The sequence below is a fragment of the Mesoplodon bidens genome, assembly GCF_964165515.1.
Source record: "Mesoplodon bidens genome assembly, contig: HAP1_SCAFFOLD_229, whole genome shotgun sequence".
Lineage (NCBI taxonomy): Eukaryota > Metazoa > Chordata > Mammalia > Artiodactyla > Ziphiidae > Mesoplodon > Mesoplodon bidens.
The window spans coordinates 349,806-420,460 of NW_027672470.1; the positions used below are offsets into that span (position 1 = coordinate 349,806).

General features: G+C 43.8%; 1 protein-coding gene across 1 annotated transcript; it reads left to right on the forward strand.

Annotated features, from left to right (window-relative positions):
- Positions 1-30,330: 30,330 nt before the first annotated feature.
- On the forward strand, positions 30,331-58,055 carry LOC308610134 (RAD52 motif-containing protein 1-like). Its single transcript, XM_081259391.1, has 6 exons — positions 30,331-31,116; positions 50,920-51,042; positions 51,419-51,627; positions 52,529-52,644; positions 54,522-54,607; positions 57,844-58,055. Exons 1-6 carry the CDS (start codon positions 31,078-31,080, stop codon positions 58,042-58,044), a joined length of 774 nt encoding a protein of 257 aa, XP_081115517.1. The 5' UTR covers positions 30,331-31,077; the 3' UTR covers positions 58,045-58,055.
- Positions 58,056-70,655: the final 12,600 nt, after the last annotated feature.

Sequence of the window (70,655 nt, forward strand, 5' to 3'; positions counted from 1 at the left end):
GGTGCATGCTTGGGGCTTTCCTTTCCTCTCCTCTGGGCTGCGAGAGGCACTTCCTCACGTTTCTGCGGCCTGTGCCTGTCTCCCGACCGAGTGTCGTCTTGGTGCCCGCAAGCAGGTCTGATTCTCCGATGCCACCTGCCGCTCAGGTCCGCAGAAACCGCAGCCCCGGTCGCAGACACCCCAAGGCGGCTAGGGTAATCCAGTGTTTCCCGTTAAGCGCTCCCTCCCCGCCCCGTCCTCAGCAAGATTCCCAGAAGCTGACATTCCAGAGGCTTCTTCGCAAGTGCTCTCCCTCCTTTCCAGATAGACGAGGAAACAGAGCCGGTGGGTGAAACCCAGGAAAGCCGTGGACTTGCCAAATTCTTTGACTGGGGTCATTTGCCCCATTAATTTCACCAGCCTTTAAGTGACGCACTAACGGTGGACTGTGGTCTTTCCTCCTCCCCTCCCCCAGCCTACCTCTAGTCACCAGCTTTCCTGCTCTTCAATTATTGAGGAGCAGCAGTTGGAAGTTCTCTGGTTGAAGGGGGTGGGTGGAGGTGAGGGCTCCTTATCAGGCCTCTGCGCAGAAGCTGTGCCCAGGGGATGGTACACCAGCTCCCACCCAGAAACATGTCTTTCCCTCTACGCCTTGCCCTCTCTCACTCCTCCATGTCCAGCTTGTCTTGAGTCAAAGTTTTTTTTTCTTCCCAAGTATTTATTGTTTAAATTTTTATTTTATTTTTATTTTTTTATTAGTTTCTGCTTTATAACAAAGTGAATCAGTCATACATATACATCTGTTCCCACATCCCTTCCCTCATGCATCTCCCTCCCTCCCACCCTCCCCATCCCACCCCTCCAGGCGGTCACAAAGCACCGAGCTGATCTCCCTGTGCTCTGCGGCTGCTTCCCACTATCTATCTAACTTACGTTCCGTAGTGTATATATGTCCATGCCTCTCTTTCGCTTTGTCACAGCTTACCCTTCCCCCTCCCCATATCCTCAAGTCCATTCTCAAGTAGGTCTGTGACTTTATTCCTGTTTTACCCCTAGGTTCTTCATGACATTTTTTTTTAATTCCATATATATGTGTTAGCATACGGTATTTGTCGTTCTCTTTCTGACTTACTTCACTCTGTATGACAGACTCTAGGTCTATCCACCTCATTACAAATAGCTCAGTTTCCTTTCTTTTTATGGTTGAGTAATATTCCATTGTATATATGTGCCACATCTTCTTTATCCATTCATCCGATGATGGACACTTAGGTTGTTTCCATCTCCGGGCTATTGTGAATAGAGCTGCAATGAACATTTTGGTACATGCCTCTTTTTGAAGTATGGTTTTCTCAGGGTATATGCCTAGTAGTGGGATTGCTGGGTCATATGGTAGTTCTATGTTTAGTCTTTTAAGGAACCTCCATACTGTTCTCCATAGTGGCTGTACCAATTCACATTCCCACCAGCAGTGCAAGAGTGTTCCCTTTTCTCCACACCCTCTCCAGCATTTATTGTTTCTAGATTTCTTGATGATGGCCATTCTGACTGGTGTGAGATGATATCTCATTGTAGTTTTGATTTGCATTTCTCTAATGATTAATGATGTTGAGCATTCTTTCATGTGTTTGTTGGCAGTCTGTATATCTTCTTTGGAGAAATGCCTATTTAAGTCTTCTGCCCATTTTTGGATTGGGTTGTTTGTTTTTTGGCTCTTGAGCTGCATGAGCTGTTTTTAAATTTTGGAGATTAATCCTTTGTCAGTTGCTTCATTTGCAAATATTTTTTCCCATTCTGAGGGTTGTCTTTTGGTCTTGTTTATGGTGTCCTTTGCTGTGCAAAAGCTTTGAAGTTTCATTAGGTCTCATTTGTTTATCTTTGTTTTTATTTCCATTTCTCTAGGAGGTGGGTCCAAAAGGATCTTGCTGGGATTTATGTCCTAGAGTGTTCTGCCTATGTTTTCCTCTAAGACTTTGATAGTTTCTGGCCTTACATTTAGGTCTTTAATCCATTTTGAGCTTATTTTTGTGTATGGTGTTAGGGAATGATCTAATCTCATACTTTTACAGGTCCCTGTCCAGTTTTCCCAGCACCACTTATTGAAGAGGCTGTCCTTTCTCCACTGTACATTCCTGCCTCCTTGATCAAAGATAAGTTGACCATATGTGCGTGGGTTTATCTCTGGGCTTTCTATCCTGTTCCATTGATCTATCTTTCTGTTTTTGTGCCCATAAAACACTGTCTTGATTACTGTAGCTTTGTAGTGTAGTCTGAAGTCAGGGAGCCTGATTCCTCCAGCTCCGTTTTTCATTCTCAAGATTGCTTTGGCTATTCGGAGTCTTTTGTTTTTCCAAACAAAGTTTGAAATGTTTTGTTCCAGTTCTGTGAAAAATGCCTGTGGTAGTTTGATAGGGATTGCATTGAACCTGTAGATTGCTTTGGGTAGTAGAGTCATTTTCACAATATCGATTCTTCCAATCCAGGAGCATGCTATATCTCTCCATCTATTTGTATCATCTTTCATTTCTTTCATCAGTGTCTTATAATTTTCTGCATACAGGTCTTTTGTCTCCTTAGGTAGGTTTATTCCTAGGTATTTTATTCTTTTTGTTGCAATGGTAAATGGGAGTGTTTTCTTGATTTCACTTTCAGATTCTTCATCATTAGTGTACAGGAATGCCAGAGATTTCTGTGCATTAATTTTGTATCCTGCTACTTTACCAAATTCAATGATTAGCTCTAGTAGTTTTCTGGTAGCATCTTTAGGATTCTCTATGTATAGTATCATGTCATCTGCAAACAGTGACAGCTCTACTTCTTCTTTTCCAATTTGGATTCCTTTTTTTTTTTTTTTTTTTTTTTTCTTTTTGCGGTATGCGGGCCTCTCACTGTCGTGGCCTCTCCCGTTGCGGAGCACAGGCTCCGGACGCGCAGGCCCAGCGGCCATGGCTCACGGGCCCAGCCGCTCCGCGGCATATGGGATCCTCCCAGACCGGGGCACGAACCCGTATCCCCTGCATCCGCAGGCGGACTCTCAACCACTGCACCACCAGGGAGGCCCTGGATTCCTTTTATTTCCTTTTCTTCTCTGATTGCTGTTGCTAAAACTTCCAAAACTAAGTTGAATAAGTGTGGTGAGAGTGGGCCACCTTGTCTTATTCCTGATCTTAGTGGAAATGGTCTCAGCTTTTCACCATTGAGGACAATGTTGGCTGTGGGTTTGTCATATATGGCCTTTATTATCTTGTGGAAAGTTCCCTGTATGCCTACTTTCTGCAGGGTTTTTATCATAAATGGCTGTTGAATTTTGTCGAAAGCTTTCTCTGCATCTATTGAGATGATCATATGGTTTTTCTCCTTCAATTTGTTAATATGGTGTATCACATTGATTGATTTGCGTATATTGCAGAATCCTTGCATTCCTGGAATAAACCCCACTTGATCATGGTGTTTGATCCTTTTAATGTGCTGTTGGATTCTGTTTGCTAGTATTTTGTTGAGGATTTTTACATCTATGTTCATCAGTGACATTGGCCTGTAGTTTTCTTTCTTTGTGACATCCTTGCCTGGTTTTCGTATCAAGGTGATGGTGGCCTCGTAGAATGAGTTTGGGAGTGCTCCTCCCTCTGCTATATTTTGGAAGAGTTTGAGAAGGATAGGTGTTAGCTCTTCTCTAAATGTCTGATAGAATTCGCCTGTGAAGCCATCTGGTCCTGGGCTTCTTCTGTTTGTTGGAAGATTTTTAATCACAGTTTGCATTTCAGTGCTTGTGATTGGTCTATTCATATTTTCTATTCCTTCCTGATTCAGTCTTGGCAGGTTGTGCATTTCTATGAATATGTCCATTTCTTCCAGGTTGTCCATTTTATTGGCATAGAGTTTCTTGTAGTAATCTCTCATGATCTTCTATATTTCTGCAGTGTGAGTTGTTATTGAGTCAAAGTATTAAAAGCGTGCTGGAGAAAGTCGGACAGAAACTTTCACAAATAAGCCAACTGCGCAATTAATAGCTCTCCTTCCCTTGTGAACAGTTTTATTCATTTTTAAGAATCATGCAGCAGTCCATAAATATTGCATCCTTGACGTCCCCACTGTCATGTGCCCATGAGTGTACTCCAGGGAGTGAGGGGTACACAGCTGGCACAACAGTACACACATACTTACACACAGTAGGTGTGCAGATCCTAAAGCAAAGTGAGCAAGCAGCATGCCAAGGTCAGGTGAACAGGACACAAACTCTCCCCAGGTGAGATGGCTTAACGTGTGTGGATCCGTGCCCAGGAAATGCCCCAGCGTGGGCATGACCTCTGGTGGGATGGGACTGGGGAGGAGAAGGAAAAAGGGCTCTGTGAGAAGGCTGGGATCACCACACCACCCGGAAGTGAGCTCATAGGTGAGCTCCGACCTGAGTGTGGCAGGAAGGAGCCCTAGGCCTCTGGTTAGTCTGTGTCCTTGTGTGAGAAACCAGGCCCCGTCATATTCTCTGTGGGTCAACTGCTAACAACATGACCATCTCCAGATGATGACTGGGGCGGCTGTCCTGTCCCCCGACCAGGCTCTGTGCCCTGTTCCCTGATCCCAGCCCTTTTGGATGGGATATTTCTGCTCGCCAAAGAGCTAAATGAGGGCAAAGAAGTGAGGGGATGGGGGAGAGAGCAGGAACTGTCTGAGAAAGAGGGGTGAAGGGCCACTTCTCACCTGTTTATGTCTTGGTTATGGAACCAAGGCCTTGAGGAATCTCTCTGAGCCTCTTCCTGGGAGAAGACAGACCCTCCAGAAAGGGTGAATACAATGGCTTCCTCTTAGGGTTCCTGGCCACTGTGGCAACTGTTTACCTGCATCTCCTTCATCTCAGGTAACACCACACTCTGAATACTACCTGCCGGGAGAGGAGGTGGATCTGTATACCACCACCCCAGGCTAAGGGAGCGCCCCCTTCCCTAGTGCTTCTGGGACTCAGACTTCAAGGAGATCAGGAAGTGTGGTTATTGCTGGAATCATCAATATGAAAGGGGCTGTAAGAATGTTTCGGGGAAAGGAAGGACATTAAATGGGGCCTGAAACAGCAGAGCCCACTGCAGGATTTCAGAGCGGGTGGACACGGGAACTCAAGGCAGAAGCTGAGATTCAGGCTTGGCTCATGTAGTGTCTGTCAGGACCACAGGCCTCCCCCTGCCCACCCCCAGGGCAGGATGTGAACCACAACCACAAGGCAGTGAGGGTCACCACGCACCTGGTGGCGCAAAGCAGCCACTCAGGAGGTGCAAAACATTCCCCGGCCCTGGGCTCTCTTTGAGGCCTTGGGAAGGACCCTGAAAAGCTCTTCTAGGGCAACAATTCCAACTACTAATTCAGGCCATCATGGTGGGCATAGCCTAGGGCTCTGTCATATCTCAGCCTCACAAAATGTTGGATCCCACTTTGCTTCTCAATCTCATGCTCCACTAAATAACCACCTCTTCCAAAAGCCAGCAGACAATGCATCTATCAGAGAGCTATGAGGAATCCATTGATAACACTAGTGTTGAGGGAGGAACAGCCAACAGCTTACGGTCTTGCTGTTTCCGGCTGTCATTTCTATGCCCTACACCAGAGTGAGGTGGGGTGCACATGTGATTTGAACAATATCTCTAAATCTCTGATGAGCCTATGGAAGGCAGTACCTCCGGCTCCCCCCATCAGGCTCAGCTGATCTGGAGGACAGGGGAGGAAAACCGGTGGGGTGGGGAGCCTCCCAGACCACCACTGACCCCAGCTCAGCCCTTCCCCCAACCTCCTTTGGGGTTCCTGGGCACCAAATGAGAACCACCACCGGTCCACCCCTCTCTCAGCTTCTTTCTTCAACTCTTTCAGAAAAGCGGGGTGGAGACGGGGGCAGCAGGGATAAGAATGCCACCTGACAGGGCGGTAGTGATGAAACGTGATAATATACGACAGTCCCTAGCAAGTGCCTGGTACATAGAGGGGGTCAAAAATGCCTTTGCCGTGTCACCTTAGGATGGAGCCCCAGGCCTTCCTGAGTGCACCTGATCATAAAGAACTCCCCGGTAGGTCATCATTTAACTGAGGGGTTCTCAGATTCAAGGCCTCCTTCCTAAGCAGACACACGAGGCATAGCCTCTGCTACCAGAAGCAAGAACTGTTTTCCCAACCAACCTTCTGGTGGTTGCCACTGCTTCTTGTCCTTGAGAGAGGAGCTCCTAATGCATTTTGAGGGAAACCCCACTTACAGTGCAATATGGCTTTCCCTTCTCACAGGAGTCATCCCCCAACGCCACCCCAAACTGCAGGTCTCAGATTGGTCATGATGTCCCAGAGACTAGAAAATGCCATATGGGTGTTTGTAATGAAGTCACCCAAACTCTTGAGTCTTCTTGGTCTACCTCCTAAGGAGAAAAAAAAGAAAAGATGCACAAGAAATAACCAGTCTGTAGACCACAGCTCCACCTGAAGATCAAGATACAGTGGAAACATTCCAGAGACTCTCTGCAAAGGGTCTCATGAGCTGCAGTTCGAGTGGCTTTAGCCCACAAGGAGAAAAGAGGTTTCCAGTCCCTTCTGAGAGGGGAAGGATCACGGTTGCGGAAGAAGATGAGTCTGGGAGAAGGGTCAGGTGCCCTCAGCATCCAGCTTTCACGTGGGTCTCAAAAGTCTCCGTGTGTCTTGCTGAGGATGCCCAGGAGGTCAGTGGTGCCATGAGGCCAGGATGGGATGTGAGAACGGGAGGAGAGCCCTGGTACAGGGGCTAAGGCTCTCAGATGGCCAAAGGATCCCACACGCAGAGCCTGTTCTCGGGGTCCTCCAGGCTGCCAGAAGATGAGCGTCTGCACTGCGTGTTCCGACGACTGACCACGTTGTCGTCAGCCTGCCAGGCACCTGAGAAGAGGAAAGGAAGGTTACCGGACCTTTGGTTTGGTGCAGATGGTGTCTCTGGCAGGACAGTCCGGGAGTTTGGCACGAAAACTGGCAAGATGCGCATTACCTGGAACTCCCACAGGGTGCAAACCACAGCACGTGAAACTTGGGAGCAGTGGCGTCTAGTGGGCGAGGGACAGTCATGGCCACTGTGGCCCTCTGATGGAGGGACATGCAGGATGATCCTTGTTTTGTGAGCTTGCCGTAGGCTCCACCTTTGTATCTTTATTTGGTCTTCAAGTTTGCCTAAGTGTTACAGCGGACCAGGAAAAGAAATTGAGTCTGGCTGAGACTTTCACGAGAGCAGGAGGAGGTGAAGGGGAGGGAGAAGAGTGTGTTAATTTGGGCTCAGAGTTAGTGTTTGCTGTGGGGCCAGGGTGGGGCAGGAAGGGACTGGCTGCCCAGCAGGGTGGCAGGGACCAAATGGCATGGCAGAGAACAGAGTGACAGCTGTTCCTCTCCTTCTGCACCTGAACAGCCCACCGAGAGTGGCTATCAGCTGGTGCAACCAACCCCAGGAGACATTAGCTCCAGAGCTTTGGGGTCCCCCGGGTACCATCCACGAAACTCATCATCTTCCCCCCTTGTCCTGCAGTTCCTGCATGAGAAGCACCTGCTGCCCATGCTGGAAACCCACTCTTGATGCTTCTCTCTCCTTCATGCTCTGTATCCAATCCACCATGACCTCCTGCTTGTTCAAGCTCTAGTAAGGTCTAAATCTGTAGTCAGAAAACCGGGATACAGCCCCAGCTTGTAACGTACTGACTGTGTGACCTTGGGCAGATCTCTGTACTTGGAGCCCAGGTTTTCCCATCCATCAGATGGGAGACAAGTACTTACTCCCCAGGGATGCTGTGAGACTAAGCGACGTGACATGGAAGAGTGGTGAGCAGGGCGCCTGACTCACAGAATGTGCGCGAAAACCATCCAACCCCCAGGCCTTGTTCAGGCTACACTCATCTCCCCCAAGTCGCCCTCCCATCCCACAGACTGACTCCATCTGATTCAGCCCCCCCAGTGCAGCGTGATGCCCCTTCTGAAGGGAGAGCATGAAGCCCTAACCCCCTGAGTTTGGGGAAAGCCTTCCATTCTCTGGCCGAGGACTGCTGAGCTGCCTCTTCCAGCACCTGCCCCCAGAAGGCCCCCCCTGAAGCCAGATGGGGACCAGCGTGCTCCGAAGTGTTCCCGCACTGGCCCATACGACCACCCAATTTCTCATGCTGTGTGGAAATTGCTGGATCCTCCAGCACACGGTGATCTCCTCCAGGGCGGAGCCGAGAGCCATGCCCTTCAGAGGGCTCAGATCGTGGACGGAGCCAGCTGACCCTGGAGGGTGGGCGTGAGGCTCACTGTGTCACATTTGAGGGAGGCCACTCACAAATGTCTGGGGTCAGCTTCAGGTTAAGCCAGCCCAAGACACGAAACCCTTTAATGGCAGAAGCACTAGGATTCAGCGGGTATAAATTGTGTATACCCATAAATGTCCTGGTGTGCTAATCCGCCCTAAGGCTCTAATAATAGTCTTGTGGAGGTGGACCCCAGGGGAAGGGGAGTGAGTGGGACAGGAAATGTTTAGGTATCTCTCACAGCCAGACGGAATGCGGGGATCTGTACTCCCTGGGGGTACCGGAGTCCGGCACATGGGTCCACAGTGCTTTACCGCTCTAAGGGTGACAGGATGAAGAGCAGGCAAGATTGCCCTTTTATGTTAGGAACCCCCAGATGAAATAAGTTGTTCCTTCATTTTATATAATTTGGTAGATCTCATACTTATTCCTCTGTGTTTAATGGGCAGGACTCCGGAACTGCGGCTGTTTGGTATGAAAGACCAAAAGCAAATGGTAAAAAGGAGAGAAGACACACACACACACACACACGCACACGCACACACACACACACACACAGAAAGTCAAATCAAAACACTGCCGCAGCCTCGCCGCCACCACCACTGGCTGCCAGGCTGCCTGGCTCTGAATTCTTGAGTCCTTGCTACAAACACCACCGGTCCAGATTCTGAGCCAGGGCTGAAAACTGGCTCCTTCTGAAACAGCCTCAAGACTCAGACCTGAAGTCTCTGATCTCCCCAGCTTCTTAGTACAGTCGGTGGTGCTCTTTCCTCTAAAAAGGCTTCTGCCAGACCCTCGGCGAAACCCTGCTGCTCCGTGCATCCTGGATGCAGAAGGTAAGCCTGGAAGGCGCAGGAGGACTTCCTGAGCGAGTGCTGCCATTCTGTCCAGCCCTCAGCCAGAAAAGGGAGCCTGGAGATTGAAAATCCTTCATGGGAGGTAGAGAAAGGTGGTTCCCACTTAATTCCATCCTCAGGCTCAGAAACGGGGGAGTGAGGAGACCTCTAGAGGCAGATTTGGGGAGCACATCTAGGGGGATTCCACACACCTGTTTCCTGCCTCTACCCAGCCACTAATTAAATTTAAGGTCTGTAACAGTTCCACCATCTTGTAGAGTTTCTCTCCAAGAAAAGAGAAAGTTAATTCCGATTTTTCCTTAGTATCTGCGAAGCATAACCCTTCCTAGTGGCGTCTTAGTCTTGGGTTATTTCAGGTCTCCATAAGTACTTTTCTTTGTTTTGTTTTTGGCTGTGCAGTGGCTTGGAGGATCTTAGTTCTCCGACCAGGGATTGAACCAGGCCACTGAAGTGAAAGTGCTGAGTCCTAACCTCTGGACGGCCAGGGAATTCCCTCCATAAGTACTTTTAGATTTCATCGGTGTGCCCACTCCTGTCCAATGCCATCATTTAAAAACATCTGTATCGGGCTTCCCTGGTGGCGCAGTGGTTGAGAGTTTGCCTGCCGATGCAGAGGACACGGGTTCATGCCCCGGTCCGGGAAAATCCCAGATGCCACGGAGCGTCTGGGCCCGTGAGCCATGGCCGCTGAGCCTGCGCGTCCGGAGCCTGTGCTCCGCAATGGGAGAGGCCACAACAATGAGAGGCACGCGTACCACAAAAAACAAAACAAAACAAAACAAAAACATTTGTATTTCCACTAATAAACTCAAATTATCTTTGCTTTTTCCCATCACACTCCTCAGAGCCTTTTCACAGAATTGTCACTGGTCCCCTGGCCACTATCCTGACGCCTGTGTGATACTCCGTCAGGTACCTTGGGGCCCCGTCTACCTAGCATGGCCTCACGCTTCTAATCGGCTCACCACCTACAATGGTCAACTCAGATTTCCTCCCTTTGAGAAACTTGCAGAACAATCTCAGAACATACCATCGTCCCCCCCCCCACCTTGGTCTCAGGGCCAAAGAAGACCCAGAGGCTTCTTAGCGGAAGAGGTGCTGGAATGACACAGGTGCTTTCTCAACATCACTCCCACAAGGCTGATGAGAGCAGCGAGGATGGGGACCTGAGCCATCCTTGCCGCGAGCTGGGGCTCCTGGCAGAGCACCTGTGGGCCTGGGGAGGGTGGACCATGGGATGCTCCCCTGGCTCCCTCCTTGTGGGCACTCCGTGAGGGGAGTGGCATCCATGTGGGGAGGGAAACAGCGTGGAGAGGGAGACCAAGTGCCTGAGAAGCTGTCCTGACGGCCAAGCCAGCCTGAGGCACCTCAGTCATAGGATGGAACTTTGAACTTACAGCTGAGCGTGGTGAGGTCTGTTGATTCCACGGGACCTACCACAGTGGATGCTCCTGTCATTAACCTGACATTAACCCGACAGATGCTGCCAGAGAGTTCCCCAGCTCTTTACTACCTGTGTGACGCTAACAGCAGAACCCGAGAAACATTTTACCAAGAGAGCAGATGCACTTTCCTTCTCCCGTAAGAGCCCTTGAGACCTCGGGGTGAGGCTACGATGCGACTTTCAACTCCCTCTCCCGGCAGCCGCCACTGTCATTCGGTTTCATGTCTGGCCTGAACGGTGAAGCCAGTTTAATCTGAGAATGGCTGGCTCTCGAGATCACCATAAAAAGCCCAGGCATTGTTTTCCTTCCAGGTCTCGCTCCCCTGCCGCAATCCCAGAGTGGAATAAACATCCACCAGCAGGTTGGCCGGAAGGAGTTAGGGAGAGGAGGAAGCACAAGGCCTGGGGTCAGTTTCCACCAGCATGGGTGGCTGAAACAATTCCCAGGAGCTCTCTCTGCCAAACACGGGGGTTGGTGGGGAGCCACTGCAGGGAGGCAGGAGCCTAGATTCCTCTCTTGAAACCCAGTGAGCGGCTGGCCGGCACAGCTGCCACAGACTCAGGGCGGAGTCAGTGCAGAGAGGGCATCTTCCCCAACTAGTGACCAAAACAAATCCTGCCTGTAACCTTTGCCACAGAAGCATCCCCGCTTTTGTGGAACAGGGATTAATCTAGTCTCACAAATATTTCTTTCCAGGAAAATTTCAGCATATTAAATACAGGCTCTTGCCAGTTAGGAACGGAAGCCTCAGCGAGGGCCCCTCGGATGTGCGTGCGCCCAGCAAGCTTGGGGTTGGGTGTGGGTGAACATGAACTTTCACACGAAGTCTGGATAACCTAAATGAGTTTCAAAATAAACAAACTGGACAGACAGACGTACATTTGGCAAAAAGACATGAGAAACAAATGGACAGGCAGAAGCCAGGTAAAGAGTAGGAAGGCAGGAAGTGAAGTGTACCCTGGACCTCAACCACTGTGGCCGAGGCCTGGCTGGGTCAACGCTAAGTGGGAAGGGACCGGAGAGCCCCTGGGAAGGCCGTGGGAGGTGTCTCTGGGGATTATGGCTTCCTCCACTACAAGCCTTCATGGGGCCAGAGGGGTGAGGACCTGGGTCTTTTGCAATCTGATGGAGAGTGGCAACCACAGGAGTTTGTGTCCCTCCAGCACCTCTAACCACGTCGCCAAGAGAGTAAAGCACTGGACCCATGACGGGACGTGGCTGTCCTGAAGCTTATGTATGTCCAGGGCATGTTTAAGGGATTACAAACCACGCAACATGAAGGCAGTCTCTGCTGTGAACCCAGGAGGGGCAATTTCGACCTAGTCCACCGGGCAAGATGTGGCTTTAGAGCCATGGTTGGTGAAGCCCTTGGTGAGCACGGAGCAGAGAGACATCAGTGCGCAGAGTGTGACTGACAGGTGGGCTCCTCCTGAGAACTCATCCCGGATTCAGTTTAGTGTCATGAGAAGGAATAAGGGGCACGTTGATGGCCCTGATTGAATTTATAGAGTTAGGGCTCCAGGGAGAAGAGTCACCCTCGACCCCTGATCGTTCCTTTGGGATCCAAATCTAGGGAGCACAAGGCAACTGGTGGTCGCCCAGGGCTCACTGGGTCACAGAGCTAGTCTATAAAATGCAGGCTTTGAAATTCCTCTCTGATCCTAACTAACCACTCTCCTCTGAGGGGCTACAGGTTCCCTTTTCAAGGGCTCAGGCTCTCTTTCCAAGACCTTATCACAGAGGCCGTGTCTGCCTTAAACTGCCTGTTGATGGAAACAAGACCAGGCCCCCTGCCATGGGATCTGCAAGATCATGATGGAGGGGGCACGGTCAGGCCAAATCGGAAGGCTTTGGGGGTATTTTTGCGCCTTTCTTCATGCCCAAATAGATTCGTTTAGAGCAGAGTCGCTCTTTGCCCAAGGACTCTCCCGAGGCCGCCTCACTTCCTTTCAGCAACTGGCTCCCAGCACCTTAGCAAAGCCCATGCCTTCTTGCAGGAACTGCAGGGCAGGAGATGGGTGTCCTAGGGTGAGAGCAGGGGTGCGAGCAGGGGAGCATCTCCCACCAAGTCCATGTTCAGCAGACTGCCACTCACCGGGTAAGCAGACCGCAGAGCACAGCTTATTGTCCAGTGCTTTCATGCTTGGAATGTCAAAGTCATTGTTATTGTCACACACCATACCTAGAAATGCGAATGTCCTCTGGCCTGTAACGGAGTTAAGGCAGTTAGAGAGGACCAGGCTGTGTTTTTCTCTGCTTTGCTGTCCTTAAAATAAAAATCTTAAGGATGGAGACAAAAAACATCAAATCATATGTTAAAAAAAAGACAATAATTAAGTGGGGAGAGTGGACAATAAAGGAAACTGTGTGGGTACGTTTGTGTTCTCGCTGTGTTCTGCTCTGTTTCCTTAACTGGCACCTTTCCAGCCTTCGTTCCTGGGAAATCAGGCGCTGGCAGGTCTGTGGGATTCGGACACACAGACCCGGGACCACAGCAGAGCTAAGCCAGGCTGGAAGAGCTAGGAGAGCCACGGGGGAAGTGACCCCAGGCTCCGGCCTGTGTCTGTCGGTGCACATGGGGTGTGTTTATGACCACAAGGCTCTGCGAAATGACTTATACATAAAATGGCAATTAAAGCTCTTTGGTCCCGTAATTTTGCACCTCAAATCAAAGAATCGCATCACTTGCAAAATTATGATTTATTTTCTTTGAGACTTAATTTGCTATTCTGAGGATGTTTTAAGGGGCTGACCAGAAACCTACAGTCGTGTAAGATGGGAAGGGGACAGTTTTAGGTGTTATTTTTTCAAGCCCCCCACCCGTTTTTTTTTTTTTTCCCTTGGTGAAAGGCAGAGGAAGAAACATACATCTAATGTGTACCGCATGTTAGGTGGAAACAACATATGGAATGTCAGGCGGAAACCACGTACTGCCCTCTGCCTTTTAGAAGCAAATATTCTACTGGGGACGACAATCACAATGGAGAACTCGGAGCCTTGCGCCCTGAAAACATCAACCGAGGGGAGGTAGCGCCCAACCCCGGCTTGGTTGCCGTGCGCGGGTGACAGAGGCACAGCCTGGGCGACCACCCCTCCTCCGGCACTACTTGGCCAGGAGAGAGTGGTCATGTGCACATGTGCACCCCCTGCACACCACACCACCCACCAAGCAAATGCCATGGCCAAAGCAGAAGCAACTAGCATGACATCTGCATCCAGGCTGGGATCCAGGTTTGCTGTAGAGGTTGCCCTTCTGTGGAGGCACCTCAGAGGAGCAGACGGAAGAGACACCGGGTCCTGGGGCGCCTGGTCCTACAATCCCAGGTGGGATTCCCAGCTCGCCTAACGCCCACCCACCCGCCACTTCCTTGCTCTATATGTAGGTCCTTCCTTCGCTTCTCGGCTTACTAGAAACAAAATTCTTCCGACTGAAGATATGATTGACCTTATTTACAAAACAGAAATAGAGTCACAGGTGTAGAAATCAAACTTATGGTTATGGCGGGGGGCAAGGGAGGGGAGGGATAAATTGGGAGATTGGGATTGACATATACACACTACTATATATAAAATAGATAACTAATAAGGACCTGCTGTAGAGCACAGGGGACTCTACTCAGTACCCTGTAATGGCCTATATGGGAAAAGAATCTAAAAAAAGAGTGGATGTATGTATATGTATAATTGATTCACGTGGCTGTACAGCAGAAACTAACACAACATTGTAAACCAACTCTGGCAATTAAAAAAAATATCTACTTGAGGCCTGAACGATGGTAAAGAGACTCGTTCCAATAGCCTACAAACACTAGTGCACGCTGAGCTGCTAACGTCTCTTCACCTCACCTTTGCTGTGCCGCCAGGGCTGTGATCCTTCTGCTACTGTAACATCAGCCGTTTTCTTCACTAAAGCAGGAAAACCTACTGCCTAACAGTCGGTTCCCCCAAGGGGAGGAAGCTGTTCTCCTGCTGCAGATGAACTTTGGGGCTGCTAGAGCAGTTCTGTGAGACTCAGCTGAGAAGCTGAAGCAGGAAGGAAGGTGATGGCAGTTGCCCAAGAAGCTTCAGGATCTACTCAACGTAGATGGAGAACTCCATGTATCTTCTGCAGCCTAGGCTCAGAGGCCCAGAAAGAGCCAGGAAGGCTGCTGAGGTCCTCAGATACCCTGCTTGCTTTGATATTCCATCAAGGAGACAACCTTTCCCCAAAGCCACACCCTTGAGCAGTGCCACCAAGTCACACCAGTGCCCCTTTCTCTACCCTTTAGAGAATACCCGGGAAAGAAATATAATAAAAGGGAGCAAAAGACCAGGTCTTTTACCATCTTCTTGTGTGGGTGGTCCGTCCTCTTCTTCTAGAACATCATTTCCCTAGGACAGAAGGAAGACACTGTGAGTCCATAAAGCAGTGAAATGAGTCTACTGATTGTCAGAAGACAGAACTAATCACCCTCATGGCAGCCATACATTTCCTGTCCGTGTGAGACGGCTGGGAGGCCAAGCAGAGGCAGATTTTGCTTGGCGAGGCAGGATCAGCCCATAGGGACCAGGTCTGAGGCACGTTACAGAGGGACCATGTCTGAGGCACCTTACAGAGGGACCGTGGGACTGTCAGGAATAGCCTTGGTAATAGTTTAGCTCACACTGTTTCTCTCAGGGGGAAATAAAAGTTGTCAAATGAAAAAGCAAACCGTGAGATCATAAAACTTTCAGAAACCCTTTAGGATCCCCAATCCCATCCAGATACTCCTTTGAGAACATCTGGCTCAAGAGAAAGTTGTAGAGTCCCCACTGGGAGCTGGGCATTCCATATACTTCGGCCACACCTCCATCAGAGCACTTCTCACGCTGAGTTATAACTCTGATTCCTCCATCAGACAGAGCTCCGGGATGGGTGGGATGGGTGGATTGGGGGCGTGGGCAGGCAAAAGCCATGTCACTCGGTCTTTGTGTCCCCCAGTGCCAGGAAGATGTGAGATGCCTGTGCCAGGTAAATACTAAGTGAATTGGAGGACAAACACCCTCTCAAGGGTCTGGCCTGGAAGACTTCCCTCTGGAACTCACCCCACGCCTATTACGATGAGACCAGCGCCCTCTGCTAACCGGACAGTCCTTGTGCCTGCACCCTGCCTCTAACAGATCTAAGTGCACAACTGTGGAAGGCTTCTTCCAGAACAGCCCCCATCCTATTTGCCTCCTCTGCCAGCGCCGGCAGTCCCTCTGACCAGGGAGGGGCACCAGCGTCCACCTTGCTCTTACCTCTGCATCCTGCTCTTCGGCGGTGGCGGCGAGGCCCGCAAAGTTGCCTTCTGGAGACGCCGCTGGCGTCACCTGCCAAGGAGCAACAAGTCAAGGTGCAGATGCCACCGGCTCTCCTACCCAGCTCGCCTGGCAGCAAACCAAACCAAGTCCTCAGGACAGAAGTGGTGCCACATGGAATATCACATCTGAGGGAGTCTGTGATACAACGACACGGTACCCTGTTTTCCAGGGCTCCCCTCCCGAGCACTGGGGTGCTTTGCCGATCTCCCTGGCAGGCCCTGGACTGAGCTCCTTGGGACTCGAGTACAGAGAAGAGCAGAGCGGCGAGGGCGATCCCATGCTCCTCTCTTACGTCTCCTTCTTCTGAGGGGGTCCTGCTGGCGGCCCGGGGGCAGGGGAGAGCCTCCCCATCCTCTTCCGTGCCAGGGGCGATGTAGGAGCCGGACATGGATTAGGCGGTGTCGGTGCTGATCTGGGAGGACACCATGGACATGACCGACTGGGCCAGACTGCTGCTGGCAGGGTCTTTGGAGACAGGAGTTGGAGGAAGGACACGCAGGTCAGGCCCGGCTGCTGTGAGTGCACTGGGAGCAGAGCTCTCTCGCTGCGCCCGGGCAGTGAGGACACCAGCGGCCTAGCCTTGCCCTCACCAAATAGGGTTTAGATGGAAAGTTTTCCAAGGTTTGGCTCCTTTATGTTTTAGAACTCCAAACTCAACCTCAGGGATGAGGGATTTGCTTTTCCCTGTCATAATGTTAAAGAAACACTTATGACAGCAGGACTGGGAGTGAGATACCTGCTTCTCCCCCAGCTCAGCCGCTAGACCGCCCTCTCATTGCAAGGGAGCGAGTCTCACTTCCTCTCAAACTGGGGCCTATTTTGTCTGCCGCTTAGGTATTAAAGTGCTGCTCCCTAGTCCATCCGGGAGGAAATATTAGAAGCACTATGGACTCGGCTGACGGGGAAGGACCTGCAGTTGTTCCCACCCACCATCATGTACCTTCTGGGGAGGAAATTGTGGAGGAGAGAGGCGTCCCCGTGCAGGACGACTGGTCAATAGCTCCTTTCGGTGACAAGGTCAGGTTCTCACTTTCTGGGGTGATGCCACATTCCTGGGTGGGAAAGAAGAAGCGCCAGTCAATTATGTTAGAGGGGAGGAGACAGGGCAGGGCACCCGTGCGAGGAGGAGGAAGGGGGATCTGGGAAGGGCGGCAGGAGGCGACATGCAGAGGGAGGGCTGGTCTCTCCTCTCATCACTCCTGTGCACCCCTGACCCGGACTGGCTGTCTCCCGGGGGGAGGTGCCAGCACATCCTGCCCGAGGCCCAGCAGCTGCTGGAGCCACACAAAGACCGCAGCTCAGGTGACACTGGTCACCCAGTAGCTGTGACACGGGAACACACCAGGTTTCCCCAGGATTACTAACAGCTCTCCTTTTTTTTCTTTTGTGGTACGCGGACAAATAGCTCTTCTTCTGAAGGGAGAGAACACAGAACCAGCGGAGGCCCTGGTACCTGCTGGGCTTCTCCTCTTGGATGGAGGGTTAGTTCCAGCTTGATGGATCTAATACAAACACCGCCTGTCCCTCAGCCCACGCCCGGCACCCCCATCAGTCACCTGGGCTCGCAACCTCGGTGCACCCCAGGGCAGATGCAAAAGCCTACTGATTCTCTTTCTACAGCCACAACGAAAAGTTCACATGCCACAACGAAGGAGCCAGTGAGCCATAACTAAGGAGCCTGCTGGCAGAAACTAAGACCCAGTGCAACCAAATAAATAAAGAAATATTAAACAAATAAAATAAAGAAATGAATCCAGACTCTACATTATATATAGGAACTTGCTTTTTTTTTTGGTAAACGATGTGGTCCTAGATATATTTGCACCTCAGTGGATACAGCTCTACTTTAGTTTTGACTGAATACCAGTTCATAGTATAGATACACTATAATTTATTTAACAATTCCTGCCTGATGTGTGGAAAACCCACACACAGCTAGTGTCAAAAGTGAATCAGGAGGGACTTCCCTGGTGGCCCAGTGGTTAAGAATCTGCCTGCCAATGCAGGGGACATGAGTTTGAAACCTGGTCTGGGAAGATCCCACATGCCGTGGAGCAACTAAGCCAGTGTGCCACAACTACTGAGCCTGTGCTCTAAAGCCCGTAAGCTGCAACTACAGAGCCCGTGTGCCACAACTACTGAAGCCCGCATTCCTGGAGCCCGTGCTCTGCAAGAAGAGAAGCGACTGCAGTGAGAAGCCTGCGCACTGCAATGAAGAGAAGCCCCTGCTCACCACAACTAGAGAGAGCCGCATGCAGCAACAAAGACCCAATGCAGCCAAAAATAAATAAATAAATAAATGAATAAATAAATTATAAGTGCATTGGGGAAAAAAAGTGAATCAGGGACTTCCCTGGTGGCACAGTGGTTAAAAACCGCCTGCCAGGGCTTCCCTGGTGGCGCAGTGGTTGGGAGTCCACCTGCCAATGCAGGGGACATGGGTTCCTACCCCGGTCCGGGAAGATCCCACATACCGCAGTGTGGCTGGGCCCGTGAGCCATGGCCGGTGAGCCTGCACGTCCAGAGCCTGTGCTCCACGACGGGAGAGGCCACAACAGTGAGAGGACTGCGTACCGCAAAAAATAAATAAATAAATAAATAAATAAATAAATAAATAAATAAATAAATAAATAAAAATAAATAAAAAACTGCCTGCCAATGTAGGGGACACAGGTTTGAGTCCGGGTCTGGGAAGTTCACACATGCCATGGAGCAACTAAGCCAGTGCGCCACAACTACTGTGCTCGCATGCCTCAATTACTGAGGCCTGCGCACCTAGAGCCCATGCTCCACAACAAGAGAAGCCACTGCAAGGAGAAGTCTGTGCACCACAATGAAGAGTAACCCCTGCTCACCACAACTAGAGAAAGCCGGCGCATAGCTAACGAAGACCCAACGCAGCCAAAAATAAAATAAATAAAAATTAATTAATTAATTAATTAATTTTAAAAATGTGAATCAGCATTGTAGTAGAATACTGAGAGAAGAGGAAACACACAGGAGTATGTTTTTCCTTTACATGGACACTCAGAGAAGTGAAATAGCTGGGCCACAGCTGAAAATTTACTAAATATTGCCAAACTGAAGGCCCAAAAGAAAAACAGTTGTACTACAATTATAAAGGAAGGAAGAAGGAAAGAAGATAGCAGACAAAAGGCAAAAAAATCCAATCTAATACACACACACACACACACACACACACACACTCGGTAAAGAGGCCCATTCCTTCCATGGACTTTACATTGTGCTATATACTCATGTCCCCCTCCCCCATTCATACCTTGAAGCTCAACTTCCAATGTGACTATATTTGGAGAATGGGCTTTTGAGAGGTAATTAGGGTTAGATAAGGTCATAAGGGTGGGCCCCTCCAGATGGAATTAGTGGCTTTATAAGAACAGAGAGAGAGATATCAGTCTCTCTCTCTTTTTTTTTCTTTTTGGCCACACCATGAGGCTTGCAGGATCTCAGTTCCCCAACCAGGGACTGAACCCAGGCCACGGTAGTGAAAGCCGGGAATCCTAACCACTAGGCCACTAGGGAACTCCCAGTCTCTTTCTGTCATGTGAGGACACAGTAAGAAGGCAGTCATTGCAAGCCAGGAAGAGGGCCTTCACCAGCAACCCAGTCTGCCGGCACCTTGATCTTGGAGTTCTCAGCCTCCAGAACTGTGAGAAGTGAGTATGTGTTGTTTAAGCCACCCAGCCTGTGGTATTTTGTTACGGCAGCCTGGGCAGATGAATACAGGCTCCAAGGCAGTAGATACTGGGGTACTTGTGACCAACCGGTCTGGTTACACTGGGGCCTGGGCACAAACCAACCTGCAGACAAAACCCGTGCAGAGGATCCCATTTAAGTGGTAGCTGCCCCCAGGGGCTGCTCCTCCGTGTCCTCTGCCTTAACTTCTCCCCTTCCCTCAACTCACACTGCCCACAAATTTTGAATCTGCACCATCCTTATTTTTTAATGCTGCTATCCTAGTTCAGGTAGTTTTCATTCTTAACTAAAACTACGACCTCTTAACTGGTCTCCTTAATCTCCTCCCTTTCTGATTCACTCTACACTGTGAGTTGATTTAAAGAGCTAACTTTCTAAAATGGAAATCAAATCACAATAGTTGTCATTATTTGAATTCTGAAAATATTCCAGCAAGATGGATATTTTTTTTAAGTTTTTTTTTTAATTTTTAATTTTTTGGCTGCACGGTGTGGCTTGTGGGATCTTAGTTCCCTGACCAGGGATTGAACCCAGGCCTGCAGCAGTGGGAGCATGGAGTCCTAACCACTGGAGAACCGGGAAATTCCAAAGATGTTTTTTTGTTTTTTTTCCGGTACGAGGGCCTCTCACTGTTGTGGCCTCTCCCGTTTTGGAGCACAGGCTCTGGACGCGCAGGCTCAGCGGCCATGGCTCACGGGCCTACCGATCTGCGGCATGTGGGATCTTCCTGGACTGGGGCATGAACCCGCGTCCCCTGCATCGGCAGGCAGACTCTCAACCACTGCGCCACCAGGGAAGCCCTAATTGGGAGTTGTTATTGCAAGATCTCTAATCAATCTTCCCTTCTTTCGGTATTTTTTAAAAAATTGAGGTCACAGTAAAATAAATTAGATATCCTGCCTAAAAGTGGAAAATACTAATCTTCACCTATTTACTTTTGGACCAATGGAGTTATATCCTTGATTATTGTAGAAAATGGAATTGTACTTAAAAATAACTTCATACAAAATTAAAATATGGGAAAAAAATTTAAAAAGAAATAAAAAGAAAAGGAAATAAAAAGAAAAATTAAAATATGGAAAAACTGGCTATGGAAATCCTATTACATTTTCATATATTTGAAAAATCTTCATCTACATGGCATATCAATAACATACTTTAAGCTTAAGGTCACAAAAATAAAAGGAAAGTAACAAAATTGTATTTAAGAACCTCTACCTGTTCAAGTCAATTCTAATGCTACAGTGCTGCTTTTGTTATTCATGTTTTTTACCTATTTAAAAAAATTATACGGACTTCCCTGGTGGCGCAATGGTTAAGAATCCACCTGCCAATGCAGGGGACACGTGTTCGAGCTCTTGACCGGGAAGATCCCGCTTGCCGCGGAGCAACTAAGCCCGTGCGCCACAACTACTGAGCCCACGTGCCACAACGACTGAAGCCTATGTGCCTAGAGTCCGTGCTCCGCAACAAGAGAAGCCACCTCAATGAGAAGTTCACGCACCGCAAAGAAGATTAGCTCCCGCTTGCTGCAACAAGAGAAAGCCCGCGCCCAGCAGCGAAGACACAACACAGCAAAAAATAAATTAAATAAATAAACAAAATTTAAAAATTATATAAGTAATACATGTCTGACAAAAAAAAATACAAAGAAGTACATAATTTAAAAAGTGATAATCTGGGCTTCCCTGGTGGCGCAGTGGTTGAGAGTCTGCCTGCCAATGTAGGGGACACGGGTTCGTGCCCAGGTCTGGGAAGATCCCACGTGCCACGGAGCAGCTGCGCCCGTGAGCCATGGCTGCTGAGCCTGCGCATCTGGAGCCTGTGCTCTGCAACGGGAGAGGCCACAACAGTGAGAGGCCCGCGTACCATGAGAAAAAAAAAAAAAGTGAAAATCCAACACTATGAAAGGTAACTCCATTATTAACAATCAGTTTGCAGCCTTCCAGATTTTCCTATACATATATAAACTCATTCAGGTTTTCTGTTTTGCTTTATTTTGATATTTAACCTAATTGGGATATTACTCATATTGATCTGCATGTTGTTTTTTTTTTCCTAATGTACTGTACTCATCTTTCCATGTCTGTACTTACGGATTGACCGCATTGCCTCGTTGTGTTTTTTTTGGCCCACTGTGAGACGCTTGCGGGATCTTAGTTCCCCAAACAGGGGCTGAACCCGGGCCTCAGCAGTGAAAGCGCCACAGTTCTAACCACTGGACCGCCAGGGAATTCCCAAACTCATTGTTCTTAATGACTACATAAGAACCACCTCTTGGGCTTCCCTGATGGCGCAGTGGTTGAACGTCCGCCTGCCGATGCAGGGGGCAGGGGTTCGTGCCCCGGTCCGGGAAGATCCCACATGCCGCGGAGCGGCTGGGCCCGTGAGTCATGGCCGCTGAGCCTGCGCGTCCGGAGCCTGTGTTCCGCAACGGGAGAGGCCCCAACAGTGAGAGGCCCGCATACCGCAAACAAAAAAAAAAAAAAGAAAGAAAGAATTTTCAAATATGTAGATATTTTCTTAGTTTTTTTCTTGTTTTCTATCTTAATTGCATCACTGTCTGAGAATGTACTCTGTATGATTTAGAGCAGTTGAATTTGTTGAGACTTGTTATATGCCCAGCATTTTCATAAACATTCCATGTAGACTGGAGAAGAATTTGTGATCTGCAGTTGTGGGTGCAGTATTCTCTATATATCTATTAGGTAAGGTCTGCTTATCCAGTTGTTCAGATCTCTTTCTTACTAGCTCTGCATCTGCTCATTTTAAGAGTTACTGATATATGCATCTTCCACTATATTTGTAGATTTGTCTCTACCTTCTTGCAATTCTGTCCATGGTTTTGCTTTCTATATTTTGAGGCTATGTGTATTAGGCACACACAAATTCAGAACTGTTATGTCTTCTTGGTGAATGAAGCATTCCATCATTATGAAGCATCCCTCTTTACTTCCAGTCATGCTTTTTTGCCATAATGCCTACCTTCTTTTGGTAGTTTTTGCATGGTTTGTCTTGTTAAATTTTTGTTCTTCTTTCAAAAATTGTGGTACAATGCACAATTTACTGTCTTAACCATTAAAATTTTTAAAAATTGTGGTAAAAACTCTGTTAACATGAAGTTTACCATTTTAGTCATTTTAAAGTGTACAGTAAAGTACATTTACATTGTTCTGCAATTAATCTCCAGAGGTCTTTTCATCTTACCACACTGAAGACGCTATATGTGTATCCAGTTAACAATTCCCCATCCTTCCTTCCTACCCCCTGCTTGGCAATCACCCTTCCTACTCTCGAAGAATTTGTCTACTCTAGATGCCCTCATACAAATACAATCAGACAGTTATTTGTTTCTTGCTGCTGGTTTATTCCACATAGCACAATGTTGTCAAGGTTCATCCATGTTGTAGCATCTGTAGCATTTCCTCCCTTTTGAAGGCTGAGTAATATTCCATGGTGTGTATATACCACAATAAAAAAAACCTATTCATCTGTTGATGGACGCTTGGGTTCCTCCCACCTTTTTGTGATTGTGAATAATGCTGCTATGAACATGAGTGTTTAATATCTGTTTGAGTCCTTGCTTTCAATTCTTTTGGTTATATACCCAGAAGTGGAAGTGCTGGGTTATATGGTCATTGTTTAATTTTTTGAGAAACTGCCATAATGTTTTCCATAGTGGTCGCACCATTTTACATTCCTACCAGCAATGGACAAGTATTTTAATTTCACTACATCTTTGCCAACGCTTGTTATTTTCTGTTTTTTGTTTTGGTTTTGATAACAGTTGTCTAAATGTGTGCGAGGTGATACTTACTCTGGACTTAAGTTGCTGTCAAAAGCAAAGGACCTTAGGGCACAAGGACCCCAAATCTTAGAATCACCTCCCTGTTCTGTCTACCCCTGATAGTTTTCACTCTTATTAACCTACCAGATGTTTCCAAGCAGATGTTTTGAGGAATACATTGTCTATTTTGTTTTAGTAGTCCTTAGTGGGGGGGGGGTTAGTCTGAATTATCTGGACCACCATCACTTCTTTTCTGTATTTCAAGAAGAAATGAAGTGGGCCTTAAAGGTAGAAGGAGAGTAGGAATCCATGGATTTAATATTTCTTTATTTTTTAACCCACGTTATTATTTCCCACGTCTATATTTTAAGTAACCTGGAGTAGATATCCTGGCTGAGTACTCGCAGTAGCTCACATTAACAGGCAGTGAATTTTTTTTTTAGATTAAGTGGGAATAAAAAGAGAAGAAAATCCATGGGAGAAAAAGGAGTGGAAGAAGAAAGGGAGAGAGAAGGAGGACCTAGAGGGATAGAGATGGAGAAGGCAGAAAAGCGGGAAAAAGAAAAGAGAAAGATGAAGCGGGGAGAACAGAATTAAAGGAAGCTCCATTTAGTTTGACCAAGACCTGTAGCCAGCGCTTCTGTAGAAATCTAGAGTTACTACCTGTTTAACAAGCAAACAAACAAAAAATTCCTTTCACATTGTCCTTTCCTTGCCAACCATTCACTTATTTTCATGACTGGTCGTGGAAAAAGGAAACTAATTCATTCACTCAACAAATATTTATTAGGTACCCACTATATGCCAAGCTCTGTTCTGGGCACTGAGGAGAAACAAATGAACAAAACCTACACAAGCCCTTGCCCTCACTGAACTTCTGTTCTAGTGGGCCAGTGTACCCAAGGTACAGTGATTGAGGTGCTAAATGCTGTAACAAACAGATCACAACTTCTCAGCAGGTTAACATAATTAAGGTCTGTTGTCTGCTCAGCTGAGAGTCCTTGCATGTATTTTTGGTCATGCAGATCTGCCCTGCTCATTCAGAGTCACACTTCTGCTTCACGTCTATTGGCAAGAACTAGTCACATGGCCCCAAAGGCAAGGGCATGGCTGGGAAATGTAGTTCCCAGTAACAAACACAAGTCTTTGGTGATCAGCAAACTGATTCTTCACATGGAAAGATACAGACAAGAAACTGAATAACAAATTATTTATTACTTTCGGAGGTGATAAATGCTATGGGAAAAATGCAGGAAAGAAATAGAGTGTCTGGGAGGGGGAGGAGTATTGAAAATTTAAATAGACTGGTGAGAGACGGACTCACTGGGCTGAGCAAAGCTTGAAGGAAGCAGAGGCGTGAGCCATGTGAATATAGGGGAGACGGTGTGACTGGAAGAGGAAACACTCAAAAAGGAGCCCATTATGGCTGAAACAGAGCCAGCGGAGAGAGGCAGGAGATGAGGTCAAACAAATCAGAGGCAAATCGTGTGGGACTCTAGATTTATCCTCTGAATGAGACGAGAAGAATCAGATGGGTGTGAGCAGAGGAGAGCTAGGATTTGATCTGCACTTTATCGAGACCAGTGTGGTGGCTACGTTGGGAATACACTGAATGGGGGCAAAGGGAAGGAGATAAAAGTGCATGGGACCAGAGTGGCAACAATGGAGGTGATGAGAGATGTAGATTGCTAGATACAATTTGAAGGCAAAGCAGGATTTGTAGATGGATTGAAGATGGAGTTTGAGAGAAAGACAGGAGTGACTATGGCCTGAGCAATTAAGAGATGGAGCTAGGGAAGACCATGGTGGAGCACGTTTGTGGGGGGAACTCAAGAACTCTCCTCTAGACATGTTGAGCTTGCGACGTCCATGAGAGTTTCATGTGGAGACGCTAAGAAGCTGCTGGACTAGGGTCTGAAGCTCAGGAGAAAGCCCTGGGCTTGAGCTACAGGTTTAGAGTCCTTTCTCAGGGTAAAGATGCTACTCAAAGCCTTGAGAGCGAAAGAGAAGGGCAGGCAGTGTAGTTGAAAAAGAGAGACCCAAGGACTGAGCCTTAGGTCTGGACAGAATAAGATGTGGCCATTGCTGGGGATGGGGAGAAAAAAAGTGAGGGAAGGAAGCGGGCGTGAGTGGGGAATTATTTGGGGCTGTGGTTCATCAGATCAGAATCAGAATGGAGCACCATTAATGGTGACCAAGGGGTCTGTTTCCCCCCAACTCCACTCCTACCTGCCTGCCTCTAGCTGTGTACAATCCCAGTGGTCTGATGATGGGCAGGGCCGTCAGCTGCTCATTCCATGCTTCTGCACTCTTTCACCACCACCCCTCGCTCTCATAAAGGTTTGGTCATTCATTCAACAAATCTTTGCTGAATGCCTATATATGTGCCAGGCCCTGAGTGAACAAGCTAGACAAGGCCTGTGCCCTTCTGGAGCTTATACTCCATAAGGGGGCTGGGGCAGATAATAAACAATCAACAAATAGACAAACAAGAACATTCCTAATCCAGGGTAAAAGAATAGAAAATGCCCTGCTTTGGTGAAGGGGATCATGAAAATTCTCTTCCACGAGGGGACATCCGAGCTGAGACCTGAGCGCTAAAAGGATGATGGCCATCAGATCTGGGGGTCAAGGATCTGGCTGGAGGGAGGCTTGCAGTGCTGCAGGGGAATGTTGAAGGCCAGTGTGCTGATCATGGTGAGGAGCCCCCTCACATGGGACCTTGTAGGCTATGGTTAGGAATTTGGTTTTATTCTAAGTGTGACGAGGACACCTCCCGTGGGTTTAAGCAGAGGACTCACGTGACAACATTTCACAGACCTCACTGGGTTGGTCAGATGGAGAGCAGACAGTAGGGGGCAGAGTGGAGGCAGCGAAAGGAGTTAGGAGGGTTTTCGAGCTGAGGCCACAGGTGGCATCTTGCACTAGGATGGGCCAGGATGCACGTTGTCTTGAACGAACGGGTGGGTCAGGCAGTCATACATATATCAAGCTCTTCTCTGGGTCCAGGCCTATGCAAGGCCAAGAAAAGCACCTCCTAAAGCAACATGAGCGAGGTGCAGTCCTTGCCCTCAGTTTACTGAACGCTGAATTACAGGAAACTCAGACCACACATATTAAGGTGCCGGGTAAACACAAAGCAACCAGTAAGTCAGTGCATAGGAGAGGCTGACTAGGTGCAGAAGGGGGACTGGAAACAGTAACTGGCTACCGCGTAAAGGGGAGACTTTGGAGCCTTCTCCAGACGGGCGGGGCGGCTCATTTTGCAGCGGGCAGCGGCAGAGGGTCGCGAGCAGCGCTGCCTCCCCGCCCCCAGCCCACGGCCCCGCGTGGCGGCGGGGCCTGGATTGTCCAAGAACTTGGCTCCGGGCTCCAGTTTCCCAACTCACTCGGAGCTCAGAGAAGTGGTGACAAAGGCGAGGGCCCTCCCGACACGCCGCGTTCTCAGCCGGCCGGCAGTGACTCACCACCTCGCTCCCTCCCTCACCGCTGACCCCGGGCCAATCCCTTAAGGAGTCTACACCCCACTCTTCTCACTTGGCCGGGACAATTGCCTGGTGGAGTTTTTAGCTCCCCGGGGGCAGGGCTTCTGTCAGCAACCGTCCAGGTTCCTCGAGAGAGGCTTCTCCTAGGGGCTGCTGGAGCGTAAAACCTTTGGGTGGACCTGAAGGCCCCAGGCCCTCCCCGTGCACCGAAGGAGGGCTTTAATGCCTGTGCAGTCTTCTAATTTCAGAGCCTTTCAACAGCATTTTATACTGAATACAATTTCGCAAGTCTTGGTGTCCTGGAGGAATTTTCCCTTGGACACCTCTTGGTCAAAATGTGCTTGGGGAAAACAAAAAAGCAACCAGAGTAGGCCCCCAAAGTCTGCAAAGCAGAGACCAGTGGCAATGGGAGGTGAGAGTGCGGCGGACTGACCAACGGGCCCCGGGGCAAGGGGACCACCGCGCGAGGGCGCGGGCCGAAGCTCTACTCGCCCGCGCAACCGAAAACGGGCGGCGAGTATCGCGAGAGCGCTCAGCTCCCCTGCAGCGAGCCCTCGGGCAGGAGCAGAGGCCCAGGCGGCGGGCGTGGGCTGCGGGGACGCTCGCCTGGTTCTCCGGCTGGCATCTCGGCGCCCCTACTTCCAGCGCGCCCCGTCGCAGCCAGGCGACCTGAGCGTCCCCCAACCAGCCTTGGGCCGGAGTGCTGCCCGCAGTCCTCCGCTCGCCCGGCCGCCGGCGCTCGCCGCCCGGCCGCCGGCGCTCGCCGCCCGGCCGCCGGCGCTCGCCGCCCGGCCGCCGGCGCTCGCCGCCCGGCCGCCGGCGCTCGCCGCCCGGCCGCCGGCGCTCGCCGCCCGGCTGGGACCCGGCAGGTGGACTGCGGCGGGCGCACCCTCCTTCCGGTCCCGGCCCCTCCCTCGAGCCCTGGCGCGCCTCTGCTCCCCGGCCAGAGCTCGCCATCTGCGCCCCCGAGTTACCTGCCTCGGGAAGTCCCAGTTCGCAAGCAGCCGGGACTGTAAAAGGGTGGATTCGGCAGAGCCCCAAACCACATTTCTAGGGGAGGGTTGGGGTCCCCATCTAGAGGGTCGCAGATCGCATTACCGGCCGAGGGGAGGAGACAGCGGAAGGGAGAGTCAACAGAGGTAAAAGTTTCTTTTCGCTTACTACTCCCCCTCCCCCTCCCTTACGCGCTGCGATGCCGGTAGGCTCGGGGACACAGTGTCCGCCCCGGAACGGTTTGGCAGGACAGAGGTATCTTTCCATACGCGGATGCTGCAGTCAGAGCGCCGCTTGGCCTGCAGGGCTGCCGGGCTCGGGGGCCCCGAGGGCGACCCCCGTCTGCCCGGGGGCGGGAAGCAGAAGCCCGCCTCCGGGCACCGAAGATCTAGAGCAATAACAGACGCATAAATAAACCAATGAGCGGCTCTTTGCTGCCAGCAGCAGGGAAACCTCGGGCTGATTAAATGCAGACGCGGGGTGTCTGCCAGGACAGGAGGGCGGCGGGGTAGAGGGAACCGGCGTGGAGGCGAAGGGTGGGGGGAAGGGAGGCCGGGGCAGGAGCGACGGGAAAGACCCAAAGCCACGTTTTTAAACATGGCGGGGGGGCGGTTTTAAAGGCAACCAGTACGGGGGAGGGGGGGACCGTTCTGCGGGCCTCTGGACCTTTTTTAATACATATTACTTTTAATACATATTACTATGTGAAGTGTTAGTATTCACTTCAAAGTGAAGTTGGTGGTTGGCCACCGAACAGGTTGTCACACGAAGCATTCTAAAATGGGAAATGCCATAGTACTGAAGTTTGTGGTGAAGCGAGGGTCTGTGTCTTTGAACACATAGCTTTTTTAGTCTGTCCTTTTGGCTGGGAAGCTGGGACACTATTTTTAGGTAAGGCGGGAGTTTTGGAGAGTCAGTAAGTGCCTCTCTATCAGCTGGTGTGCTTGATTTTTGCAGTTGTTAGCAAGAAGTTTCATTTCTAATACCATAAGTATTCAATCGACATAGTTTTAAAGTCTGTATACATTTATGGACAGTCCAGTGTTTTACTGGAGCAGGGAGTGATGCCAAAATAACAGGGGAAATCATTTCTACTTGCAAAGGACCTTGTGTAGTTTAAAAATATAGAGCATATTCATGAAAGGCTAAGAATATTGCAGAGGGACGTACAACTAAGTAGACCAGATCTTACACATGCACTTTTGTCCTCTGTTTAAGAAGTAGGCATGGTATTGATATTAAATGCAAATTAGTCTATAATTATCTGTCAGACTCTATTTAAGATTCTAAATACAGGCCCAGCACAAGAAGTAAGGTCCTTTGCCTGTTGTTTTAAATGCTTAGCAGTTTTAAATGCATAGTAGATTTGGGGCCAAGTTTATCAACTTGTCAATAAACAAGAGATGGGGAGGAGCTACTTAAAAATTATAAACGAAGTGTTATGGCTGTTTATTTCCATCAACTTAGATAAGTATACGTGCCAGTATAATTTGATTTCTAAATAATAGTTTGAGTTGTTTTCTAGGAGAGAAGTATGATATGTGTGGAGGGTGTGGCCGCAGCAGCTTGTAGTCCATTCGGATTGCTGGCTGGAGTCAGGGTGACGTCGGTAGCCCTGGCTCGGAGCCGCGTAAAGCGTAGTGGTCTGTCACTTAACCGGTGGCTGGGATTATGCTTCTGAGCCTTCCTGAATTCGATAAGGTTCATATTCCTCTTTCAAGAAGAAATAGTAGACATAACATGGAGATTTTTAATTTATATGTCTATATGTGTGTGTGTGCATACATATTTATATACGCATCTATCTTTATTTTAAAAGCTACCAATTGTCTAAAGCAAATTGAACGTTTCTCAGCATACTACTAGAGAGTCATACCAACTTGTTTACCGGTGTAAATTGTACTGGGTCAGTTTCTCCAAGGGCAGGAGGTTGTCTGGTAAAGCCAGAATTTGTGTGTTCAACTTGTTTTGACCCCCAGAAACCCTGATTCATCATTAGGTTCTTCAAAGAATGCAGGCACATTTTTTTGAGTAAACCATTGTGACGTGTGAATGTTTGTGATTTTTGTTATTTCTGTGCCATATTTTAGGTGTTCTCAGAACATCTGAATTTGCCTTTTTGCTTTCTTCTGTCGATATTCTCCTGGTGGTGAAAATATTCCTGTGAGGCGAGCTTCCTTTCAGTAGGCAATATGTGTAACTAATATAGTTTAAAAATTATTTATTTTTATGTAAAACTGATGCATGCTATGGTAAACAAATCCAAACAGTGCTAAGTGTATATAGGAAAAAAGATAAAAAGCCTCTGCTCTCCTTCCTCCATCGTTAGCCATGTCCCCCTAATCTGACCGTAGAAAGCAGTTGGTGTTACTTGGTGTTTGGAAGACCTCTCTTGACTCGGTGCGCGGGCAGTAGTGAAAGCAGAGGGAGAAGTCATGGAAGGCATGGCCACGGAACCCGGTTAGATGTTAGGCAGGTATTCCACCCTTATTTCCTGTGATGTTAATTAATATTGATAATCTTAAACTTCCATTAGTTTAAGATAACTGTAATTGAATTGTTAGTGAAACACTCAAACAGTTAATTGCATTGTCAGGTTGGTAAAGTTTTGATTTGTTGATCTTGTAAGGAAATAACTATTTGGAAATTGAATTCACGTAACCTTAGGGCTGGGAGTAATGTTGGTAATTATCATTTGTGGAATTTTATGATGAGATGCACAGTATACTTACTCTAGGCTTTTTATAACTCATTATGTTTCCTTTAGTTTTCAGAACAACTCCAAGATAGCTGTTATTTCTGCTTTGCAGAGGAAATTTAGGTTAAATGTGAATTAACGAACATAATGTCGCAAGACCAGTAAGTAGTGGTGCTGGCGTTGTGCCTTGGAAAGGGTGTTCTCTTTCCACTGCAGTATGCTCTGCTGCTTCTATCTAGTCTGTCTTATTTTCCAGATGAGGAAATTGAGGCCTGGAGAAGTCAAGTGACTTTCCCAAGGTCATACAGCTGATTAGTAGTAACATTAAACCAAACTTTTATCTCTGGACCCTTATCTCAGGACTCTTGGTCCTGGCTGGTTATGCTACATTTTACTGAAGTACTGTGGACCAAAGGACCATATGCTGTGACCACTGGATACAAATGCTTCAGAACTGATACATCAGCAGTGGTGTTTTCTAGTATGTATTAAAAGGTTCCTTCTCTCTCTTTCAGAAATTATAAAGAGCTCTGATGGGCTCTTTGGGTGATACCCAGTGCAGTGAACTGCAGGTGAGTAAGGTCTGGGAGAGCCTTCTTTACAAAGCAAGGACTTGGTAATGCCTGAGGAAAAGACAAAAGGGACTTAATCTAGAGCAGGGTGTCTGGTCAGCAAGATGAGCTGGGACAAGGTGGAGGAAGTAGGGCCCTGTTGCAGCAGCGGTGACCTGACTGAATTGGCTACTTCTGGGGCCGACTGGATGATGGTGAACCTACTCCAAACAGACTGCCTGATGCTTTGTCAGTTTGTTTGAAGAGAAGGGAGGGTAGGTTAATTTTCCACTTCTGTTTTGAATGAGTAACTGCACAGGGGTTCAACCTATCTGCATATGATTGGATCTTCAGAGGTCCTTCAGTTTTTGTGTCAACATTCTTGAGTGTTGATCGCCCAGTGCTCTGATGAACAGGTTAAGTGTTAAATTGTCTGTTTTTCCTGTTATCTACTATGTGTGCATTGTCATGAATGACTATATATCTGCATTTCTGAGGATCTGGATACCAGGAACATATCAATGGAAACAGAAGGTTAAACTTTTTTCCTAATGGTTGTATTAGTCCTTCAAATTATTTGTTTATTGCTGAAATGCCCTAAGAATGACATTTTAGTCTTGAGTATTTATTCTTTCACAGTAATTAATCTTCTTGGTCCATTATAGTATCTTGGCCATTCAGTATTAAACTAAGAAAATGGTAATACTACAGAAAAACAATTAGAAGACTGTTCTAATATTGTCCTTGTGGGGCATCAGTGCTAAAATTATTTTTGGATGTATTTTTAATGCTAGTCCCAGAGACTTTAATGAGACAATGCTATATACTTTTAGGGTTTATAATTAAACTTAGGCTTGGCTACTTATTGATTGCTAAAGTAAAACATTGTTGTAGGGGTTCTTTGTTTCTTGAGTTAGGGCAGTTTGCACGATTCATCCCCCACAGGTTCATGGGGATGATCAGAAGGCTAGCTGAGCTGGTTTCTTGGTCCTTGGAAAGCTGGGGTCTGGGTTGTCATTGGTCATTGTGATAAGAAGTACATGAGCGTTCTCAGTTAAGGCCAAAGTGAGCAATAAAAGAGAGGTGTGGACCTCTTCCTGAGACTATATCGAGTTTGCATCCTGGGACCCCTAAGTTTGCTCAGTATGGTAGAACTTTCTCTCTTAAATTATAAAATAATTTAAGAATTGTTATTAAGTAAATTATTAAATATTTGGGTTACTACCCCTAAAACAGTTGATTTTATTTTTGGCATTCTGTTAAAAATATATATAGAGAGATATATATCTCTCTAGATCTATATATATATACATACACACACACATAGATTATTGTACTCCTTTTTAATTATAATGTATATAATTTGAATTTTTCCTACTTATTAGATTATGAAACATTTCCATGTTATAGTTGTCACAATTTTAATTGACATGATTACACTTTGAGAGGCTGCAAAATATTTCACCAAGTCATGCCGTCAATAATTTACTTAACTCTTTTTATGTTAGTTATTTATGTTGCTGGCTCGTTTTCAGTTAATACTTTAATGTACATTATTGTAGATATTATTGTACTTTTCTTCTGGCTAATTATATCTCTAGGATAAATTTTTGAATGCATTATTGTGTTAAATGGTATGAATGTTTTTATGGCTTTTGATATATATATCGCCATACTGTTTTTCAAGAATGTTATACCAGTTTGTACTACTAAGAGATATACAGATGTACCTGTTTCGCCATAACTGGATATAAATACATTGTTTCCTTAAAAGTTTTTGCTTATTTAATAGTGTAAAGTGGCATTTGTACTTCTTTGTTCTATAATGTTGAATTTTTCTCTTTGAGTCTCTTCATGGTGAATTGTTTGTTCATATCCTTTGCTATTTTAATCAGTAAACTATCGATGTGGGCTTTGGATGGTAAGGCAAGTATAACCAGCTAATAAACAGGTGATTATTAAAAAGATGATCAGAACCTGTTCGGGGAGAGTGTTCAGAGAGAGTCTAGTCTGGATGGTAAGTTTTCTTGAGAACATACTGGTTGAAGGGGAACGGGTGAGTTATTCCAAGGTTCAGCTCAGCACATGTTTAGTGCGCATGCATTGTGTACCACGTGTTGCGTCCTCTTAGTGCTTCTCAAGTCATCGTGGTGTATACTTGGCTGAAGGAGGAGGCTGCTTGAGGCTGCTTGAGGCTTGACTTGTGGGACTTTGGCTGCTGAAGTCTCTTTGTGGAGGGCTGAGGGGATGACTGACTAGAACCTCTTTAGCTCATTCATGGCATACCACAGTGCCACGGCACAGTCTTTGAGAAGCTCTGTTCTGAAGGATACAAAGACGAATAAAGCATCATTTCCTCTGACAAGGAGCGAATCATCTAGTAGAGAGAGTAGGGGCACCAAAACAAGAAAGGACTAATAGGAATTTGAAGGGTGTTGTAAGAGGGGTTCAGACAAGGTGCTTAGGGGTTCAGTGGAGGGAGTGATACTGCCCCCTTGCGGATGTAGGGGAACACTTCACCTGAGGAGGTGGCATTTAAATTGCACCACTGTGAAATTGAGGCGCCAGGGCAAGAAGAGGGCATTCTGGAGGGAAGGGTAGCTTGAGCAAAGGCTGAGGGGTGGTGTTGGAAATGAGGTGGATGTCCGGAAACTGAGTATCCAAATTACCCGGACCCTGGGTTACATGAAAGAACATAGTGGACAGTGAGGCTGTTGAGAGGTCATGACTGGGTTTTGGAGAATGCATATGATGGATTGTGAGTGAGGAGAAACTAGAGACAGGGTTTTCAGTCGTGTTCATGGCACTACTCCAGGTGAGGGATGATGAGTGCCTGAGTTAGTGTGCTTTGGAATGAAAGGAGGTGGTGGAGTCAAGAGGTACTTTGGAGGTTGAACAGAGAGATGTGGTGACTGATTAGGTAGGAGGGGAAGGAACAGTCAGTTCTGTGTCTTAAGTCAGAGATGATGCTGAGGTGTTTGTGGTTGGATGGCTGGCAGAATGGGACAGCAGGAATACAGAAGTCAGGAGGAAGAGCAGGTCTTAGGGGTTTAGAATAGAGAAAAGATGATTTTGGTTTTGTGTGTTGAGTTTAAGGAACTAGTAGAAAGGTGAAATCAGCATCTTAACCCTGGAAGGAACAGATGAGGAAGTTCAGGGCCCAGAGGAGCTAGAGGGACCAGTGAGGTCTCACAGTTAGATAAAGCAGAGTGAAGACTGAAGCTTCCTGATTCCCAGTGCAGCACTCTCTTCAGTGCCTCAGACTGAGAAACTTCTCTGCTGTGGTGTTTTCCTCGCACCCAGGTGTGCTCAATAGGAAGTTGGAAGTGGCAGAGCTTATGTTGGGAGTGAAGAGTTTATTTTTTAATTACATTTTTTTATTATGGAAAATTTCAGATGTATAGAAGTGGAAAGGGTATAATCAATCCCACTGTACCCGTTGTTCAACTTTAATAGTTAGTAATGTTGTTTCATCTGTTTCCTCCCTCTCCATCAATTCTATTGAAGCAAATCGGATAAAGTGTTTTGGTGAACTAGAACTCTGTGTATCTGTAGTTAAGGAGAATTGAACAGTTCAGTAGGGTATGTTCTGAGCTTTCTGGGTGGGGGTCTAGAGTGAACAGAAGTAGCATTAATTGCCAGAATTCCTGGGCAAGTCACTTACGTCTTCTGAGCCTTCGTTTGTCTGTGAGACGGAGGTAATAATGGCAGCGTCAGAGAATCACCTGAGATAAGGTATAGAAAACCCTCTGTGAACTGTGAGCCTGAAGTGTTATGCAGATTTTAGTTGTTGGTAATAACAGAAAGGTAGTGCTATTCCTCCAGGCTTCTGTGTTGCTGGCATTCAATACATTTTTATTATTCAACAAAGAATTATGTGAGGTACCTGAGGCTTCAACAGGGAACAAAACAGACAAAATCTCAGCTCTCCTGGAACTCATGTTCTAGGTCTGGAGTATAATAGGAAGCTAATACCTTAATAGTGATTAGTGTGGGCCAGACACTGTTCTAAGTGCTTTCATATTTTACCCTATTTAATTCTTGCAGTAATGCCTTGAAGTGTAGCCCTGTTATTATTCCCATTTTGCAGATTTGGAAATCAAAGCAGATTTTTAAGCAGATTGCCTCAGGTCACAATGCCAGGATTCAGATTCAGGCAGAGCTGGCTTCAAGCCTGTACTCTTACCCCTGTGCCATTAAAACGCTTTAGCTCATTCATGGCGTACTAGTGTTTGGTACAAATAAAAAAGGTAGGCCCTGATTGAAATTATTCCTAAGCAAGTAAGTGTTCTCTTCTTGAGGGAGAAAAAAAGACAAAACCAAATGAAAAAAATGGCAGTACACAGTTCTCTGTGGATGGGGGTATATTAGTATTCTTACACAGAAAAGAATGTTTCTTCCTAACTTTTTATAGGCTTCAGCAACTTTCTTGGTTTCTTTAGATACAAATGGCCACCTCAGTGGAACGAAGTCATTTTCCTGCTGGTACTTGGGAAGAGTCTCTTCTTGAATGAATCTCCTTCTTGCTTACAATTCTTCTTTTTTCTCCTACTCCTCTCTTTCCTTACCTTGGGGCAGTTCCCTTCTCTGATTTCCCCTGTTGTCTGATCCTCCTTTTCCTCACAGCTGTGGTGTCCCTTCCCAGTGTCATCAGCTGCCCATGTTCTCAGGGATTTCCTTCCTTCTGCTTTTGCCTTCTCTTCCCTAGCCTGCCTCTGTCCGTCTTCTTGGGCCTTACCCTCTGTTGTGGCTCTTCTGAGTTTCTTCAGCGGGACTAACGTCAGGACCAATTTCCCGCCTCTGGCTCTGGCTCTGCCTTGCCAGCTCGTGGTTCTTCTTCCTGGGCAGGGAAGATGGGGAAATGGGCAGTGAGCATTCCTTAAGTTTGCATCAGGATTAGGACATGGGCCTCACTCCTTTTAAGGAGGGTTAGGAGGGTATTATGGCTTGCATACCTGTGGGGTTTTTTTGGAATATTGTTAAAATATACATAACATAAAATTTACCATTTTAATCATTTTAGCATACAATTCAGTGTCATTAAGTGCATTCACATTGTTGTACAACCATCACCACCATCCATCTCCAGAACTTCATCTTCCCAAATTGAAGTCTGTACTCATTAAACACTAACCCTCCATCCCCCTCTCCCTCAAGCACCTGGCAAACATCATTCTACTTTCTGTTTCTCAGAATTTGAATAGGGTCCATTCATACCATAGGTACCTCATATAAGTGCACTGATACACTATTTGTCTTTTTGTGACTGGCTAATTTCACTTAGCCTGTCTTCAAGGTTCATCCATATTGTAGCATGTGGCAGCATTTTCTTCCTTTTTAAGGCTAAATACTATGCCATTGTATGTAAATACCACATTTTTTAAAATCCATCCAGTTTTTGATAGACACTCAGGTTGCTTCCACCTTTTGGCTGTTGTGAATAATGTTGCTGTGAACTTGGGTGTATACATATCTGTTCAAGTCCCTACTTTCAGTTCTTTCAGGAAATACCCAGAAGAATTGTTAGATCATATGGTAATTCTGTGTTTAATTTTTTGAGGAATCCCCATATTGTATTCCATAGCAGTAGCACCGTTTGATGTCCACCAGAAATGTAAAAGGGTTCCACTTTCTCCACATCCTCGCAAACAGTTATTTTCTATTTTTTGGATAGTAGCCATCCTAATGGGTGTGAAATGATAATACATACTTGTTTTTAAAGGTGTTTTATGTAGAATAATAGAATTTCAGGACTGGAAATGGTATTAAAGATTTCTGGTTCAATTAGCTGTAGACAGCAACAAATGTTCTCATATGTCTTAGCATTTTCACTTCTTTCTCAGTTGGAGAAAGGCATTTTGGGCAGATGGGTCTCTATTGGATCTTCGGCTCAAGATGAACTATGTCTGACCCAGGCAGGGTACATGGAATGCAGCTTTGCCAGAGATCTGCTCTTCTCTTCTGCCAGTGACTCTCTTTCTTATACTTCCTTACAGTTTCCAACTGTGTCTTCTGGGTTATTTAATCTTCTTTCCAGCTTCTTTAAGGGATAAGGTAATTGTATTCAAATAAACATTTGTATTTAAAAAAACTAGGTAAGTTAGCAATTAATGAGCCCAAGATCAGTATAAACTGCTCAGATGATTAAAAGACTCTATTCAATATCAATTTGAAGGAAACCTAAATATTACTCCTGGATGTTAGCTATAATTCCTTACTATGGAAAATAAGTCACCCCTTTTCAATTTTTTTTTTAATTTGGAGGAGATGAGTTAAGCAGCATAAAATAAAATATATTTTATATTTACGAGAAGATTATAACTTCTGGATTAGTTTGGGTTTTGAATCATTTTTAAGTTAAAGAAAACTGTTAGTTTAATTTATATTATGAAAATCTTTACGCCTACAGCAAAGTTGTAAGAATAGTATAATCAATACCCAATTGTTAGCGTTATGTCATAATTTGCCTTGTCTCCCTTTCTCTGTCAAATAGATAGAATTTTTTTTTTCCTGAGCCAGCTGAAAGTAAGTGGCAGACATCTTACATGGCATTTCATTCATACTTCATCATGTGTCTCCTAAGAATGAGGACATATTTCTTCATAAACATAATACCATTATCACACCTAAGAAGATAATTCAGTAATACTAATAGTTATACTATCAGATATCAAGTCCATGTATAATTTTTTCCTATTTCTTCCCAAAATATATTTTATTTCTTTAGTTTGTTTTTGACTCTTTAGTTTCTTTTTATAAAATTAATTTATTTAATGTATTTATTTTTGGCTGCGTTGGGTCTTCATTGCTGTGTGTGGGCTTTCTCTAGTTGCGGCGAGCAGGGGCTACTCTTCATTGCGGTGCACGCACTTCTCACTGTGTTGGCTTCCCTTGTTGTGGAGCACGGGCTCTAGGCGTGTGGGCTTCAGCAGTTGTTGCGCACGGGCTTAGTTGCTCTGCAGCATGTGGGATCTTCCCGGACCAGGGCTCAAACCCGTGTCCCCTGCACTGGCAGGCGGATTCTTTACCACTGCCCCACCAGTTATTCTTTTATAAAAAAATTATTTCCTCATTTGTTTTTATGTGATGATGCCTTTATTTATTTATTTTTATTATTGTTTATTTTTGGCTGTGTTGGGTCTTTGTTGCTGCATGCAGGCTTTCTCTAGTTGTGGCAAGTGGGGGCTACTCTATTGTGGTGCGCAGAATTCTCATTGTGGTGGCTTCTCTTGTTGCGGAGCACGGGCTCTAAGTGCGCGGGCTTCAGTAATTGCAGCACCCAGGCTCAGTAGTTGCGGCACACAGGCCCTAGAGTGCGTGGGCTTCAGTAGTTGCGGCGTGTGGCCTCAGTAGTTGTGGCTCGCAGGCCGTAGAGCGCAGGCTCAGTAGTTGTGACGTACGGGCTTAGTTGCTCTGCGGCATGTGGGATCTTCTCGGATCAGGGGTGGAACCCGTGTCCCCTGCATTGGCAGATGGATTCTTAACCACTGCACCACCAGGAAAGTCCCAGATGTTCCTTTTTTTAATGAAAATTTGGAAGAGTCCTGGTTCATGTATTTCATAGACTGTCCCTCAACTTGGGTTTGTGTGATGTTCTCCTCATGACTGGAATGGAGTTAGGGTTTTGGGGAAGGAGATGTTTACTTTTTTTTTTTTTTTTAAAGAACTAGACAGGGTCTTTTTCTTTTTTTGGGGGGGTGGGTGGGTGGGTAGGAGTTTATTAATTAATTTATTTATTTTTGCTGTGTTGGGTCTTCGTTTCTGCGTGAGGGCTTTCTCTAGTTGTGGCAAGCGGGGGCCACTCTTCATCGTGGTGCGCGGGCCTCTCACTATCGCGGCCTCTCTTACTGCGGAGCACAAGCTCCAGATGTGCAGGCTCAGTAGTTGTGGCTCACAGGCCTAGTTGCTCCGTGACATGTGGGATCCTCCCAGACCAGAGCTCGAACCCCTGTCCCCTGCATTAGCAGGCAGACTCTCAACCACTGCGCCACCAGGGAAGCCCCGGAGATGTTTACTTTTAATATTTTGTTTCATCTCTCTCTCTTGGCTTTTTATATAAGATATTCAGTGCATATAGATATATATTTTAAAAAGCATGCTTGTAGACTATTATTTTATAATCTGCTTGCTATTTTGTAATCTGGTTGGGATGATGGTGGTATGCTATTTTTTTTTTTTTCAGTACGCGGCTTCTCACTGTTGTGGCCTCTCCCGTTGCGGAGCACAGGCTCCGGACGCGCAGGTTCAGTGGCCATGGCTCACGGGCCAGGCCGCTCTGCGACATGTGGGATCTTCCCGGACCGGGGCACAAACCTGTGTCCCCTGCATCGGCAGGCAGACTCTCAACCACTGCGCCACCAGGGATGCCCATTTTTTATTTTTTTGCGGTACGCGGGCCTCTCACTGTTGTGGCCTCTCCTGTTGTGGAGCACAGGCGCCGGACGCGCAGGCTCAACGGCCATGGCTCACGGGCCCAGCCGATCCACGGCATGTGGGATCTTCCCGGACTGGGGCACGAACCCGTGTCCCATGCATCGGCAGGCAGACTCTCAACCACTGCGCCACCAGGGAAGCCCGGTACACTTTTGTTTTAATTATGCAGTTGGCTCTCTTGCGTTGATTTACATTTTATTTATAAAGCTCCACTGCTTTGGATTATGATGTGTTTACAAGGCTACACAGGTAATCTGGAAGGGAAAATGAAGAAATACAAATGACAGAAAATATTTTATAATAATAAAATTTTCTTGGCAAGCAGCAACATTTTCTCAAAGTCAGTCTTTTAATATAATTTACTTGCTTCATAAATATGGATTTTTTGTTTTTTCATATCTTTATTGATTAGTAAGCATATTAAATGACTTGGGAGGAATCTCACTCTCTTCAAGAAATAATTTGGAATTATTGATCCAGAATGCTGACAGTTCTCAAAAATGGGTCAGGAAAATCAAAGTAATAGATGGAAAAAAAATCTCAATTTTAGCTCTTGATATAACTTTTCTTAAATTTAGGGTTCTTTTTTATAATTTAAGTTACTAAAACAGATGGTGGAAGGTCCATCAAGATATTTATTTTATGTATTTAAAGCATTTTACTTTGCTGTATTGAATTCCATTCATTCTGGAATTTAGGAGAATTTACCTCTTTATGAAAGAGATTATTCAAAGTAGAAAATGATTGATGACCTTCGCTTCCAGTTTTATTCTCAATAGACTTAGTCTCTCTTCTAATGCTTCTTGCATACTCAGTAATTGTATAAGTTTTAGAGAAAAATGCAAGTCTGGCTGAATATTAAGCAGAGTACAATAAATAAAGCTTTTTTCCTTTGCAGAATATTTTACATGTGTGTCCCATAGATTCATCAGAGATTCTAGTTTTGGATAAAGGCAAGTACATTAAAGACAATACAACATCCCTATCTATGACATTGGCATTCAAATGAGAAGTGAATTTGGTTCAGGACAGTTCTTGAAATGCTTAGCATTTAGGTTATTTTAGGTCAACTCTTTGGGAAATTCAATTAGAGTATTTATTGAATGGTTTTAGTGAGCTGATTGGATGTCATGTCATGTCATAGATGATATAAAACATGACTCCTATTTATAAAATAGTTCTGTTGGTCAGATAAGGCATCTTACATGATGTATTTAATCCAAGATAATGGATGGGTAAGAGGCAGATCATTGTCTAGGAAGTAATTTTGGTTTTGAGAGAGGCATTCTTAGGGAAAGAGGCCTTGAAGTGTTCATTTAGAGCTGGGCAGGATTGAGGTCCGGAGAGAGGAGGGAAAGGATATTTGGGTAGAGGGAAGGGCATTGGCAGAGCCTCAGAGGCCTGACGGTTCCTGGGGCCTGTGTGGGAATGGTGGGAAAGTTGGGTTGCAGTCAGCCTGTGGGTGGCCTGGACGTTGGGTAATGAGCGTGGCCGTCAGTTTATGGGCGCCCTCTCTAGAGCGGTGTGTAACTTGCTTCCTCCCTGAAGAAGTGTGACACGCTTGTGCTAGCTGCAGTGTCTTCCCCACGGCTGTGCTGTCCATTGAGGAGAAAGGGGCCTGCTCTGCCATGGCTTCCTTACTCCTCAGGGTATGGCGTGTGAGTTATTTTAATAATGTATCAATCTGCCTTTTCTTTCTTTTGTCACAATGCATTTACTTTCTAACGTGGTCTTGTTTTCAGGGTAATAATTGGGTTTCCACAGGGAAAATAATAAAGTATGAGGCAAATTATTGACTTAAAAAATGCATCTCTAATATTTTTCTAGTAGTTCTTCTTTTGTTTAAATTTTTGTTTCATTAGTTATGTAAAGAAACTTATGGATAGTAATTTCTGCTCAGGTGGATAGTGGTACTGTTTAGCACAGCTCATTGGTCTTCTGAAACCTTTACAAATGCATTCTGATTCATTCCAGCCTAGTTAATTATGAGGCACATCATTTTTTTCCCTTAATGGAGGCAAATGTAAAAGACAGAGATACAGAAATCATCTTCAGTTTAGATTGAAGAAATTTTAGTTACTACTCTTTGTTCCTGCTATTTGATCACAGTTTATTTTTATTTTTTGAAGCCTGTCTCTAATCAAATAAGATTTAATGTTTTAGAAGTAATAGAGGACCATGACTAAACTAATAAGAAAAGTTAATTTAAGGACAAGAATTGATTTTTAAAAATATAAAAGTACATTTCATGACTTGATTTCAAGATGATCTGGTGGTATCCTTATACTGTCGCAGAAGGAAGTCCACAGTGGGACGAGAATGATGCTTACAAATCAGCACCCTTATTATCTATTACTGAACATGTCTTAGTCCAGGCCAGTCTGCCTACCACCTCTGTGGAACACTGTTGATTTCCTTTTTCTTCCAGTATTTACTTTTGGTTCTGGACCAGTTATCTAGCTGTGATGGGATTCTTCAAAAGTATCCTACATTTTGTACTTAGTGAACTAGTGATTGTTCTGTTTGCAGACATTCTTTCTGAGGCTCTACTCTTGCCTCGAAAACCTACATTTGCAGAAAGGGAAATGTATAGGTTTTCCTTTTAAATATATTTATTTTTATTTATTTTTTATTTATTTTTGTCTGTGTTGGGTGTTCGTTTCTGTGAAAGGGCATTCTCTAGTTGTGGCGAGCGGGGGCCACTCCTCATCATGGTGCGTGGGCCTCTCACTGCCGTGGCCCCTCTTGTTGCGGAGCACAGGCTCTAGACGCGCATGTGCAGTAGTTGTGGCTCACGGGCCCAGTTGCCCCGTGGCATGTGGGATCCTCCCATTCCAGGTCTCCAACCCGTGTCTCCCCCATTGGCAGGCAGACTCTCAACCACTGCGCCACCAGGGAAGCCCAGGTTTTCCTTTTATTAACAAACTTATCCTTCTTTATTTCCTTGCAGTTTTTAAAAACCGTGTCCATTGTGACATTGAGATTCATATTTGAAAATAATTTTAAAATTTTATTCTTAAAATTATCATACAGTAAAACTAACTTTTTTCTTTTATCCTGTTAATTTAACACGTGTAGTTTGTGCAACCATCTCTACAATCAGAATACAGAATAATATTATCACCCCCCAGAATTCCCTGATGCTATCCTTTTATAGTTAACTGTCCCCATCCTATAACCTCTGCAACCACTGACCTTTTCTCCATCCCTATAGTTTTGTCTTTTTGAGAATGTCCTATACATGGAATCATACATGTAAGCTTTTGAGACTGGGTTCTTTTACTCTGTCTTTGAGATTCATCTAAGTTATTGCATGTATTGAAAGTTTATTCCTTTTTATTACTGAGTAGTTTTCCATTGTCACTCATTAAAGGACATTTGCATTGTTCCCAATTTTTAACATTTAAGAATAGAGCTGCTGTAAACATTTGTGTACAGACTTTTGTGCAAACATAGTTTTCATTTCTCTATCTCTAGGGTAGCTGTCTCTGGGGAGAGGGGATTGCTGGGTGATATAGTGAGTATATTTTTAACTTTATAAGAAACTGTCAACCCTTTTTCCAGAGTGTCTGTACCATTTTATATTCTCCCACTAGCAATGTACGAGAATTCCACCTATTCCACATCACTGACACTATCAGTGATTTTAATTTAGCCATTCTAATAGGTATGTGGTAATATCTTATCATGGTTTTAATTTGCATTTCTCTGATGACTAATGCCATTGGACATCTTTTCATGTGCTTATTTGCCATCATTAGATCCTCTTAGTGGAGTGCCGTTGAAATCTTTTGCCTAGCTTTTAATTGGGTTGTTTTCTTACTGTTGAGTTTTGAGAATTCTTTATATATTTGGATACAAATCCTTTTTCAGGTATGTGATTTGCCGTTGGTTTTTTCTCAGTCTTTAGCTTGGCTTCGTATCCTTCTAACATAATAGTGTCTTTCAAAGAGGAAAAAGGTTTAATTTTGAGAAAGTCCAGTTCATAAATTTTTTTCTTTTTTATATTATACTAAGATGGGTAGATTTTAAAATAAGTTTCTGTTCTATAAAAGCGGTGAAAAGTAACTTAGTGATGGGAATGTCCTCATAAAGTTGACTTTGTGGAAGGTGCAAATGTTATTTTCTGGAAAGGTAGTACTAATTAATATACCTCTTAGTCTTGGGAACATCTAGGACTTTTGTTTAACCAAAGGATGCAATTGGTTGAGGTTTGTGAGGGTTTTCACACTTTTTAAAAAAATGATAATCACTAATGTGGTTAAATATGTATACTTTCATAATGCAGAACTATGTAGGAATTAGTCCTTAAGACTCTTCCAGGGTTAAAATAGTGGTATATTACATTCCCATTTGATGCTTTGGGGAGTGCCTGAGTTTGAGTTTCTGCTTCACTGGAACAGCATTAGAACTCTGAGTGTAGGTTCAGATTCAGTGTCATGGCTAAAAGCACGAGCTGCATCAGAATGTCTGCATTTGAATCCTGCCTTTTATTTATAGTGTAACTGTGGGTGAGTAACTTAACTTGTCTGTGCTTCAGGTTTCTTATCTGTTAGTGGGAATGATAATAATAACATCCACCTTGTAAGGTCATTATGAGGACTCAAGCAGATTACATAATATAGTCATTTCAAGGGCCTCTGGCCCACAGGAAGCATTCAGCAAATGGCTCTTGTTATTCTTCTTCTTATTATTGCTGAAATAGCTTTATGATAAAATTGTTTAAACAAATGTTTTGGAATATTTTCAAGAGTCAGAATAACCACATATCACACTAAGTCATTTCTCTCCCATGCCCACTTTTTTCTCTTTGCACTTGTTATTATTAATCAATACCTGTGACCAGTGTTTTTAATAATCATGTATATATACACTGTTTTACAAGCCAGCTATCAGTTCATTCCATTTTTCACATCTTGTGAGGTACTAATCAGATATACACATATACATCAGTTCGCTTCAGCTGCCTGAAATATCAACCTAAATTGGCTTAAGCTGGAAAGAAATTTGAGTTAGGCTCACCTAACTGCAAAGTCAGGCACAGCTAGCTGGATTCAGGGCTCAAGTAAAGTCATCAGGACTCAGGTTCTCCCCACAAGTCAACTCTGCCTTTTCCTGTATGGACTTCAGTTGTAGGAACTGTATGTTAGAAACTTGGCTGTAGCATATTCACCCCCTGTAGCCTGTCAGTGTTTAGATTCAGCCGGAAAGAGCACCTGTCTCTTTCCCAGAAGCCTCAGCAAAAGTCTCATGATGTCTCATTGGCTCTTATGGGGTCACATGTCTGACCTGGAGCCAATCGCTGTTTGAGGCTGTGAGACTGGGATTGGCCAGTTCTGGTCACGTGTCACCCGTGGCTCTTTGGCGGAGTCGAGCCCACCGGAGCCACGCTGACTGAGAGGCGGGGAGAGGTACCTACTCTGAGGGAATTTGTGGGCTTTTATTACCAGAAAAAGGGATGGACGCTGGCTGGTCAAACGACTAATGTGCTGTTAGGCTCTTTTTGTAGATCGGCAACAGATCACAGGGGTTAATGGATTTGAATTAGAGCGGATTTGAATTAGAACCTTGGTTACTGATTCCAGCTTTTTTGTCTCCAGGAATGCCGTTCCCCACAGGGGCAGGAGTTTGCAGAAAGTTAGTGTTGTGTATTCTTTTGGTGAAAGTTGGATAATTTTTAACAGGAAGAGAAAGAGTCAAGGCAAATAGGGGTGGCCTTCTCAATGGGTGGACGTGGTGCTTCTTCCCACACTGGTGGGTTTAAGCGACTCAGCGCCCTTCTCCGGGCCTTTCTGTCCCCGTGGCAGAGGCTGTACAAGACCCAGCTTGGTCAGTGTCTGTCCGCTACATGGCAGGGTTGCGTGCTGTAGACACGGGTGTATCCGTGTATCCTGGCCAAGAGTGTTGGCTACATGGTGAGGTGTGTCTGGTGCTGGCGTCGTTTAGAGGTCGTTTCTAGATCTCTGTATTTTTTATAGTCCATTTTAGTGTGGCTTGAGACATTGTCTCACTTTGACTTCGGCTGGCAGTTTCTATTTTATGTTTTTCAAGAAGACGCTTGAACTTCTTCAGGAGTACGTGTAGCCAGGTCATGCTGTTTTCTGAAGAACCAGAGAAGGCAGTTACCAGAGACCTGCCTTGTATGGAGAGCTACGCTACAGAAGTACCCGCAGTGAGGTTCAGGGAGACTGCAGTTAGAAATGAACTGTTGGGACCTGATTAATTGTGGTAGGCATCTTCATATCCAGTGCTGAGGTGGGCACCTGAGCCTACATATCAGAGACATTAACTCTTGAAATTAAGTCACTTCCCCCCATAGCTCCCGGAGTTAGTAATTCTGTCCCTAATCTCTACTTCTGTGTTACTTTTATTGAGATATCCCTGGCTAATATGTTTGGTGATTAATGTTGACGGTAGGCTTTGTGGTCTCCCCTCAGAGCCAGTTTTAGGGGTTAGCTTGTGTTTGTCAGCGATGTACAAGTACACTTGTTTCTCCAATGGCTATTGGAGAGCATAATCATTCTTATGATTGCATAATCATAACCATTATTATTTTACCGAGATGGTGAAAATGGGTGAAAATAATTCCTCTGTCAAGTAGATAAAGTAGTTACATAGCATGATATTTTATTTTCTAAAAATAGAGTGTTGTATGTTGAAATCTGTAAAGTGATTTCCACTTTGTATAAATTGAAAATATGGAATTTTAGTGAAATAACAATAGCTAACACTTACTGAGCACTCACTGTATGCCAGGCATTCTTTTAAGCACTTTACACGTATTATTTCGCTTAATTCTTAAGTGAAAATAAATAACCATAGGAGGTAGGTATTAGTTGTCTGCTTGCCATTTTAGAGGTGAGCAAGTTGAGATACTTGAGGCTAAGTCATTTGCTCCAGGTCACACAGCTGGTGAGTGACACAGTTGGTGAGTGACAGCTGGTGAGTTCTGAATGTAAGTCCTCTGGCTCCAAGTCTGTGCTTTGGATCACTATGCTGTGTTCTGTCCCTAGTAAAGATTTTAGCTTATGTGTTGTTAGTTTTTCTTTTCATTTTGCTTCTTTTTGTAATATTCTCTAGATGTGGGCTAGGAGTTTTATAGAGAAGATTTGCTAATTCTAGGACCTTTGGAATCCATGGATTTATCCATCTTCTGTTGCTGTTATTTGGCAAGCAAACACTATATGCTTGTTTATATCAGTAGGTGTCAACCAGGAATGATTTTGCCCCCCAGGGGACATTTGCTGATGTCTGGAGACAGACATCTTTAGTTGTCGTAAGTCAGGAGACGTGCTCCTGGCACCTAGTGGTCAGAGGCCAGGATGCTGCTGAAACATTTATGAAGCACAGGACAGCCTTCCGCAACAAAGAATTGTTCAGCCCAAAATGTCAATAGCATCAACTCTGGCCTATAGAATAAGTGACTGATGATCTTGTAATGCCATTCTGATCTCTAATGGGCAAAGTCACATTAGTAATGTAGAAATGATTACTTTTGATGTTTGTTTGATAATTGATTTCCCCAAATTAATGCATGTTTGTATAAGGGACATAAACACCAACCATAACTTAAATATTGAAGTTCCCTTAAAGTAAACTGGGAATTATAGCCCACTGAGGGAGAGCTGAGGAAGTTTAAAGGGAGGCCATGTAATGCCTGAGGATACAATACTCTAAATATTTGTTGGATTACCTTGTGAATTACACAATTAGATTTCATTTTTTGTGTTGTATTAACTTGTCAAATGTATAAACATTTTAAATATCCTGTAATTTTTAAAACCGTGATTTGGTATTTTTTTAATTAAAAATTTCATACTGAGAAAAGTGGAGAATATTACATTGTACCCCGTGTATGTACCACCCATATTTAACAAATGCTAACAAATACTGAAGTGCATTTTGAGCTCTTTCTCATCCCATCCCTTAGGTGTTTCTACATTTTTTGTTATACCAAACATCTCAAAAGTTGAAGGGGCCTGGAACTCTTCCATTGTCTGTCGTCAGGCCTCACTCACTGCTGCTGCCTTTTGTCTGCCTGTCAGCTTCTCCCCTCATCTTTCACTGCAGTATATAGGCGGTAGAGGGCGGAGCCAGGTTGTCTTTTCAAAGCTGGAAAGGCCAGGCCGAGAGTGGATGCGTAGGCTGGAGGGAGGCAGGAGGACAATAAGTATGGGTTCCCCCCAATGACTGAAAGCAAAGCGTTCCCATGAAACCTTTCATAAGCCGAAGTGGCGTAAAGCGAAGAAGCAGTGACCATAGGACACATCTTGCTAACGGATGCACAAAATAAATTGAGCTAAAGTACAGAAGCTCAGTGACAGTTCAAAGCTATGGTGGCTTGATGCTGAGGTGCTGAGTGTGGTTCCCAGAAAGGAGCTGGGTGGTGCCCCTTGCACCCGCTTTTGCAGCGCACAGTGCGAATTGCCTCTGTACGGGCTGCTGCACAACACGTGCCGGGCACTGTTCTCATTTTCCCCCCTTTTTTGTGAAAATAGATACCTCTTTGGATTTCTTTTGGTTGGGAAAACAGGCACTAACGTGGGTCTTTCTTAAAAGCGAAGTGGCATAAATTGAGCTTTGGAAGGATGGAGGAGACCTGTACCTTGGGGCCGTTTGGTGAGGTAGAAAGTGGGGAGAGTGAGCGAGGGTGGGAACAGGCAAGAAGAGCAGTCTCGGAACCACAGAGATGGTGGTGGGAGGTCTGCAAGCGTGGTCCGCCGGAGCAGTGTTGTGACTGTCAGGTCAGAGGATCTTAGGTCTTCTTTGCCCAGGATTGCTGCTCCCTGCATTATGAGTGGTATAGCTCAGGAGAGGCTGCGCTTGAATTCTCAATCTCTATTACTTGGACTGCTTAGTGGTCTGTTATTAATGGCAATGCCTGCTTATCACCAGTTATTCACAGGACTTCTACATGATAGGTTCCTTCTATTTTTTTTTTTTTGACCACACCATGCCGCCTGCGGGATCTTAGTTCCCCGACCAGGGATCAAACCCTCTCCCCGCCCCTTTCCGCTGTGGAGGAAGCGCAGAGTCCCAACCACTGCACTGCCCGATAGGTTCCTCCTTTACTTAAACACCTCCCAACATGCTCCATTGCTATGGAATAAAGCCCTCACTTCTTGTGGCATTGGAGGGCATTCTTAGCTCCTTTCCCTCTTTCTCTGACACACCTGGAGTGTATCATGTGCTTTTTCTTGTCTTGGTGACTTCTTGTGCATTCTCTCTGATAAACTCCCCTGTGCTCTCCCTATCATCTCTGCACAGTGAACTTGTGTTCTTCTTTTGAGGGCAGCTCATGCCTTTCGGCAGATGGAAGGTATTTCTTGCTATTTTCCATTTGTGCTTTGCCTGTCTTGCTAGAATCTGAGTTTCTTGAAAGCAGTGATGGCCTGCTTCCTCTTTGCGTATAGTGCTGCTAACACAGGGCCTGGCCTCAGGAAATGTTTGCTGAACTGAATTAATAGCCAGTTCAAACTTGCCCTTGAGCCAGTGTTTTGTACTGGTGGGAAAAATCCTACACGGTGTGGACCTTGATTCTCTGAAGTGTCAGTTACAATATTGTACGACGGAAGATAGGAGTCTGGGATAGGAAACAGTTTTGCACCTTCTGTTTTTTTTTTTTTGCGGTACGCGGGCCTCTCACTGTTGTGGCCTCTCCCGTTGCGCAGCACAGACTCTGGACGCGCAGGCACAGCAGCCATGGCTCATGGGCCCAGCCACTCTGCGGCATGTGGGATCTTCCTGAACCGGGACACAAACCCGTGTCCCCTGCATCGGCAGGCGGACTCTCAAACACCGTGCCACCAGGGAAGCCCTAGATTTCTTTTGTTAATGCAGAGCCTGAGTTTACAACCCACACCCCCGATATTGTTACCTACTTTAATTATGTGTTCTTTTTAAATTTTAATTATTTATTTATTTGGTTGCACCGGGTCTTAGTTGCAGCAGGTTGGCTCCTTAGTTGCGGCTCAAGGGCTCCCCAGTTGCAGCAGGCAGGCTCCTTTAGTTGCGGCTCACAGGTTCCTGAACTGTGGCGTGTGAACTCTTAGTTGCAGCATGCATGTGAGACCTAGTTCCCTGACCAGGGATCGAACCCGGGCTCCCTGCATTGGGAGCACAGAGTCTTAACCACTGCACCAGCAGGGAAGTTCCAGTTATGTGTTCCTTTATTCATTGGCATGTATACATAATTCTTATCATTTTCCCCCTGTATTTTTATAAATACAGAAAAGTGAATAACATCTTAAAATAAAATGAAGGAAAGGCCTAATGTATCTGAGTTTTTCTCAGTAGCACGAAGGGAAATGTTTGCCAGCAAGAACTGTGGCAAGGTTATCCCAGATGTCAACTGTCTCTACTACCAGGGGCTCAGAGCCCTTCTGAAGCTTCCTAATTGTCCAGGACAGCTCCATTATGACTCACCGTACAGGGCCTAGCCTCTCATGCGACACTCAACATTTAAAAATTAGTCTTCATTTCTCCTTCCCAGCAGGCAGCTTCAGTTGGAGAAAGTAATTTCATTTTCTTATGTACTCGTTCATTCACTCAGTCAACAGACCATCACTCCTCTATTATATGCCAAGATCTATGCTTGCTTCTGGTAACAAGGAAAGAATAATATATGGTTCCTTCAAGCACTTAAGGAGCTCATAAACTAGTGACAGAGGAAGATGCACAAACCAATCAATAAAGAATTAACAATGCTTTGACTTTATTTGTATTATTTAAATTTTTATGAGTATATTTATATACTACACCCTGTTCAAAGTGGAAAGAGATATTTAAGAAAGAACTAGTGATGTAAAAAATCCACAGTAATATGTAAGTTATTTAGAGAGTTAAGACTGGAAATATTTGCACTCTCCAAGAAGCTTGTTCATGCAGATGAACCCCTACTTCTTTTGGTTGCTTTATTTACATTTATAGAGGTATAGGTATTCCCTCTTCTAACAGGGGTTAGTAACTTGGGGAGGGGGTGCTACAGATTAAGGTCCTGATTCAGTGGCAGGTCCATCTTACCTCCTCTTCAGGTCATATTCTCAAGCAGGAGCTACAGGATGAGACGAGTAAAACAGTTCACTTCCTTTGCTTACCCCCAGCCCCATGATAGGCTTCTGCTGGGCTTCCTTGGTTGTTTTCATCATCACTTTCACCACCAGAGGTCAGGGAACCTTCCGGTTAATCAGGGGCCCTGGAAATGATGCAGAAAAGTACTGACTTAAAAATAATAAATAACATTTATTTAGGGCTGACTGTGAGCTCATTGCTTAAAATGTCCTACTTAATCTTCACAACCACTCTAGGAAATTGGTATTGATAAATCTCAGGTATATCCAAAACAAGTCTCTATGTAGGATTGTGATATTTTTAGGACTTTTATGTCTTTAGGTTCGTCTTGGCACCAGACATAAGGCGGTTCAACATAATACGCTGGCCCTAAACAGCTCCAGATGCCAAGAATTGGCAAATCACTACTTTGGTTTCAATGGGTGGTCAAAAAGGATCATCAAGGTGAACTCTGTAGATTTTCTTTGACTAACCAGACTCCTTTCAACATTGAACTCCTAGACTTTAGAGAGAAGAATAGAACAGGGCTATGGGGAGGAGATGTGAGAGCCTTCCACATGGAAGTATGTGAGCATTGGCCTGCCACCTAGAATTAGTGATAATCTCAATGACTTGGATGGCGGTGTCCATAATTTTCTCCAGTATCTGTATGGTATATGATAAAAAATAGTTGTCCATATCTAGTCATTCATTTGCAAGTCCCAACTTGATTTTGAAGCTATTGCATACCTAAACTATTACCTGGGATTGCTGGAGTTTTGTTTTTATTTCTAACAACAGGATATTTTGAAGTCTAGCCTTTAATTCATAATCCTAAGAGCTTCAGGATCTTTCTAACCTTGAAGAAAGGGAAAATGAAGCTATTGTGACACCAATTCAGAAGCAAAGCCTGAAGTTCTTCTGTGCTTTAGAGGTGGTGTTGCCCTCCCATGAGTGCAGGAGTCCCGGAGTTGTCATGGCTGAGGAACCTTTGCATAAGTTGGAGGAAGGTCTGTTTTCCAGTATGTTTGTGTGTGGGGAGGTGAGGGAGTGGGATTTCTCTTTTTTCCTTTCTTTCTGAAACTCACCTTTTCAGATACATCATCACTTTTCTAAGCCACTAAAGCCCTGGGCAGATGTTTTCTGCCTGACAATATAGGTTTTTATCTTAGGCAATACCTGACAGCACCTTAAACTTTAGAATTTTAGAACTGACCGCCTGCCAAGAAGCTTAGGAGGAAGGAAAATGAGTGAGTTTTTGTTGTTGTTGTTGTTAATAATTTGTTATGTGCTAAAATATTCCTTCAAATACAGATGTCTTCTGGCCTTCAGTTATCCCAAGAAAATCATTGTCTAAAGATTGAAATAAACTCTTGTGTAAATATTCAGTCCTTTGCCTCCTATAGAAGGGCCTGAGCAGAAAAAGTAAATGTAGATCCCTGGAAAGGGGATTCCGATTGGTACTGAGTTTTTTCCTAGAATCCATGGCACTTGGGCTTAGGGTTTTAACTCAGAGGCAGGGCTGTTAGCGAATGGAGTGGAGGAGGCTCCACCATCCACCTGAGTGGGTGATGGTTGAGGAGAGGCCAGATCATCTGCACTACCACCAAATCTATCTCACTGTATGAATCCAGCCCTTTACGCACAGGAGAGCAGGGTCTGTAGCAGTGCAGCCTCAGCTTGTCCATTTGAAATCTGTGAGTAGTGTGAGGTTTGTGCCACGTTCTTGGTTTGCATTTCCCATCGAGTATTTTAGGAACTTCCAGAATAGATCTGAGCAGTAAAATTGTGCCATGCCAGGGTATACCTGCAACAGAGACATTCACCCGTACCCCAGTGTTGTGCCTGCCCTTAATCACTAAGATAATGATCTAAGAATCACAGATGCATTTTTAGTTTTACACACATAACCTAGAAATCAGTTATGCAGACAGGCATTTTAAACTCATCTGTTTTGGTTGGATTTCGGGTCATTATCATTCCTTATGGAAAGGAAGGTAACCCAGAAGCTTGCTATTCAGAAGGCTATGACAGACGCATTCCAGAAACTGCTGATTGTGGCCTTAGGTAAGACCTTTTTGATTGTCCTTGAAGTACTTCAGTTTCAGTGAGCAAATAAAGTTACTTGAAAAGTTAATTGGATGAAAATAATGGTTGTCTAAAACATTACATATTCTTTCGTTCACCAGATGCTTTCACAGCAGCAGTCTTAAATGTGTTCTTTGTGGCATTTATGAGAAAAATGACAGCAAATATTATTGTCCCCAGTGTTTAGATGTAGAGTGACTTGCCACAGTTCATACAGAAAGTGTTTGATCCAGTTCTTCCCCAATTGCTTGCTTATCTTACAGAATAGTGCAGTGATTATAAGCCTTGGGCACCTGTGTTTGAGTCCTAACTTTGTCTCTTAGATTTTGTTGTTGTTGTTGTTGTTGCAATTTTAGGTTTTTCTAGCCAGAGACATTTGAAGGTATTTAATATCTCTAAGCTGTAATTTCTTTATCTGCAAATAGGACTAGTAATACAGCTTATCACCTCATGGAGGATATTGTAAGAGTAAATGAGATGATGAATGTAAAAAGCTTAGAACTATGCCTGAAACATAGTAAGCAGAGAAAATATACTGACTATTATTATTATTGTTGTTTTCTTGTTGAAGAGTTTATTAGATTATGTTTTTTTTTTTTTTTTTTTTTTTTTTGCTGTACGCGGGCCTCTCACTGCTGTGGCCTCTCCCGTTGCGGAGCACAGGCTCCGGACACACAGGCTCCGCGGCCATGGCTCGCGGGCCCAGCCGCTTCGCGGCATGTGGGATCTTCCGGGATAGGGGCACGAACCCGTGTCCCCTGCATCGGCAGGCGGACTCTCAACCACTGCGCCACCAGGGAAGCCCTAGATTATGTTTTTGAAATCAGTTTAATTTCAGTTTTCATTTCTGATATATTGGGTGAATATGATTCTTATATAATAACTGGCTACGTTTTTGTGGGCCTTGAAAGTGTTCATGCTATTGAATAGTGTTGATTGTGTTCCCTATCGAGTTATACAGCGGTGAGAATGTCACAGCCTGTGCCCAAAGGAAACTTCATGATGAGTAGATTCCCGGAACAGAATTGCTCCCCTGCTTCACAGCCCTTCAGGCTTAGAGAAAATCCGAGCTAAGTTGTCAGAGACCTTATTTGCTTGTAAGAGTTGACCCTGGATTGGCCTTGGCCTTCCAGCCTGGGCAGTCCTTCCAGTGAAGTTTGACTTCCCTGGTCATCAGGCAGAATCTCCATCAGCTGTCAACTCTGGGTAACAACCTTTAAGAACCAAACTAAATGTCTGGGTTGTTTGTCCCTAATAATGCCAAGGTATTCCTTATATGTACTCCAAACTCCTTAGACAAAAAGCCTGGTGGCTCTAGCTTGCCTTGAGGAAAGCTGTATTGTCCAAAAGGTACATGGGCCAGTTTCTGCCAGTAGAGTGTTCAAATGCTGTCTCTCTCTGTCTCTGTCTCCAAAGCTTTGTTCATTGTATCTGGTAGAAGTTTGGTCCCAAGGAGTAGGCCCTTGCCTTGCTTCTAATATGAAGTATCTATTATAGTCCAGTGGTATCTCTCCAGGTTTGAACTCATTTTGACCCCCACCTAATGCCTTCCTATTTCATTGTATTGTGATTGAACATTTTTGTTTCCACAGCTTTTAATTTCTATGTCATTATTCCTTAGTTCTTATTTCTAAGATCATAAAGGTTTTTGAACCAAAGTTGATACTTCTTATATATTTTTTCACAAATAATTATGATAAAAACTGGAGTGTCAGATGAGGGAACTTCTAGGAAAATGCTCTTATTTTCTGCTTTTAGAAATCAAAAGAATGTCTAATTATTGGGTGCTACCATTGTATACAGGAAGTTTTAGAACAAGAAAACTTCTGAATTGATCCTTGTTAACTTTATTTCAGAAAGTGGTAAAATAGCTGTGGCCTATAGACCCTGTGAAGAGGTCACAGATGCTAGAACCGAAGAGGAACTACAGGATTTAATTCAAGTATATGGAGATACGAACTCAAGGGGTACACAGCCAGTGTAGCCATAATTCAAAACAAGCAGCAGGATTTGGAAGACTTTGGCATGTCTACTCAGCTCTGTCTTCCTTAGGAAAATGTGAAACTCTGAAACTGCTTTTGAGGCAGGGAATTTCTAGGACTTTTCCAAGTCCCGAGCCTTGCCTCTGGCCCATTATTTGAAGTATGGAGAGCAGGATTGAGGGCCATCAGTGTACGTCTACAGTTGTGGACACAGGAGAAGACACAGGCCTTTTAGAACTCCCCTCAAATAGAATTGCAGGGATTTGGGAACAAAGTAACTATGGCCTTAAGTGTGATTATGCTACAGTGTTTTAAAACTATTCATGCCTTTCAAGTAAGGTATATTACCCAGATCTCAGCATGTCATATATATCTTGTGTTAAATATTTTGCTGAAGAACCTTTCTGTAAACCAGTTATATGGATGCCTCGAATTAGGGATTAAGTTGTCAACTTAATTTCTAAAAGAAAACATTAATGTACTGTATATAGGATTTTTATTTAAAAGGAGCAAAAAAATGTGTTTCATGTCATTGAGAGCTTATTTTGGGGCTAGTTTTCTGATTATTTAACTCACCCCAACGTTGCAAAATTTGTTTTGAAGGGAAGAAAGTAGAGAAAGGAAAGGTGGTTATGTTCTGAAAAATGTAAAAATTTTGAAAGTTTTTCCTGTACGAAATAATTATTTTAATTCAATTTAAATCAGTCAAGGAAACTTCAAACGTATCCATGTTTTGGACTTTAAGAAGTCTAGCTTCCTGTGAAATGTGAGAGGAAAGGACTCCGTATTGATAGTAAAGATTTCGGAAACCTGATTATACCAACAGATCCATTCCTAAATGAGGCCAATCTTGGAATCAGTTCCATTGAGAAACCATTATGTGCTAGGCACTGGAAAAAAGATGAAGCTCCTTCTCTCTTGGAGTTTAGGTGTTACAGGTGTACCAGACAATTAAAAAGGACTAAAATTAAATAGATTATGAAAAGGACTGTGAAGAAAGTAAACTGGGTGCTAGTTATAGTATTTGAAGAAAATTACTTAACATGCTGACTTTAATTCGAAGTGTCTTCTCCATGTCTGCACACAGGGTAGACCTCTGAAAAGTGACACAGTAGTTTTTTCTAGATTAATGGCTCTGTTGAGACAACGTGGGATGAGGGAAGTCTTCCCATGCTAATATAAAGGGCCATTCACTTGGTTTTAGACACTCTTTCCCAGGATGAATTGCTCACCTGCCCCAAACCCCCCCTATAGATGTTCTGGAGTCATCACTGATTCAGTGGTAACCTCTGATAACAGAGTGGTGAATTGATAATGAGACGTGAATACTGAGAGTTTGGAGGAAATGGCAACATTTTAGAATAATTGTAAGGTGTGTTACCCTCCCGCCACCCTGACTGGTGCTCATTTTGCAGGTCAGCTACTTTTCTTGTCAGCCCTGTAGCCAAAGGGAGGAAGAATGTCTCTCAGACTTCAGCTTCGAGGAGGAAGAGTTCAGATTGCCAGAACTGGACTAGCACTTTTGAATTTCCCAGAATGCCACATCCTGTGGTTTCCTCGGGAAGCTCTGCATCCTTCCCAACTCCCCTCCACCCCTGGGCTGCTGGAGGTTGTGGCCACTGGGGTCTGCAGCCCAAATCCCGCCTCATTGTTTGGGGCCTGGGAGGGCAGGGCGGGGTTGGGAAGGGGGCCCGGAAGGAGGTAATTGTCACCTTTGCAAGGGGAAGGGTGGCTTGTGCCCTGGGGACTCTGGGAAAAAGGCTCACTCTGGTGGCGTGCATTGGATCTCCGCAGGAGCCTAATAAAGGTGGAGTAACTACAGATGTCATAAATAACGGGTGGGACATTAGGTGGGGGAGGGACACGCGGTTGCTAACGGTTGCTAACAGTGAGCCCTCGCGTTGCAGCACTGACATAACGGTTCAGTTCGGCTCTGAAGGAGGATGTGGCTCTGGCTCCTCACTGGCCTGGGTCGCTGTGCCTGGGAGCGGCCGCATGTTATGTCCTGGCTGTGCCTCTGTGTCCCTGCTGCGCCCCACGGCTCCTCCTCACATGGCAACGACTGTGGCTTCTAGTCCAGGCAGTTCAGCCTCTGGAGTGGGCCCTGGGCCCCGTCCAGGTGACCCCCTACCCCCCGCGGCTCACCGAGACTTGGTCTTCATACACCTCAGACAGCCCTCCCAAATTGCCCCATGCCCTTACACCCCTGGCAGAAGCCGGGGGTTTAATTACTTGACGTCCTCGTCTCCAGTCCAGATGTTGGCCCCACCTCATCAGGAGTTGACTGAGACTGAGGCTCCATACCCGGACATGGGTTCCATTGGAGAGCTCCCTACAGGGCCAGATCAGTTTGCTGTTCCACATCAGTATCTGAATAACGAGCAAATCCAACATCAAAAGCTCCCAGAGGCGGTTCCAGTGCTAGAGTGGGATCAGAATCAGCCCTTGGTTCTGCCTCCTCGACACAAAAGTAAGACTAAACATATAGGTCTAGATCAGGCTGAAGGTCACTAATCATTTGAAATACTTGTTCCACCTCTAGGTAGTAAGAGCTCAAAACCAATGAGCTTTATTGTTTCACCCCCAAACCTGAAGAAAGATCTAGTTCAGCATCGACGGCTTGCCAAAGTTGTTGTTGGAACTATAGGCCAATTTGAAAAAAAACACTCAGGATCTAGAACAACAGTTGCAGGGTGATTATTTACATCCCAGTATGGATGCCTTTTATCCTGAGGAGAGCATACCTAGGGATTTTCTGGGGAGCCCAGATGAACCTCCAGAGTCCCCTGAGGAAGCTGAAATGTCTGCATCCCAGCAGGAGGCCCAAACTCGTCATCCAGAGTTCACTGAGGAGGCTGAATCTTTACCTCATCAAGAGGCCCCTGCTCAGCATCCACAGACCCCTGAGGACGTTGAATCTTTTTCACCCCAGGCAGAGGCCCAGGCTCAGCATGCAGAGCCCACTGAAGAGGTAGAACCACCTCCACTTCCGCAGGGGGCTCCATCTCAGCCTTCAGAGGCCCCTGAGGAACTAGAAACTTCCAGTCCTCAGGAGGCCCTCGCCCGGCCTTTGGAGACACTTAAGGAGGTTGTAGTTTGACCACGTGTTCATCATGGGGTAAATGAAGCTCAGCAGTCACACTTGTACAATGTCACTGTTAAATCTCTGGCTCTGGCACTTCCCATAAATCCACAGGTCACTAAAGAGGTTGAACCTTCTCCAGTCCAGCAGAAGCCCCCATCTCGGCCTCCAGAGCTCCTTACGGAAGTTGTAGCTCAGTCTCCATTGTATCCCGAGGTGACAGATCCAGCACAGAGCAGGACCATGCTGAGCACCCAACATCAGCCAGTATCAAGAGCAGTGGTTCTCACCCAGGGTGATTGTGCACCCAGGTGACATTTGGTAGTGTCTGGAGACAGTTTTGCTTGTCAGAACTGTATATGCTACTGGCATCTAGTGGACAGAGACCAGAGATGCTACTAAACATCCAACAGTGTACAGGAGAGCCTCCCACAGCAAAGAATTATCCAGCCCAAAGTGTCAATAGTGCTGCCTAGCTAGAGAAATAAAGATCACTTAACACAAGTATTTAATGAGCATTTAGTATTTGGTATCTAATGCAGCACATATATAATCATGAAAGTATAAATCATAATATCTCCCACAGTGAGATTTCTTTAGTGTATGGAGGGAGTAGTGATGTTATGTTTCATCATATATAAATTAGAATTATTGCCAAAGGATAAATGTTCTGAAAGAATATCTATCTTTCTAATTCTTTTGCTCGTGTCTTTTTGTAGAAATCTTGGTTGCAATTTACTCCCAGAACTGAGCTTTGGAATGTTTCAGGCCTGGCATGGAATGCAGTTTTTACACAAGTTGTAAGTGAAATAGAAGATGAATACATGTAAACAACTGTGTGTAAAAACAATCATGCAGTTATTGGTTAGCTGGGTGTAAGTAAGCCGAGTATGAATTCTGGAAAGTATGTCTTGAGAGCCATTTATTTTTTTTCAAATGAGGAAACTAAGGTACAAAGAGGCCAAGAGACTTGTTTAACTCATACATTTGAAAGGCTCTGCTTTCCATAGTACTGATCTTTGGCACGGTCAATAAAAGGCACCAAACAAAAACACTCAAGATTAGCATTGTCATGGAATCCCACTGATGCCTCTCCAATATGCGAATGGTCCAGGAAGTTCCACTTTTGAATTTCACTTTGATTCCTGCTCATGTGCAAAGTTCCTAACTGCTTAAAATGTATGCAACACAGAGGTGCAGAGAACTAAGTTTAGCAGGGTATGCTTCAGGGAGCAAAAGTGTGGGTGCTTCCCCAACCATTATTAGCTCTTTTAAATGGTAAAGCAGAAAGAATTCCTGAACACCCACCACAGGGCTCTCCCCAGCCACCCAGAATATTATTTTTCAAAAAAGCATATATTGCTGAAGTGAATTATCTGTGGCCAGTAGGAACCTTTGAGGTATGGAAAAAGATGTTGTTTGTGTTCAGCTGTAGTGTAAAAAATATAAAGAAAATACTTTGCTGTGGCCTAATTCAATATATTTTCTTTGCTGACTACTCTTCAATAAGAAGTGTGGGTTTTACACCTCTTCAACTCAAAACTTCTCTGCTTTCTCATGACACAAGGAAATGATAGTGGGTACGTTCAACGGCCTGAAGGCGATTTTAGACTCAAGGTAAAGAGCTCTTCTACACCTGGCTTTGGAAAAGACTCTCTTACCTGTCTTGTGGTTCAGAAATCCAGTTTCACACAGTTCATACATTTTGGGTTAATGGAGGCATTGAGGCTGTGTCTGGAGCTGGATTAACAATTCCTGCAGATGCCTATCTTTAGCGGCCTCCTTCCTTTCCCTTGTTAGTTTGCTGATGCATACCTTGGGGAGAGAGCACCAAGGGTCGGTTTTTCTTTTGTTAGCACACCGGAGAGCAGGCTCGTGAGGTCCCTTCACCAGGAGGTTTTAGTAGCGTCAGTACAACGTCTTAAACTCACCACCTTTCCTAAACATCCTGTAACACTAAGAGTTCCTTATAAGAATTAGAGTTTCACTATAGTTATGTAGGCAACACAGGAAAATACATTGTGGAAATAAATAAATCACAGTTTAAAAATTAATGAATTCATTCCAAAACATTCACTGAGTGCCATGCCCACTGTCTGTCAGCACTGTACTAAGTGCTGGGGATACAAAGACTCATAGGGCAGGGACTTTGTCCCCAAGAAGCTTTCATACTGGAAGGAGAAATATGGATGTCGATGGGAAAACATATATGAGAGCCATTCTAGCATCTATGCAGCAGGGTAACAAGGTGAGGGAGGGGGTGATGAAGTAGAAAATGGGTGGTAGGTTAGAAAAGATTTGTAATGGAAGAGGCACCAAGTTGTTCCTTTGGAATTTGTGCTCCTCTTAAATGACAGAAAAAGGTAGTGAAAGAATCAGAACTACCTGGTGTTGTAAATAAATTAGTACTGTACTCCGAAAACTCATTCACAGTTACTTTCAAAAGATTGTCACAGTATAGTAAGTCTTTGTTTTGGACTAAGTCTTTCTAATAGACAAAGCTAATTTGCTTCAGGAAACATTTGCCATGGTGAGATATAAACTTTATTGCATCTCTTACCAAAGGCAAGCCACCAAGGGAAGATGCCACCCTGGAGTTAAATCATTTTACTACCTATAATGACATATTACTGGGGTGTTTATAAGTTGCCTGCATTAAATAAGTTTGGAAAAGGGCCCCAGCTGAGGTGGATTTATCATGAATTCAATGAACCTTAGGCTTCAGGGCTCCTCACTTGCATAGGTCCCTTCCAAGGTCTTGAGAGGGGTCCTAGCGATTTTTCTATTTATAACTTTGCATGTTTTTATTAGATAGGATTTCCCAAAGTAGATGAGGTTCAGGCCCCACAAAACCTTGATTCACATCCAGGTGTCAGGTAATTATAAGTCAGTAGGTTTCTTGAATGAAGCCTCTGTGTTATTGAGAAATATCAGGTGAAGTAGTTAGCAGTGTGGTAGTCTATTTTAAATCCGAAATCTACCTCAAAGATGAGCCAAGAGCTTATTAATTAATAAAGTACCACTTTTTGAATGGTGGTAGTAATCATATCTCTTTCAGATAAAATCAGGAATGAAATATACTATGGAAAACCGGCAGTGGTTGATAATCCTAAATGTTAAGTATGCTTTTTTTTTCTGACTGTAAAGTGTTTCCCCTTCATTCACCTATGCAGGTCCAGACTGATGGCTTATTTTTAAAAATTCTTTTAGTCACTTCATTGGATCTAACAATACAAGCTCCATGATTTTAGAAACTGAAGGACTCTACAATGTAGAAAGGCTATATAACTTAACCAGACAGAGCACATTCACATGCTGGCTTGTCCGTAGTATATCAATATTGTACCAAGAACATAAGCACGAAGAGAGAATAAGAGGAAAATCAAAGCCTTATCCCTATTGAATTATTTACCCCATTGTTGAGAATATCAGTGCGGGAGGTGTGGCCACACTATGAAGGCAAATTGAGCTGCAGTCACAGAGCCGCCCTAATGCTCCCCCAGTCAGCTAGCATTGGTTTCCTTTACATAGCTATGTACACACAAAAGCTTACACACTTGAGGGTGTTGTCCTCCCTTTTTGCTATGTACTAGAATCCTGGCAGCTTCTCAGATTTAGAAAGGCATAAACACTAAAAGCAAAAATAACTTGGGTCTGCCCTTTGGGGTGATTCAGGGTGGCTGTTTCATTTGTAATAGTTCAAAATTTTGAGATTGTCACACCTAGCAACTACTATACTTTTCTTCTCCCAACTGCATCTTATTCTTCCCACCTGTAGTATTTTCTCCCATTCCATATGTTTATTCACTTTCTTGATAGTGTCCTTTGAAGCACAAACTTTTTAGTTTTTATAAAATCCAATTCATCTATTTTTCCTTTGGTTGTTTGTGCTTCTGGTATCATATCTAAGAAACTGTTGTCTAAAGCAAGGTCATAAAGATTTACTCCTGTGTTTTCTTCTAAGAGTTTTATAGCCTCAGCTCTTACATTTGGATATTTGATCCATTTGGAGTTAATTTTCATATACGGTGTGAAGTGTAGGAGTTCAGCTTCATTATTTTGTGTGTGGATGTACAGTTGTCCCAGCATCATTTGAAAAGACTGTTCTTTCCACATTGAATTGTTTTGGCACCCTTGTTGAAAATCAATAGACCATAAATATGAGGGTTTATTTCTACATTGTCATTTCTGTTCCATTGATTTACATGTCTGTTCTTATTCCAGTACCACACTGTGATTGCAGTAGCTTTGAACTGAGTTTTGAAACCAGGATGTGTGAGTCCTCCCACTTTGTTCTTTACCAATATTGTTTTGGTTATTCTGTTTCCTTGAATTGCCATATGAATTTTAGAAACAGCTCGGCAATTTCTGGAAAGAAGTCAGCTGGGATTCTGATAGGAATTGCAATGGAACCATAGGTCGATTTGGGAAGTAGTGAAATTTTAATAAGATTATCTTCCAGTCCATGAATCCAGCATGTCTTTATATTTATTTAGATCTTCTTCAATTTCTTTCAACAGTTTTGTACTTTTCAGTGTGAATCTTGCACTTACTTGGTAAAATATTCCCCCAAGTATTATATTTGTTTTGATGCTGTTACACATGGAATTGTTTTCTAAATTCCATTTTTCGATTACTCATTGCTGGTGTGTAGAAATAATATTGATCTTATATCCTACAACCTTGCTGAACTCATATATTAATGCTAACAGTTATTTTCCTAGATGCCCAGGAATATGTCTTATGGTCTTCCAGTTTCCCAGGAATACATTGGAACATTTCAAAGTCTCTGTGGACATCTCATTCCTCAGCTTTTCTTTTAAAGCTTTGCGGTTGGGTTGTTTTTTGCCCCAAACTGTTATCCATTGCCTCATGCCACCGCCATGTTAAAATATTTGCTTGAAAATGTTTTCCAGAAATGCCACCTGAGCAGAGGCTTTTCTCACTAGACAGCCCTCAGTCAGGTCAAAGGCAAGACTTTCAAGTGTGAGGTCTTCCAGGGGACCACCAGACATGTAAAACAATGAGAGTTCTTTGGGAATGAGGCTTTGAAGGACCTCCCAGTCCATGCTGCTCATTCTGGTACCAGGGATGTGGGCTGTTTTTCAAGGCTACCGCTGGCATGGAGACCAAAGGTCAAGGGCAAGTTAAAGCAACACAGATCTCATTGTTCTTACAGAAATTAATTTGTTTTCCTTGAATAAATAGCTCCCCCATTGACTGCCAGCATGTTGGTTAAATTTCCAGAGTTCAGAAGAAGTTGATTCTGACCATTTTTGCCAGTTTTGTTGTTGTTGTTATTGTTGCTTCTGTGCAGGGATGAATTTTCAGATATCCTTCCTCCATCATTTTTACTGATTTTCCTGCAATTTTTTAAAAAAGTCTATAAAGTCTCAATGGCCATAGGCTAATTAAATATTTATCACGAGAGATGATTAAGGAAAAAATAAATAAAAAGAGAAATAAAGAAAGAAAGAAAGAAAATATAATTCACATAGAGGCTTTCCCAGATGGGTAGATGAAGTTTGAAAAGGTATTTCTATATTTAGTGCTGTCAAAATTAAGGTTAGGTGCTTCCCTGGTGGGGCAGTGGTTGAGAATCTGCCTGCCAATGCAGGGGACACGGGTTCGAGCCCTGGTCTGGGAAGATCCCACATGCCGCGGAGCAACTAGCCCCGTGAGCCACAATTACTGAGCCTGCGCGTCTGGAGCCTGTGCTCCGCAACAAGAAAGGCAGCGATAGAGGCCTGCGCACCGCGATGAGGAGGGGCCCCCACTTGCCGCAACTGGAGAAAGCCCTCGCACAGAAATGAAGAGTCAACACAGCCATAAATAAATAAATAAATAAATAAATAAATAAATTTTTAAAATTATAGTAACAGATGTTTTAAACCCCTCCCCCTTTTTTTCATTCAGGTTAAACACAGGCTTTAGAGTCAGAACTGAGTTCAAATTCCAGCTCTGCTTCTTACGAGCTTGATGACTTAAGACAAGTTATGTAACTTCTCTGTGCCACAGTTTCCTCATTTGTACAATTCTGTAATATATATGTCACATAAGGTTACTGTGAAGATGAAATGTTAAATGCTGATCACATATGCATGGCAACTCAAAAGATATTAGTTTTGATAATTATCTTTATAATATTCTGCAAAAGTACACTAATAATTCTTGAGTAGAGTTAACCTAAAGTCAGATATTCTTTTCTTTCTTCCTGTTTCTTTTCAGGCTTTTCCCCCTTATTTGTTTTAAAGAACTAAGGGGAAAAAAAAGAAAGAAAGAAAGAACTATGAAGAAAATCTCTTCCAACATTTTGGAATAAAATTTTGTTCCCCAAAATTAATTTGTTTATTTTATTGATATATAAACAAAATGTTATTTATTTATTCAGCAAACATTTATTAAATGCCTAGTAAATATTAGGCACTATGTCAGGCACAGGAATAATAATGACAATAAAGTGTGGTCCCTGCTCTCAAGTTGCTGACAGTCTAGGAGAGTGACAAGTAAACAGTTGATTACGTACACAGTAACAAAGGCTATGGCACAAGAATACACACGGGACTATGTGATGGGAGTATGGCTTTCACCAGTTCCTCTTGGATTTATCTCTTCTTTGGCTCCAGAACCAAGGAATTAGCCTTATTTTTGTCTTTAGCTGGGTAGTTTAAATCATGAAATTTTTCAAAATTTGTAGAGATGAAAGAAAAACACCTTGAATTATGGAGGACACTAGAAATAGTACTTTTTTACAGAGCAAGGGCTTCCTACCAGCATAGTCACTTCGAGGGTTTTTAACGTGAAAAGTACTTTGGCATATTTTTTCTTTGCTAGCCACTTTTTTTTCTATTTTATTGTTTGTTTGTTTGTTTCTCTTCTCCACTTTATCATCTAGAGACCTGGGTAGTTCCCAGTGAAAGAGTGTTTTACAGATTCTAAGGGTGATTTGTAGGTATAGACAGAAAATGATTTTTTTTAACCTTCAAGTTCCATACCAAAAAAATGACTATAAACTTTCATGGAAGTAATTGAAAATGCAGATAATTTTAATTCCATTCCATTTTTCAGAATTCTCAATCGTAATCCTTTGCCGACATTTGAAGATTCTTGTCTTTTTAAAGTGCCAGCATTAAAATATTTGTAAGTATTGTAACAGTTTCATGGCTCATGAGATAATTTCTGCTCCTTTTTACTTTCGTCAAAAATTGAGTACTTTTGCTAAACAGTCATAATTTAGATTTTAACTGGGTTATTGAAAATAAGAGTTATTGGCAAAGAAAAGGATTAAGAAAGAATATATATGGGTAAGAGAGCCAGCAGAGGATGAGAACAGTGTTGAAGAACACATATAGATAGGGAACATGAAGATGCATATAGGAATAGTATTTATCCAAGAAAGCAAAAAGGAATAAGGGGTACATTATTTTTTTAAAAAAGAGTGATCAAAAGAGGTAAATGCAATTGAAAATGAGAAGTGAGGATAATAGAAAATGATTGTACTGTTCAGCACCAAGGTCATTAATTTGATGATGCAAATTTAAATTTCTTCAAAAAGAGCTCTTTGGAATTATCATCTATGGCAAGTAAGAAGCCAAAGTGGAAGTAATCACATGTTAAGTATCTTTTTCAGTTTAGAAATTTTGTCTTTGGGTTTTATATCATGCATGTTTGGGCTTCTCCTTCAGAGACATGGGAACAGCACAAGTGTCACAGCAATTGAAAGCATCCTCATGATGACCCTTGAATTGGAAACACTGTAAGTTGATTTTCTTACATTGATTTTCACTCAAATGTATTTTTAGGTTTGTTTGATTATTTTCTTAAGTCAGGTTTATTTATGTATAATTTTCATTTAACAAAATTCACTCTTTTCAAATATACAGTGTGATGTGTTTTGACAAACGTATAGTTCTATAGCCACCACCACATTTGAGGTAAAGAAATCTTCTGCACTCCCAAAAGACCCCTCATGTCCCTCTGTAGTCAATCCATCCTCCTGTCACTACCAGCCCCTGGCAACCACCAATCTGATTTTTGTCCGTATAATGTTGCCTTTTCCAGAATATTTGATAAATGAAATCATGTGGTATGTAGCTTTTTGTTTTTGGCTTCTTTCACTTAGCCAGTCTCTTTGGAGATTCATCTGTTTTGTTGCACCTGTCAGTAGTAGCTCATTCCTTTTGAGCGCTGAGCAGTATTCTAGTTGTGTGGATACACAGTTTGTTTACGCATTCATCGTTTGATGAACATTTGAGTTTCTTCTAGTTTTTTTGGCTGTTATGAACAAAGCCTCTGAAAACCCTCACATGTGTGTGTGAACATATGTCTTGTGTGAGCATATGTTTTCATTTCTTTGGGGTAAAATACCTCAGGGTGGGATTGCTTCATCATATGCTAAGTGCCTATTGAACTTTTTAAGAAACTGCTGAACTGTTTTCTAAAGTGCCTGTGCCATGTTGCTTTCCCACAAGCAGTCTATGAGAGTTGCGGATGCTCTACATCTTCACCTGATCCTTATATTTGTTTTTTAAAAAACATTTTAGCCTTTCTGGTAGGTGTATAGTTGAATCTCGTGGGTTTTGCCACATTTTGCATTTCTGTAATAGCTGATGATGTTGAGTGTCTATTCATGTGCAAATATCTTTTTAAATGAAGTGTCTGTTCAAATCCATTTTTAGTTGGATATTTATATTGAGATTTAAGAGTGCTTTATATAAAAAGCAATGGAAAAAGTCCTTGCTCTCAGATATGTGTTTAGTAAATATCTTCTCCCAGATTGTGACTTACCTTCATTATATTAAAGTGTCTCTGAAAACTAGAAGTGTTAAATTTTTGATGAACTCTAATTTAGCAATTTTTCTTAATTTTTCATATTTATTTAATTTATTTATTTGGTTGTGCTGGGTCTTAGTTGTGGCAGATGGGCCCCTTAGTTGCGGCTCATGGGCTTCTTAGATGTGGCATGCGAACTCATAGTTGAGGCGTGCATGTGGGACCTAGTTCCCTGACCAGGGATCGAACCCAGGCCCCCAGCATTGGGAACTCGGAGTCTTAACCACCAGGGGAGTCCCTTAGCAATTTTTCTTAGATGGTTTCTGCTTTTTTGTGTCTTAATCTAAGAAATCTTTCTCTGAGACCCCACTGTCTAACCCAAAATCACAAAGATTTTCTCCTACGTTTTCTTCCAGAAGTTGTATATCTACATTTAGGTCTATGATTCATTTTGAGTTAATTTTCATGTATGTTGTGAGGGAAGGGTCAAGCTTTATATTTTGCAGTTTAAAAAACGATTTCTGTAGGACCCTATTGTGACAGTTTATTACACAGTTTATTAACTTACTGCACCTTAAATTGTGCCATCCCCCCTCCAATATGGCAAGCTAATAGAAACTTTCTGTTACGCCAAGGCTAGTTGAGGGGATTGCATGAGATTAGTATGCGGAAACGGCCCTGCATTTAGCAGTCTGTTCCAACCGTCTTTGTCAGGTCACCTGACAAATGACTGTCTTCACCGTGCCGTCACGCATTGGTCACTGCTCTAGCCTCATCTTCCTCAGCGTCCCACAGCATCTGCCACAATTGCGATCCCTCTCTTGTCAGCTACATGCCCTCCTCTCTGGATATTAAAAATTATTTCCCTGTGTAACGATGCTACTGTTAATACACAGTATTGAAGAAATTAAATTCCTACACAATAATATTACCTAATAAAGTGTTGCTATTCAAATTTCCCCAATTGTCTCTCTTATTAATATCATTTCTTTAACAGCATTTTGAGGTATAATTGACATGCAATAATCTGTGTTCACACACACACATACATTCACACCATGAAGACATCAAGAAAATCAAAATGTCCATCACCTCAGAAAGTTTCTTAATGTCTCTTTGTAATTCTTCCTTCCCATCGTTCCTTGCACTTCCCAATCGCCATGCAACCATTGATCTGCTCTCTGTTTGCATTTTCTAGAATTTTATGTAAATGGAATCATACAGTGTATACTTTTTTCTAACTGGCTTCTAACTCAGCATGATTATTTTAATCTTCATCCATATTGTTGTATATATCAGTAATTCATTTCTGTTTATTGCTGAATAGCATTCCTTTATATGGATGTACCACCATTTATGTATTGACCATTGATGGACATTTGAGTTGTTTGAGTCTTTGTCTATTACAGATAAAGTTGCTATGAATATTTGTGTACAAGTCTTGTATGGATGTATACTTCCATTTCTCCTGGGTAAATGCCTGCCTGTAGAATGGCTGCATCATTGGTAAGTGTATGTTTAGGTTTTTAAGAAATACCTATTTTCCCTAGTGGTTTGATCATTTTACATCTCTACCAGCAGTGTATGAGAGCTGAATTTTCTTCACGTTGCGGCCAACATTTGCTATGCTCAGTATTTTTAATTTTAGATAGTTTAATAGGTGTGTAGTTGTATCTCACTGTAGCATCCCTAATGATTAATCATGTCAAACATCTTTTCATATGCTTATTTTCCATCTGTATATCTTTGAATCGTTTATCTATATTTTTCTGGAGTTTTGAGAGTTCTTTATATATTCTGGAAATTAGTCCTTTATCTAATATGTAAGTTGCTAAGTATTTTCTCCCATTCTGTGACTCATCTTTTCGTTCTCTCAGGAGTGTCTTTTGCAGGGCAGAAATTCTTAATTTCGATAGTGTCTAATTTATCTATTTTTTTCTTTTATGCATTATGCTTTTGGTGTTGTATCTAAGAAATCTTGCCGAACTCAAGATCATAAAATTTTTCACCTGTTTTGTTCTAGACGTTTTATAGTTTTATGTTTTACATTTAGATCTTTGAACCAATTTGATTTCATTTCTGTATATGGTTTAGATGGAAGTTCTTTTTTTTTTCTTTTTGCACCTGGATATTCAGTTGTTCCAGCATCATTTGTTGAAAAGACTATCATTTCTCCACTGAAATGCCTTTGAACCTGAAAGTCAGTTCTCCACATCTCTCTACTTCAGAACTTTGTATTCTGTTCCTTTGGTCTTTTTGTCTATCTTTACACTACTATCACAATGTCTTGAAGGTGTAGCTTCATAATCCTTGAAATCAGTTACTGTTAGTTCTTCAACTTTGTTCTTTCTCAAAGTTGTTTTAGTTATTCTAAATTTTATTTCCATATGAATTTTAGAATTAGCTTGTCAATGTCTATAGAAAAGCCTACTGGGGTTTTGATGTATAAATCGATTTGGGGAGAATTGATGTCTCAACAATATTGAATCTTCTGATCCATGAATACTTTATATCTCTCCATTTATTTAGGTCTTTCTTAATTTCCCCTGACAATATTTTACAGTTTTCAGTGTGCAAGTCTTTTGTCAGATTTATTCTAAGTATTTTATATGTTGGATTCTTTTATAAGTAGCATTTTAAAACTTTGATCTCTGATTGTTTGTTGAGACAAATTCATCTTTTTGTATGTTGATCTTGTACCCTGCAAACTTGATAAACTCATTTATTAGTTGCAGTAGCATTTTCGTAGATTCTATCAGGTTTTCTACATAATCATGTTATCTGCAAATAAAGATAGTTTTACTTCTTCCTTTCCATTCTGAATATGTCTTTTCTTTTTGTTGCCCTATTGCACTGGCTAGAACCTTCAGTGCAATGTCAAATAGAAACAATGAGAGCAGATATCCTTGCCTTGTTCCTGATCCTGGTGAGAAAGTACTTTGTCCTTCACCATTAAGTATGATGTTAGGTTTTTTGTAGAAGTCATTTATCAAGTTGAGGAAGTCTCCTTCCATTCCTAGTCTACTGAGGGCTGGTTTTTTTTCTTTAATCAGGAATGTATGTTAGATGTTTTCATTCTTTTCCTGCATCTATTGCAATGATTATATGCTTTTTCCCTTCTTTTCTTAATTTGTTTATTTATTTTTGGTTGAATTGGGTCTTCATTGTTGTATGTATCCAGTATTCTTAATCTTTTATATACATCCATATTCCTAATCCGGTGTCCTTTTCCTTCTGCTTAAAAATACTTCTTTTAACATTTCTTATTGTGAAAGTCTACTAGCAATGAATTCTTTCAGCTTCTGTATGTCTGAGATAGTCTTTATTTTGCTTTTGTTTTGACAGATCTGGGTATAAAATTCTAGCTTGATAGAATTCAATTCCCTACTTTAAAGATGTTATTCCACTGAGTTCTCGTTTACGATTGTTCAAGCAAGAATTCTGCTGTCATTGTTATCTTTGTTCCTCTGTATGTAGTGTATAATTTTTTCCTCTGGTTCCTTTTAAGTTCTTCTCTTTATTGCTGGTTTTGAGCAATTCGATTATTTTTTGTGCCTTGGTGTAGTTTTGTCCATGTTTCTTCTGCTTAAAGTTCATTGATCTTCTTGACTTTGTGGGTTTATAGTGTTTACCAATTTGGAAAACTTTTGGCTATTATTTCTTCAAATTTTTATATTTCTCCTCTCCTTCATGGACTCTAAGTACACATGTATTAGGCCACTTGAAGTTGTTGCACAAGTCACTGAGGCTCTATTCATTTTGTTGTTGTTTTGTTACTCCTTTTGTTTCATTTTGGATAGTTTCTGTTGCTATGCCTTAATGTTCACTGACCTTCTGCCGTGTCTAATTAGCCTTTAACCTCCTGCAATATTTTTTTTCATTTAGACATTGTTTTTAATCTCTAGAAGCTCAATTTAGGTCTGTTTTACATTTTCCATGCCTGTACTTAACATTTTCAGTGTTTAGTCTGGGTTTTTCAACATATGAAATACAGTTATAATAACTTTTCTTCATGTATAATAACTTTTTAAAAGTTCTTTTCTGCCAATTCTAACATCTGTATAGATTATGGGTTATTGTTGATTGATTGCCTTTTCTCCTCCGTATGGGTCATATTTTCCTACTTCTTTGCATGCTTGCATGCAATTTTTCAT

What these genes read in the sequence shown, in the direction of transcription:
- LOC308610134 (XM_081259391.1), top strand. Translation starts at nt 31,078, where the DNA reads ATGGGCTCTTTGGGTGATACCCAGTGCAGTGAACTGCAG. An exon ending in GTGTGTGGGGAGGTGAGGGA is followed by an intron (nt 51,628 to 52,528) that starts GTGGGATTTCTC and finishes TTAAACTCATCT; the next exon opens with GTTTTGGTTGGATTTCGGGT. An exon ending in AACTACAGGATTTAATTCAA is followed by an intron (nt 54,608 to 57,843) that starts GTATATGGAGAT and finishes ATAAATCCACAG; the next exon opens with GTCACTAAAGAGGTTGAACC.